General features: G+C 35.8%; 2 protein-coding genes and 1 non-coding gene across 3 annotated transcripts; all 3 read left to right on the forward strand.

Annotated features, from left to right (window-relative positions):
• Positions 1-8,844: 8,844 nt before the first annotated feature.
• LOC131183445 (cationic peroxidase 2-like) lies at positions 8,845-10,343 on the forward strand. Its single transcript, XM_058154213.1, has 3 exons — positions 8,845-9,282; positions 9,403-9,586; positions 9,684-10,343. The coding sequence occupies exons 1-3, from the start codon at positions 8,863-8,865 to the stop codon at positions 10,097-10,099; spliced, it is 1,020 nt and encodes a 339-aa protein (XP_058010196.1). The 5' UTR covers positions 8,845-8,862; the 3' UTR covers positions 10,100-10,343.
• Positions 10,344-35,736: 25,393 nt separating this feature from the next.
• LOC131183446 (cationic peroxidase 2-like) lies at positions 35,737-37,190 on the forward strand. The gene is made up of 3 exons (XM_058154214.1): positions 35,737-36,173; positions 36,319-36,481; positions 36,579-37,190. The coding sequence occupies exons 1-3, from the start codon at positions 35,754-35,756 to the stop codon at positions 36,992-36,994; spliced, it is 999 nt and encodes a 332-aa protein (XP_058010197.1). The 5' UTR covers positions 35,737-35,753; the 3' UTR covers positions 36,995-37,190.
• Positions 37,191-60,611: 23,421 nt separating this feature from the next.
• Positions 60,612-60,718, forward strand: LOC131183502 (small nucleolar RNA R71). The gene has a single exon (XR_009151554.1). It is a non-coding gene; the product is annotated as a small nucleolar RNA R71 (small nucleolar RNA).
• The last annotated feature ends 230 nt before the right edge of the window (positions 60,719-60,948 follow it).

The following is a 60,948-nucleotide window of genomic DNA, read 5'->3' on the forward strand; positions in this document are numbered from 1 at the left end:
AAGACTTCCTTAAGGTCACAATACAATTTCCCTCTGATTTTTCTTTTTCTTCTCTCCCCCTATGGTTTCTTCCTTGACTCATTTCTCTTCCATAAACTCCATTCTCTGTGCCTTAACTTTTGCCTGAAATGCTTTTTTCGGTTTTCATCTCAGCGGGCTTGCTCTAACTTTTGCCTAAGCGGCCCTTTCGGGTTTTCCACTTAGCGAGCTCTTTCTTTTCTTTTTCTTGTTCTTTTTCTCTTTTTTTTTTTTTTTTGAAATTAGACAATCACCAGGATATTCATATCAAGCACCTATTCTATCATGCTCACAAGACAATAGGTTAAATCAAAACAATGCAGTTCAATTACTTAATCTTTTGATGTATCCCTCAAGACACAAACATTCACAATCATAATTAAATAAAACCTATTCCTGGTTAATACAATAAAAACTTCTTTATTTATTCAGGTACACCATTACTCCCTCTTACATTTAGTTTTGCCAAATTTCTAACCTTCCAAAGTTAGAAATAAGCTTTATAACCTGCCGAATGGCCTTTTGATTTTCCATCAGATCTTCTCTCATCTCTCCTTTTGCCTAGGCGCCTTTTGCGAGTTTTCAATCTAGCATTTTTTCTTTTCTTTTCTTCTTTTTTTTTCTTTGACCCTTACTTTTGCCTAGACCATCTTTTGTAAGTTTTCACCTAGCGGGCCTATCTCACACAAAGTACCATTTGAGCTGTCTAAATTGGTAGTTCTTGAAATTCATTCCCATCCAGTGCGATATTCTTACAGATGCAAGATCTTTTGACTATGTGTGGACCATCCCGGTTTGGCTTAAACTTTCCTCTCGGATCAAAGGGATGGGCCGAGTTTGTTTCACAACCATATCTCCCTCTTTGATCTTTCTCGCTTCACCTTCTTATTAAAGGCTCTAGTTATCTTCCTTTGATAAGCTTTGCATATGATACAAGGCTCGCATCCTCTTTTCATCAATCAAAGCTAGTTCTTCTTATAGGCCCACTCATTTTCTAGGATCTTAGCTTCTAGCATCACTCTTAAGGATTTGACCTCTTGCTTAATGGATAGCACTACTTTAATCCCATACACTAAAGAGAATGGGGTTGCCCTCGTGGATGTCCTTGTAATACTACGATAATCTTAAAGAACATAAGGGAGTTTTTCAGGCCAATCCTTATATGTTTCGAACATTTTTTCCCAACTAGAACATTTCCATTCATATGGGGACCACAAATTTCCTGCAAGTATTTCTTTCATTATTTGCTCAGCCTGTTTTTCTATCACACATAAGAGTTTGTAGAATTGCCCCCCAACTAAAGTAAGTTGAGTGGCTAATCCATGAATTATTGCTCTATCTCTTTTGTAGGCTTATTGTGAGTATTCTCTCACTTCCAGAGACCTCCTTATGTCTTCATATCATTTTCCTTCTCCCTCTAGGTCCACATGTGCTACTACTAATCCTTCATAGCATAAAATTTTACTCCTCATTAGGATAACTGGCTAAGTTAAATTTTGATCACTCTTTTCCTATGGGGATACCAGTGTGGCTTGGGAATCAGCCATCTGATTTTAAGCTCGAGGCATGTGCTTCTTGGTACTTTGTTAACAAGGCTATAAATTTATCTCTTTCTTCTTGGGTTAAATCTTCAGCTAACTTAATGTCTTTAGTATTATTTAGTGTACCCAAATTAATAGAGATCGATTTTGATGCATTAATAGAAACTGATTCTAAATGATTATGAATGCCATGCATACGCCTATTAGAATAAACATCAAACAAGTAAGCAAAAGGACTGGTCATGTTATTGATTTTTGCCTCAAAATCTTTATCAAGTACATCAGAATTGGAAACATCAGTATTGGAAACATCAGTATCACTACTGTGAGCATTACAAAAGACAAACTCAAACTTAGGAGTGTAACTTTAGGTGCTTAGCTTTCCATGCAGCCCTTAGATCAATGGTCCTGATTTTCTGCTTTAGCACTTTCACATGTAGTAACTCCTAATCATATGTCTAGGTAATTGCCCCTCTCTTTCAAGAACTTAGGAGGTTTTGACTCTTTTTCCTCTTTAGTTGGCTCATAGCCCAAATCATACCTTGTGATCTACCCCTTCATCTCAAGAAAAACCACTAGGCCGTCTATACTTTCTCCTAGGCCTATGCTAGGAAAATACTTCATCCATTTCTTCATTGTAGCCACTTTTAGATCCATCTAATTTTCATAGATCCCAACAACTTGAAAATCAGACACTAGTGGAACTGAACCATCTAGTTGTAATGTAACTATCTCCTCATCAGAATCAGTCCAGACATCCAAAGGACCCTCATCATAGCTAGAATTATCACAAATGTCAACAACCATTATAGATTGAGGTTCGTTGGGCTTTTGGATGGGTTGGATAGGTTCACTAGGCTTTTGGATGGGTTGGATAAGTTCATTGGGCTTTTGGATGGGTTGGATAAAGTCAATAATTCTGTTAGGGTTATTTGGGGTGATGGAGATCATGTAGAGACTTGGTGTAGGTAGAAATTTTGGCTAGGCATAGGGCTTTTGGGTTGATTTTCTGGTTAATTATCCTTTTAGCATCAATCAGGTCTTAGATATCATGCTTAAGTTAAAAGCATCAGTCGGTGTCATGACTGTGGGCTTGGTAGAACTGGCAACATTGGTTGATATCATAGCTAGGTGGGAGTGGATTTTGTAGTGGTCTGGGTGCTAAGAGCTATAGGAGGTCTTGAACTTTGAGACCCTCCAAAACTTCGAATAAGGGTTGGCTGAATTGGAAAAAATCTCCTTGGGGTGTGAGATACAATTTGAACCTCAATAACTTTATTGCCACTTAATTGGCCTACCTTGGGGCCTCTTTCTAAAGTTGACCACAATTATCTCTTCTAGCTCAAACATCTTGGCATTCAATATTTCATCAACCACGGCCATAGTTTCTTCCATCTTAAGTAGTGCAGGTGAAATCCTTACTAGTCTCTTCCCTTCCCTAACCCAAGTGACCTGATTGGAAGTCTCTTTGATGTGTTTTGAGGCTATGTTTGCTCAAAAAAATAGGATTTAAGGGTTAACCTAAGTATGCTATGTACATGAATGCAGTGCATGAATGGACCATTTTCTTCTTTTTTTTCCTTTTTTTTTTGCCTTTATTTTTACAAAATGAAAACTGAACCATACCAATAGAACGAAAACTGAACCAAAACCAGACCATATAAACTGAACTAAAATCGGATCAAAAACTGACTCAAAACCAAAAAAAAACTCCAAAACTGAATCTTCGCCCCCTTATACCTTCAACTCTCACGTGCAGGGTAAAAAAAAATTCTATCCTAGGCTATGGTATACTGGACACACCAACAGGGGGTGGTCTAGGACGATCCTTCCCTCACAAACAAAGGATTTATATCCTTAAAGTTTAACCATAAGTAAGCATCCTCTTGCTTAACATGGGTTTTGAAATGGACTTGGGCCTATACACACATTGGGTTTATGCATAGGCCTAGGTTCATCTCAACTGCCACTAGAACTTATGGTTTAAATAGTAAGGTTATAAATCCAGCACAACAAAAATCTACGGGACACCTAGGGTTGAAATCTATGGCTCATGGGCTTCATTGGGTAGGAAAAGGGTCACCCATGCGAGAGCTTGTCCATTAAGCACAACGGCCGGAGCTGTGGCTCTTTTATATACTCAAAGGTACAGGCATGGGGTGCTAGCATTCACCAATTCGTCATAGCTTGCGTAGAGCTATGGTTTCCTTGGCTAGTACTAACGGGGCTAAAAAGGGTAAGAGTGATCCGTGTGATAGTGTAGTGCAATGCAAAAAGTTTAACAGAGGAATAATATTAGACTAATAGAAACATGTTGGAGTAACTATCCATTTAATCCCCAGTGGAGTCGCCAAACTGTAAGGGTGGGGGGCGTGAGGCGAAATATCATCCATTAGAATTATATAAAATGCACCAGGTAATGCCCAGGAAAGATGGTGGAGTCACAATGGTCTCACTTAAGTACCACCTCCTTAGACAGCATTTCCTAGACATGCACTTCATACAATCCTAATAGAATCAAACCACTTTGGTAAGTCCGTCTTCCCATAACACTACCACGGTACTAAGGATTTATGCCACGAAGGCATAGATAGGCAGAGTCGCCACGGGTAATAACAGGGACATATTGATGTTTCTTCCGAGGGTCATGGATGGCAACTTACTCCTTGCGAGTTTCCACAACCGTCATTACCATAGCCCAATGTCTAGGTTCGGGATAGTGGAGTGCGTAAGGGGAAGGTGTTAAGCACCCCTTACGTCTGGTCTAACCTCGTTAATTCGAGTGCCAGTCCTCTACTAATGTTTCTAGAAGTCTTGTTTATTATTCCTTTATTAAACTTTATCCTAAAAATGCAATTCTAATCCTACACACGCAAGTAATTCACAAAAGGGTTGTTGTTTACACACAATTTTCATGCACAAGTAATTCCTATCTATGGGGTTGCTAATTATTTAAATGATATTTACCAGATGACTAAAATTAATTTATTATTGGGAATTTAATTTACAAACAAATTCAATTTCAAATAACCCTATGTTTCTATTTAACCTAATTAATTAATTTTCACCAAGTTACCCTAAGGATAATTGAACTAAGTTAATTATGTACATGTGTAATTTATTCTAATATCACATAAGGCCCAAACAATCACAACCTAATAAAGATTTCTAACATGCAAATTTATTTTACAATTATCAAGTATTAAATTAAATTTATTTACATGCCAATGTTAGTTTAATTTACAAACAAGATTAATTTTAATTTACAAAGTATTTATTTACATTAATTACATGCAAAAGTCAGTTAAATTAAAAATATTGTTAATTTTAATTTACCAAATAAAAGTTCTATTATTACTACAATTTCATGCCAATGGTTATTCAAGAAATTTAGAGCTACTTACTGTTGGTAAATGCGTTGCCATTGGGGCAAGCTACCCTTAAAAAGGGTATTCTCTTCTAGTATGGCAATGATATCCCTGGCTTACTCCCGTTTAGCTCCATATAAGCTCCACGCAAATGCCCTCTTTGGTACTTACCTTAGGGCTACTTACCAATTTTGTTTGTAATAAAAAATAAAGAAACTAAAGAAAATAAAAGAAATAAAGAAAATATTAATAACAATTTACATTGGATTCTAACTCTAGTCTCCTAAAGGGTTAAGATTCCTAATTAGTTACAACTACCTAATGGTCTAAGTCTTCTAACATGATCCAAACACTTTATAACACTTCTTGAATTAAAAGAATACAGAAAATAGATCAAATATCAATTAAAACCTAAGAAAATACAAGAACATGCATAAATATACAATTTTTAAATTCTGGCAGATTAACAGTAGCAAGAAATTCGATTTTTTAAAAATAGTTAAACATGCCTAAAAATCATAAAAAAATTACAGATGATAGCCTACATATCATACAATAACATAAAATTTATAAATCAAACAAAACTCTAGCCGAATGATCTACATAAATCGTAACTCTTCTAAGTGACAGAATCGTACTACTTTTTTGTAAAATTCATAACTCATTAACCACAAAAGATATGAATGCAAAACCAATTGGAAAAGATTCATAAGATTCTGAAGTTAATTTTAGACACTAGATTTGCACAAAAATATTAAGGAACAAGGGAGATATGGGCTCCACAAGTCGGATATCCTGCAAATCAGATTTTACAGGAACCCTAACTTCAAACAGCCATAACTTACAAAATATTAAAGCTTTTTTAGTAATTCTTGAGCCTAAAATTAATGGAATTTCGTGTAGAATATGAATATAATTTTTACAAATTTTTTACAGATTTAGAAAATAAAGAAAAATAATAAAAATACGAGAGACAGAAACTAAACATGTGCAGAGTTGTGTATCCCCTCAAATTAAACATGATTACATGATCTATATGAACATATAAAATAAATTGAAGACAAATAGCATAGAATTAAAATATTGCGTGGCATAGATCTTGAAAAGAAAACAATAAAAACTGACCTTCCAGAAATCTTGTATGAAAATCTTCTTGAAGAAAAAAAATAATAAGGAAGAACTCAAAGAGTCTTAAATATCTCTAAATTTCTTATAACTCTGAATTTTCTCTATCTCTCTCCTCCTTTCATCCTCCCCCTTCTTCTCTTCTCTAGTAGGGTATTTATAGGGTTTTGGGAGAGAGGTGTGATAGGATTTGGAGTCTTAGGATGATAAAGTTTAGATGACTTAAACAACTACAATTGCAGAATTCGAATAAGATCCCAACTAGGCTTTCTTAGGCCCATAGAGCCCAATTAAATTTAATTAGATCCATTTAAGAACTACCCATATTAAATTTAAACAAAATAAAATTTTATTTAAATTTAATTAAATTAATTTCCCCAAAATTTTATTATTATTTTTCAAGATCATGCCACGGAATTAATAATTCAGCTCCATGCCTCCAATTACATCTTAGAGTCATATAATTTTTCATCATCGGGTTTCCCACGGCCTCAATGCACATACTAATCACAAAGTAAGGGTCTACACTCCCCAAGCAGATTTTTTAGTTTGTTTGTTTCAGATTTATACTGTCATCCTAAAAAAAAAATAATTAAAATATTAAAAAATTTAATTGAAATTACACCTAAATTTAATTTAATTTTGATTCCTAAAATGAAATCGAACCGCACAGCGTTCTAAATATTGCCCGCAGATTAGCGTCTTTGTCGGCCTACGATTGTCGCCGTCTGTTCTCAACTTGTCAAAATCAGACAAGATTCCTTGTCCCCTTTTTGGCTCAACAGTGACTACAAATCCACAACTGGTCGATGAGAGTTGGGAATGTTCACGCCACTGATCAATCATTTGTTGGTATTTTATTTTATTTTTATTAATTTAATTTCAATTTAAATTTAAATTTAATATTTTATAAATTTAAAAAATAATTTCAATACTATTAAATTACTATAGTTTTTCATTTTATTTCAATATTTAAATAAATTATACAATAATAAATTGCATTATTAAATTCACTAAAAAAAATAGAAATGTTAATCAATATGTGTATGTTCTAACATTACCTTATTGTAAATAAATAGTTTTATTAAATTAATATTACGAATTAAATAAAAAAACGCTTTTTATAAATATAATTTTTTAGATTTATTTATATATAAATGCGATTTGTTTCATCTAATGCATGCAAATTAATTAGGGTAAATTAATAATTTTTTAATTTTATAATATATCGTAATTAATATTTATGGCTTTATATTTTAAAAAATAAATATTCATAAATTTTGATTTTATTGTATGCTTTCAATTTTCCATATTTTTTTAATTTTTATTAATAAAAAATAAAAATACCTTAATATTTCATAAGATAAACTATTATTTCGTATTTAATTATGAATTTTATCACTATTATAATACTTTCATTGCTTATTCTCGGTCTAATCTTATAGGTAAAATTTACTTAAAAATCAATTTCACTTCACTCATCGAACTACTTTTTGGTCTATTATTTTAATATTTTATTAATTAAAATATGTTAAATTTATTTTTAAATGAATTATTAATAATATTTAACTAATATATTTCTTAGATATCATTTTACTTAAGTTTCGAATCTTCTAGCTTATTAATGCATTTTAATTCTCCAATAATTTGAAAATAATAATAATAATAAATTATTATTATAATTATTTTAATATATCAAATGATTCCCTTATGATCAATATGGTCAAAATTTAGTACACTAGTGTAAGGTTCCTAGCAAAGATGTTTTTTACAAATTATAAAAATAAATATTATGTTTTAATAAAATTTCAATAATTCATATAAACATAAGAAAATCTAATTAATTGATATCATGATCATTTAATAGGATGTGTTTCATATGCCCTTTCTTTTCTTTTTTATAATCCGATTTATCGTAAATATATGATGAAATTCACATATAAAATAATTCATATAATTCTTTTATATATGATAAATAAGATTTAGGCAAGTTTTTTCCCTTGACTTTGCTACTTGGGACTTGGATTATGAAATATGGATCAATAATTAAAAAGATGCTTACCACTCCCAGCAATGTTTAATGGTCAATTCATTCTATGGAAATGTCTTAATTTGGGGACGTCGATAGTCGATTAGCGATTTCAAATTTATGGTATGTTTAGTATTACTGTTAAAACGATGTTGAGAATTAATTAGAAAGTATTAAAAAATAATTTAAAATTAAATTTAATAAGTTATAAAAATATTAAAACAACAAAATAACTTTTTTCAAACTGTTTGTTTTAACAGTATCTAAAATAAAATTTTTTTCTTTTAAAAGTAGATTTCCCTTTACACTTTTAATGTTAAACAGATACTTAGTTTTGAAAGATTATAAAATACTACCGGTGCATGTAAAAGTAGTGTTCTCTCACACACAAAAAAATAAATTCTCCTTGTAATATAGAAAGTATATTTCACATAATTATAAGAAATAGTACATACACCGAGCGCATTTAATAATCTCTCCTTACTTTTAGCTCGGTAGATTGATTCTCAAATCTAAGCCTAAATAATAATAATAATAATAAAGAATTTTAGCAATTATTATCTCCTTTGCTGTTCACGAGCGGTACAGGAAATGGATATTGATCCGCAAAAGAAAAGTAAACGCAGTTCTGGCATCATTTGTATTTATTGAGAAAAATTCGCAGCTGCCTTTTCTTACTTGGGGCCATCGTCTCATGACGTTGACCTCCTGATTCAGTTATAAATACTCACTAGCATCGGACACCCACCAACCAAAACTAAAACCTAGCAAAACCCAAGATATGGAGAGATATACTTTTTCTTCTTCAAGCCAAATTACACACATTATTATATTAACGTGCGTCTTTGTTGTTATGTCTGCGACCTTGGTGCATGGCCAAGGCACTCGTGTTGGTTTCTATGCTACTACTTGTCCTAGAGCTGAATCCATTGTAAGCTCAACTGTTGCAACACATTTTCGAGCTAACCCTGCAATTGCTCCTGCTTTGCTGAGGATGCATTTCCATGATTGCTTTGTTAGAGGTTGCGATGCTTCTGTCCTTATTGATGGTTCCAATACTGAGAAAACTGCCCCACCAAATCTTGGGTTGAGAGGCTATGAAGTTATTGACGATGCCAAGACTCAGCTTGAAGCTGCATGTCCTGGAATTGTTTCTTGCGCTGATATTCTTGCACTTGCAGCCCGTGACTCTGTTGTTCTGGTAATCATCACATCTAATTAATCATAATGCTGCAATTCATCAGGACATTCAAACTTAAATGCTTATTTTAGCAGAGTTATAGATCAATGTGCATATATATACATATGCTTATTGCTCAAGTTAGCTTCTTCAATTTTCATGCGGACTGGTGGACGAAGTTGGCTAGTGCCTACCGGACGGAGAGACGGCCGGGTGTCATTGTCATCTGAAACAACTGATTTGCCTGGCTTCAGAGAATCCATTGATTCCCAAAAGCAAAAGTTCTCTGCCAAGGGTCTTAAACAAGATCTTGTCGTACTTGTTGGTAAGCTTTAACATTATAATATGTCCTTCCTAGATTCTGCTATGGTTATGTAAGCGCTTGATCCAGTAATGTAACACTTGTCTTCTTCTATATACAGGAGGACACACCATAGGAACTACAGCTTGCCAGTTCTTTAGTTACAGATTATACAACTTCAATGGCACCGCAAGTTCTGATCCTGCCATTAATGCTTCATTCCTTCCTCAACTAGAAGCACTGTGTCCACAGAACGGAGATGGGACAAAGCGAGTTGCTTTTGATACAGGTAGTGAAAACAGATTTGATGCATCTTCCTTCGCCAACCTGAGAGATGGGCGAGGAATACTCGAGTCTGATCAGAAATTGTGGACTGATGCTTCGACGAGAGCAATTGTTCAACGTTTCCTGGGTATTACTGGTTTAGCTGCATTCAATGTTGAGTTTGGAAGATCCATGGTTAAGATGAGTAACACTGGAGTGAAGACAGGCACTGATGGTGAAATTAGGAAAATATGTTCTGCAATAAACTCATGAGACTGCCAAGAATTTCCCATACGCGAAAGAAAAAACTTATCTAAATCTAGTTTCTCATAAAATCTAGATATAAATATATGGATTTTATGAATTTTATCTTATATATTGCATATTGAATTAAGATGGACTTGGTAAGTTCCCATATGGGAATACATATCTTCTATTGAAAGTGTGAAATAATCTATCATTTATCTTGTGAAAGGATAATGATATGATTTATTATATAGGGATGAATATTGATGTATTTAGTGTAAGCTGATAATGAAATGATATAATGTTTCAAACTATATATATATTCTCTTATATGAATTTTTATGCATGAACTTAATTATTATTCAATTATTATAAAATTTCTTTAAAAAAAGAAAACTTAAATTAAAAAATTATTAAATTTAATTAAATCGGATTAAATTAAACCGAAATCAAATCAAAACTAATATCAATTGAAACCGATAGTAAAATTGAAATATCCTTTAATTCAATCTCGGACCTTAGAAACTTCGGACTAAAACTAATCGCGTCTATCTAATCCCAATAATTGTTAAAATAAAAATAAAAAATTTAAATTAAATTAAGATTATTTTTAACTATATAGTTCATTAATTATTATTTAATCAATCTGATTTTTTATAAATAAAGAAGAAATATATATATATATATATATATATATATATATATATATATATATATATATATGTGAATCTTAATAAATTTGAGTATTTATTAGATATACTTTAATAATTTTATAAAAATTTTGATACAAATATTTAATATAATAATTATTAAATTGATCTTCGTAGGAAATCCAACTTATATTAGATATGGACCTTATCAATATCCAAAAGCCAAAAATACGAAAAATAAGTTATTATCATTATTTGGTGGAAAAAGGTGAGCATGTCGCCAAAATTTAGAAAAGTTAATCATACTTTGAGGGTCAAGTTGAAGAATGGAACAAGCGTAATGATAAATTATATTAATTAGTTAAGATGCGTTTCATCGATCCTTTCTATGAATTGATTAATGCAAGCATCAAGAGAAGCTTCTACCCATAATTCATTTGGCTTTTGCTTAATTAATCTTTGAAAATGAATATAGTACATTTTATATATTCAATCATTATAAAATAATGTGTTTATTTTTTTATTATTTATTTTGTCATGACCCAACTTATGGGCTGAACCGGCACTAGGATCTGGGCCAGCCTAAAGCCCCCGAGGCCCGTAGTAAGCTTAATTATTCTTCAACCTAATCCTAAGGCCCATTTGGGCCCAATTTCAAGAATTTAACCGGACAGAGTCCGGCCATAAAATGGACCATTCAACGGGGAGTTTTTCACTCGCCCGACCTGTAAACACAATATATAATAAATTGGGGAGCTCAGCTCACCCTCCACATACTCATAATATCATAAAGTCCAATGGGAGCTCAGCTCCCTCATCCAATCCAATCATGCATGCAATTAATATTCTTACAAATTCAATACAATATTATATTTCAGACCCAAATTAATTAAAATACTCCTAACACATGCGGAGTCTAAAATTTAACTCAATTGTACAAAATATATTAGATACTACTAATTGACCTGCGAAGAAGAAGAGCAGGTTAGTCACAATAAGTAATCCTCCTGTAGCCTGAAAAAGTAAGATGAACAGGAGTGAGCGTTCGACTCAGAGAGTAAAATACTGATTTTAACCACAATTTCTATAGCTATCTAAAGCTAATGCATCCTAAGGAATGGAATGCAACATCATCATAAATTTCATACAAATCACATCATAACAGTAAAAAGACAATTTGGAGCACTCACACACCCAATACTGTTCAAACAGTACATATATGGGAGCTGATCCCCTATACAGCTCTCTTAATTCAACCTCTGCTAGCAAGTGTCTCTCAAGCTGGACTTTCGCTTAATAAACCAAATGCAAGGGCCAGTGAGTGTCTCTCAAGCCGTGCCTACCTTGACTTATCTATAAAAGACCGGGTCCCAGCGAGTGTCTCTCAAGCCCCATCTACCCGTCCTATCCATATCCGATACCACACACTACACTCACGCTAACGCACGCACACTGCTCCAAATTACCACAAATACATCCATGGCACTTCATCAATAAAGAATGTAATATAAAATGTGCCTAGTGTTTAACTACATAGAGACATATGTATAAGTGATGCATGGGCATGCATGAACATATAATAATTTTGAAATTATAATTAAAATTAATATTTTACTCACAGACTTAAACCAAGGTCACTGCGGCAGCTAGGGGGAGGAGGAAGGCTGTCTCGGCTCACTTGACAAGTTTCATTACAATTATTTAATATATTTTAGTCAATACAAGCTTGGAAAAGACCAAAGACACCCTAAGTCGTGTCGAAAATCTGGTAGAGTCTCCCGTATACCTAGGACCTACTCAACCTGCAAAAGGGTTTAAAATGCACTTTTGTATCCACAAGTCACACATCCACAACTCAATCACATCACATGGCCCCTCCTGGGCCCACCCAGACAGTCAACAACCACAATTTGAGAAATTACAATTTAGTCCCTATAATTACCCCTTTTGCAAAAACTACCCATTTGAGCTCCAAAAATTCTAAAATTTTGCCTCGCGGTCCTTAGCAATATTATAGAGCTAACGCAAAAGGAATTATATTTTTCTAACTTATCACGAATATTTTATAGATTTTTAATCCAAATCAGGCATTAGATAATTAAGAAAAATGAGGGTTTGGGTTTACCTATGCCAATTTCGACCCTGGAGATGCGTCCAAGACGTCTGAAAATAGTGGGTAGCCTATACTTTTAGCCCGGTTCTGAAACTTTCCCGATAGTCTGTCTGCCGGGCTTGAAATTGCAGACCCAAGCAATCGTCAAATTTCTGCGAATTGAATGTACCTACGCGAAGCCCACAACATGGGAGTTAATGTATAATTTTTACGGAATTTTCTAAACTCACTTAATGCTTGAAAAAATACTGCGAAGTTTTGTAGGACCCACCAAAAAACGGTGTCGAAAAAATTTGAAATGGGTATTGCTGCGAAGCTCTCGAAGAGTGGAGCACTTCAGTACTCTCGGATTTTTTGTGAAGTTTACAATTTTAGAGAAATCTAGCCCGAAAGTCAAAATGAGCTAAAACTTTCAGGGCAAAAATTGGACAAACCGCTCGATGGATTTTTGTGTTCTTGGTGTCTATGGAAAGCTCTCGAGGTGTAGATATGTTTTGGGATAAGACTCGATCCGATTGGTAGCTGGATCAGCCCAATTTTGGCTGGGAAGGTGAAAAGTTGCATGGCACGTAGGGAGAGCTTTTGGGCCTTTTTTCAGCGGCCTGGAGCGTCGGCTAGCGGCGAGGAGGGGTACTAGAGGTGCGTTGGCGAGCTGGGGAGGTTGGAGAGGCAGTGGGGAGGCGAGAGGAGGAGAGAGGAGAGAGAAAATGAGAGAGAGAGGGAGAGCGTAGGGGGCGCATGGAAGAGGAAGAAGAAAAGGAAAAAAGGTCGGTTCGATACGATCGGTCCGATCCGGTCTGGTTCGATTTGGTAGGTTCGATTCAAGATACCGAAAATTAAATTTTTACTCTGCCCTGGGATAAAAAATGAGGCCCAAAAATTTCGAAAAAATTTCATAAAACTCAGAAAAATTCGTAGAGTCTAAATATATTTTTAGTTTTACCACGTGGTTTTTAAATAAATTTTTAAAAATTATCAAAGTTTTATATTTTCGAAAAATCGAACCTGATTTCAAAAATTTGAAAAAATTTCAAATAATTTTTCCCAAAATTTAAATAAAATAAAATAAATATTAATATCTACCCATAAAATAATTAATTTAAAAATTAGGGGTGTTACATTCTTCCCCCCTCACAGAAAATTCGTTCTCGAATTTTTTACACAAGGAAGAATAAAAGAACAGAATTACACATTGAATAAATAAGGGTACTTGCTACGCATGTCCCGCTCTGACTCCCAGGTGCATTCTTCCACTGACTGGCTCATCCATAAAACCTTAACCATAGGGATCTGTTTCGACCTTAGTTGCCTTACTTGGTAGTCCACTATGGCTACTGGCTGCTCCTCAAACGTCAAGTATTCTTTCAGCTCTATTGTATCCGGTTGTAGCACATGAGAGGGATCTGGTATGTATTTCTTGAGCATGGAGATGTGAAATACAGGATGAACATAAGGTCCAATTGATAGGCAACTGCTCCAACTGTATCAGTAACCTCATAAGGTCCAATATACCAAGGTGCCAACTTGCCCTTCTTTCCAAATCTCATGACTCCCTTCAATGGAGAAACCTTCAGGAATATGTAATCGCCTACTGTAAACTTTACATCCCTCCGTCTGCGATCTGCATAACTCTTCTATCTGCTGAAAGCCGTTTTCAATCATTCCCTGATTAAAAGAACCATCTCTGAAGTGTATAGCACTAGGTCTACATGCACCTTTGCTTCTCCCATTTCCATCCAACACAGAGGAGACCCACACTCTCTGCCATATAGCACCTCATAGGGTGCCATCCCGATGCTAGAATGATAACTATTATTGTAGGCAAACTCCACCAAGGGTAGCTGATCATCCCATTGACCTTCAAAATCCAAAACACACATGCGAAGCATGTCTTCCAGTGTATGAATTGCCCTTTCAGACCGCCCGTCAGTCTGAGGGTGGAAGGTGGTACTAAAGTTTAACTGCGTGCCAAGTGCCTCTTGCAGCTTTCTCCAAAACTTAAAAGTGAATTGGGGCCCCCTGTTAGATATTATGGAAGCAGGAACTCCATGCAATCTGACTATTTCTCGAACATAGAGCCTGGCGTATTGTGCAATAGAATAGTTGGTTCTCACAAGCAAGAAATGAGCCGATTAGTCAGATGATCTATAATTACCCATATTGAATCATATCTCTACGTGGTACGAGGCAACCCAATTACAAAATCCATAGTGATCATTTCCCACTTTCATTCTAGGATAGGGAGCTCTTGCAGCTTCCCTGACAGCTTCTGATGTTCAAACTTCACCTTTTGACAAGTCAAGCACTTGGACACAAAATCTGTTATGTCTCCCTTCATGCCATTCCACCAGTAGCTATCTTTCACATCATAGTACATCTTGGTGGAGCCTAGGTTCCACCAGTAGCTATCTTTCACATCATGATACATCTTGGTGGAGCCTGGGTGGACATTGTACAGTGTATAGTGTGCCTCTCGCATAATTTCATTCCTGAGATTGTCCACATCGGGCACACATATCCTGGAACCTTGCATAAGAGCGCCATCATTGGCAATTCCAAACTCATCACCTTCACCCTGCTGTACTCTTTCTATAATCTTTATCAATTGTGGGTCTCTGTGCTGGAAAAATCTGATTCTGTCTCACAGGTCTGGTCTCATTGAAAAATGGGCCAATAATGCCCCCTCATCTGAAATATCTAAGATCAGACCTTGATCCATTAACTAACGGCCTCTTCTTCACTGATATGTGCGCTAAGCTGGCAAAAGATTTTCTACTCAAAGCATCTGCTACTACATTGGCCTTCCCAGGGTGGTACTGGATGGTACAATCATAGTCCTTCAGAAGCTCCATCCATCTCCTCTGCCTCAAGTTTAAATCCCTCTATTGGAAGATGCACTTCAAACTCTTGTGGTGGGTGTATATCTCGCAAACTTCACCATACAAGTAGTGTCTTCAGATCTTTAGTGCAAAGACTACAGCTGCCATTTCCAAATCATGGGTAGGGTAGTTCTGCTCATGCCTTTTTAGTTGCCTTGAAGCATAAGCCACTACTTTCCTATGTTACATCAAAACGCATCCCAAACCAACTTTGGAGGCATCACAGTATATGGTATATCCTTCACCACTCATCAGTAATGTCAACACAAGGGCTGTAATTAGACATTTCTTAAGCTTCTGGAAGCTCTCCTCACAATCATCTGTCCAAATGAACAGAACATTCTTCTAAGTTAACTTAGTTAGGGGAGCTACTATCCTGGAGAAATTCTGCACAAAATGCCTATAGTAGCCAACTAGGCCCAGAAAACTCCACACCTCAGTGATTGTTATAGGCCTAAACCAATCAGTTACCGTCTCAATTTTCTTGGGATCCACTTGAATGCCTTCACTAGAAACCACATGTCCTAAGAATGAGATGCTTTCTAGCCAAAATTCACACTTTGAAAATTTAGCATATAGCTGGTGCTCCCTTAAAGTTTGCAACACCATCCTCAAATGCCACACATGTTCTTCATTGGTTTGAGAGTATACCAAAATGTCATCTATGAATACAATGACAAAACGGTGTTCATCAAGTCCATGAAGGCCAAGAACTCATAATGACCATATCTTGTCCTGAATGCTGTCTTGGACACATCCTCATTCCTGATTCTCAACTGATATTAGCCTGATCGTAGGTCAATTTTGGAAAAGAATCTAGCCCCTTGAAGCTGATCAAACAGATCATCAATCCGAGGAAGTGGATACTTGTTCTTCACAGTCACCTTGTTCAACTGTCTATAATCAATACACAACCTTAAGGAGCCATCTTTCTTTCTCACAAATAGAACAGGAGCGCCCCAAGGTGAAGTGCTCATACGTATGAAACCCTTGTCGAAAAGCTCCTATAGCTACTCCTTTAGCTCTTTCAATTCTGCTAGTGCCATCCTGTAAGGCGGCATTGATATGAGGTTTGTACCCGGCATAACATTAATGCAAAACTCTATTTCCCTTCCTGGTGGTAACCCTGGAAGCTCCTCAGGGAAGACATCCATAAATTCTCTGACAATAGGAACATTCTCAATGTTAACACCTTTTATACATGTATCTCTCACCAATGCCAAATACCCTTGGCACCCATGCCTCAACATTTTTTTAGCACTAATTACTGACACCAAGTTATATGGAGCCACGCTCCTGTCACCATTAAAGCTAAACTCTTCCACACCAGGTATATGAAAGTATACCCTTTTGTTCCTGCAGTCTAAAGCGGCATAATGAGTTGCCAGCAAATCTATTCCCAAAATTACGTCAAAATCCATTACTGGTAGAGGAACCAAGTCTGCAGGGAGGACCCTTCCATCCACTTCCACTGAGCTACCCAGAAAAACCATTTCCACGTCTATGTTGTCACTAAGAGGGATAGCTACAGATAAGGGGCATTCTAAAGTTGTAGGGTTCCTACCCAATCTCATGGCAAAAATAGGAGAGACAAATGAGTGCGTCGCACCTAGATCTATCAAAACACAAGCCTCATAGGAATAGACTAAAAGAATACCTGTCACAACTGCATTGGAAGCCTGAGCATCCTGGTGGGTCAAAGTGAAAACCCGAGCTTGACCCCTACCTTGCATTGCAAATCCCTGAAGTTGACTTCTACTTCCTGACCTACCTCCAAATCCACGTCCTCCTTGTCCTCGGCCCTGTTGGCCACTGAATTGACTACCTGCCATGCTGAAAGCACCAGGATACAATTGGCGAGGAACATTCACAACAGAACCCTATGACCCTATCTGTGGCTCACTGAACACATGACATTCTCCAACAAAGTGACCCTACTGGCCACATCGGAAACATACTCCTGAACCCATCATACAAGGTCCTGAATGTCCTCTTCTACACTGCGTGCAAGGTGCCAAGGAGGATCTTGAACCAGACCCAGAACTGTTGTAACCCGAACTGTGACCACTGTTGGATCCATACCCTGGTCTGAATCCTCAAGATCTGTGTTTAAAACCACCCTTCTTTTTGTTTATACTCCTTCCTCTGTAATGACTTTGGCCTCCACTATCCGTGGTACCCATGTAGGGAACACCTGAAGAACCCTCTACTCTATTCTACTTTGCCTTTCTGCTGTTATCTCCTGTATAACTAATTTCAATCTGTCGAGCTCGATCAACTACCACATTGAAAGACTGATCAGACATCATGGCCAGATTTGCATACTTCCTGTCTAGCCCCTTTAGGAACTTCTTTACCTTCATACTTTATGTAGCCACTGCTGTGGGGGCATACCTACTCCGTTCCAAAAATTTTGTAGCATATTCATCTATGGATCTGTCATTCTGCCTTAAGGCCTCAAAGGCCCACTGCTTTTGACCTCTGAAGCTTTCTGGCACAAACTTGTTGACGAACAGTTTCACAAACTGGTTCCAAGACAATCCCTCAATGCGAGGTAGTACGTAGTCTGTCATCCACTGCCTTGGCACTGGCCCCAATACATGCTGTACATACTCTACTAATCTCCTATCAGTCAACTGCAGTTCCACTCCTGCTTGTTTGCAGGAGTTCAAAAATCGATAAGCATCATCAGTTACATCATAGATACTAGGTACTAACTTCTTAAAATTAATTATCTATTTGTAAGGTTCCCCTCTTAGTGTGGTGGGCTGCTACTGTTGTGGAGGGTGGACCATAAATTGTGCCATCATATCGATGGTTCTCTGCAATCCGGCTAGGGTAGCTGCCATTGGGTCCATAGGACCTTGGGCCACAAAAGACTATTCCTGTATTGGTGGCAGCTGCTCTTTTACTTGAGCAGCTCTAGGTCTCCTGCCTCGCCTCCTCAGGACAGGCGCCTAATCCTGTGCCGACACCTCGTTTGGCACATCCTGTTCTGGTGCAGTGGCAGCTCTTCTACTTCTATGCATTTTCCTAAAATTCAATAGCATTAGCCCATAAAAATTCAAAACGGCATATTACATAACTCTGTAGACTCATATTTATACACAATTATATAAAGCAGAAACTAGAAGCAAAGATGACAATGCAAGGATGAATGTGGACCCTATTCTCCTCATGTGACTCCTATTAGACTCTTCCCATAACTTTAAACATATACTCCTTATGAATCTGGAGCCTAAGCTCTGATACCACATTTGTCACGATCGAACCTATGGGCCGGACCAGCACTAGGACTTGGGCTAGCCTAAAGCTCCTGAGGCCCGTAGTAAGCCTAACTATTCCTCAACCTAATCCTAAGGTCCATTTGGGCCCAATTTCAAGAATTCAACCAAACAGAGCCCAGTCATAAAATGGACCATTCAACGAGGAGTTTTTGACTCGCCCGACTTGTAAACACAATATGTGATAAATTGGGGAGCTTAGCTCACCCTCCACATACTCATAATATCATAAAGTCCAATGAGAGCTTAGCTCCCTCATCCAATCCAGTCATGCATGCAATTAATATTCTTACAAATTCAATACAATATTATATTATAGACTCAAATTAATTAAAATACTCCTAACACATGCGGAGTCTAAAATTTAACTCAATTGTACAAAATACATTAGATATTACTAATTGACCTGCGAAGAAGAAGAGCAGGTTAGTCACAACAAGTAATCCTCCTGTAGCCTGGAAAAAAAAAGATGAACAGGAGTGAGCGTTCGACTCAGAGTAGGGATGGCAATGGGTCGGGTTTTTACGGGTACCCGATCCGACCGGACCTTAATAGGACGGGTTTGGGTAGTATATAATCGGGTTTGGGACGGTTCAGTTTGAAATTTAATACCCGTGACAGGTTCAGGTCAGGTTCAGGTTTTATATGTTGGGTATCTATTACCCGAACCCGTTTATATAAATATTTAATTAAATATAAAGTATATGTTTTTTTTAATAATATTTACAAATTTTTATAAATTTTATTTTATATAAAATAAAATTTAAATATTTTTTGAAATTATTAAAATTTTAAAATATAAATTATTAATAAAAATAATTTTTTATATAGATTATTAATTAAACATATAAAATTAAACGAGTTCGGGTATTTTTCGGGTAATAACAATCGTATTTGGCACTGGTTCGGGTAGTTGAGAATAAATTTTAATCGGGTTTGGGACGGGTTCGGGTTTTGAAAATATTAATTGGGTTCGAGTTCGGGTAGGATGATTTTCGCGGGTACCCTACCCGTTGCCATCCCTAACTCAGAGAGTAAAATACTAATTTTAATCATAATTTCTATAGCTATCTAAAGCTAATGCATCCTAAGGAATGGAATGCAACATCATCATAAATTTCATACAAATCACATCATAACAGTAAAAAGACAATTTGGAGCACTCACACACCCAATACTGTTCAAACAGTACATATATGGGAGCTGATCCCCTATATAGCTCTCTTAATCCAACTTCTGCTAGCGAGTGTCTCTCAAGCCGGACTTTCACTTAATAAACCAAATGCAGGGCTAGTGAGTGTCTCTCAAGCCATGCCTACCTCGACTTATCTATAAAGGATCGAGTCCCAGTGAATGTCTCTCAAGCCGCGTCTACCCGTCCTATCAATATCCGATACCACTCACCACACGCACGCCAACGCACGCACATTGCTCCAAATTACCACAAACACATCCATGGCACTTCATTAATTAAGAATGCAATATAAAACGTGCCTAGTGTTTAACTACATAGATACATATGTATAAGTGATGCATGGGCATGCCTGAATATATAATAATATTGAAATTATAATTAAAATTAATATTTTACTTACAAACTTAAACCAAGATCACTACAGCAGTTGGGCGGAGGAGGAAGGCTGTCCCAGATCACCTGACAAATTTTATTATAATTATTTAATATATTTTACTCAATACAAGCTTGGAAAAGAAGAAAGACACCCTAAGTCGTGCCGAAAATCCGGCAGAGTCTCCCCTATACATAGGACCTACTTAACTTGCAAAAGGGTTCAAAATGCACTTCTATATCCACAAGTCACACATCCACAACTCAATCACATCACATGGCCCCTCCTGGGCCCACTCAGACAGTTAACAATCATAATTTGAAAAATTACAATTTAGTCCCTGCAATTACCCCTTTTGCAAAAACTATCCATTTGAGCTCCAAAAATTCTAAAATTTTGCCCCGCAGTCCTTAGAAATATTATAGAGCTAACACAAAAGGAATTATATTTTTCTAACCTACCACGAATATTTTAGAGATTTTTAATCAAAATCAGGCACTAGATAATTAAGAAACATGAGGGTTCGGGTTTACCTATATCAATTTCGACCTTGGAGACGCGTTTAAGACGTCTGAAAATGGTGGGGTAGCCTATATTCTCAGCCCGGTTCTGAAGCTTTTCAAGTAGTCTGTCTGCCTAGCACGAAATTATAGATCCGAGCAACTGTCGAATTTTCGCGAATTGAATGTACCTACACGAAGCCCATAACACGGGGGTTTATATATAATTTTTACAGAATTTTCTAAACTCATTTAATGCTCGAAAAAATACTGCGAAGTCTCGCGGGACCCACCAAAAAATGGTATCGGAAAATTTGAAATAAGTATTGCGGCGAAGCTCTTGACGAGTGGAGCATGGAGCATAGGGGGAGCTTTTGGGCCATTTTCTGGCAGCCTGGAGCTTCGGCCAGCGACGGGGAGGGGTGCTGGAGGTGCGCTAGCGAGCTAGGGAGGCTGGGGCGGCGGTGGGGCGGCGAGAGGAGAGAGAAAACGAGAGAGAGAGAGAGGAAGAGCGTCGGGGGCGCGCGGAAGAGGAAGAAGAAACGGAAAAAGGGCCAATCCGATTCGATCGATCCGATGCAGTCCAGTTTGATTCAGCCGGTTCGATTCAAGATACCCAAAATTGAATTTTCACTCTGCCCTGGGACCAAAAACGAGGCCCAAAAATTCCGAAAAAATTTCATAAAACTCAAAAAAATTCGTAGAGTCTAAATATATTTTTAGTTTTGCCATTTGGTGTTTAAATAAAATTTTTAAAAATCATCAAAGTTTTATATTTTCAGAAAATCGAACCCGATTTCAAAAATTTGAAAAAATTTCAAATAATTTTTCCCAAAATTTAAATAAAATAAAATATTAATATCTGCCCATAAAATAATTAATTTAAAAATTAGGGGTGTTACATATTTTTTAACATTTTATTTTAATTATATATGATTTATATGTTGAAAAACTTGTTGATTTGCTTGTTTGATCTCCATGATTAATGGGTCTATTTGATATTTGAATCCAATTGTTTTCTTTTTAAAACTATGTGAATATCATCCCCTCTTATACCTTAAAAATACTTTTGTTTTTTAAGAGTGTGGCTTAGCTAATAAGCAGGTCAAAGCCGATTTGTTTGTTTAAAACATTTTTAGAGCTTATAAGCTAAAAAAAAAAAATGAGGGATCTAACTTTTTATTTTGGTGCTTATAAATTGGGTATTTATAAGTTAATTTGAAAAAATATTTTATTGTGTTACCCTTATTTAAATTTATAATTTCATTATTGCCCTGTTCAATAATAGCTTTTAAATTAACGTTTAGCATTTTGACTCAAATTACAACACTGTTTCTTTTATTTATGCTATTTGGTAGTATAATATTTATATTAACGTTTATTTATTGATAGAGTGGCTTATGGAACGTTACTCCTCTTAATTTTTAAAGGTTGATAGAGTGTTTTGACTATTAAAAAAAGTATCACTATTTTTACATTTAACTATTAATTTAACAGTTATTTTAATTGACACTTTTGCTTTAAACAGCTAACTACTAACAATTAACAGCTGTTAAAATAGCTGACAACTATTAGAACAATTAATATTATTGAACGTACCATATACATCCTTATTGCATTTATTCTTATATTGATATTAAAAAATTTATTTTCCTGCTATAATTTAAATAAATTATTTACATTAATTTTAATGAATTTAAAAATTATTTTTATTAAATTTAATAAAATATTGGTCTATAAAATATTTGTTTATTTAATTTAAAATTAAATTATATTTTAATATTATTGAAATATATTTGATATAAAATTTAATTTGATAATATTATAATAAAAATCGAATTAATATACTTTATTATTTGAGAAAATCATTTAATATTTTTTTAGTTATTTTAATAATAAATATATTTATAAGTAATTTTTTATTATGAAATGTGTCAACTATTTATCATCCGCTTATAAATACTTTAATTAAATATGTAACTATTTAAAATTTTAAATAGTTATAAGTTCAAATTAATTTATAAATACTTAGCCAAACACCCTCCTAATTCAAAATAAAATATATTTTGCAATTTTGTTAATGTAATTATTTCAATAATAGATGTATCATGTATGTATCATTAAATTTTAAAATATACATTATTAATAAAAATATATAAAATTAAATGATTTTGAATAGCACTTTAGAATAATTTAAAATAAATTTTAATTAAATTTAGAAAATATTTAAATATTAAAATTATTAATTAGATTTGAAATATCATAAGGTGTATATATAGTGGAAAAGGTGAGCATCTCAACTAATTTCTGAAAGGTTATGCATAATTTGAGGACGTAGTTGAAAAAAGGACAAAGTATAATAAGATAAGATTCGATTATTCAATTCTATTAATTAATTATAATTATAATTAATGCAATTCAGACGCATCTTTTTTTGGTTTCTTTTGGGTTGAAAAGTCAGAAAGACAAAACACTCTTTATTTCTTTTGTTTCTGTCCAATTGATTTTGCGTTATTCTTCTAGTCAGACCTGGCCGTTGGTTTGGTCTGGACCATGGTTTTGAAAAACAAACCTACCCAATCAGTTGAACTATAAAAATTTTAAATCAATTCATCAAACGTTTTGATTTATCTTCAAAACTCGCATATCACTAAAACCAAGAAAAATCCAGTAGACTGACCGAATACCCATCGATCTGTTGCAGATTTAACGAGTCAAGCAGGTCTTCATTATTGTTTTTCAATTGAGCTAATTTAATCAAAATGACATCGTTTTGTTTTTTCTAAAGGCAAAAAAAATGTAGTTTAATTGCCAACCCTTTTACTCTTTTATTTTTAAGCTATTATTATGTTATGGTGACTTATTTTGAACATAGTTTATATGGACAATTATGTTATATTTATTTTTTTGTGGATATTTATATTGAATATGGTGATTTATGTCACACCCTACTCCTCATAAGATGTAACATGATCTCATAGTATATCTAATAAATTACCGTACTTCGCCTACTGGTAACCCATTAAATAAACTACAAGGGATTTTAAAACCATTTACGATCATTTTTATAGTGGTCAGAACGTTGGATATTTATTAAAAAGCCTTTAATTGAAATTTTGGTCGTGGATTAAATCCTCGCTTAAAATCTGGTGTTACGAAAATTTTTCAGAATTTCGGCAGAGTGCTGACTGTATTTTGAGAAAACAATTCTTCAAAACCTAAAAAGATAAGCACTCCCAATATGTTTTCTCAGCCACAACTCCAATAAAATCCATTTGACCTCCCAATTCAATCCCATACAAGAAACTCAATTCGCAATCAAATGCAATTTGATTTAAACCAACACTGAACCATCTCATTTCAATCTCACAAATTTTCAATGTAAAGGAAATAAGTTATCATTCACAAAATACAAGAATTTAAATATTTACATTCATTTAAGTACTAAAATTAGTATAACAAAACTTTATAAGTAATTAAAATCTCAAACTAATATTACAGTAATTTGCATTTGATTACATTCCAAAATAATATTACAAAAGTATTTATGCAACTGCTCAAATGAAATTACATACATATAATTACATGATTACATCAGAATGTAATGTACAAGGGTATACCTATAATATACCCGAAGCTAGTCCCAATGTGTCTTCAAGGTGTAGCTTCAAGTGATCTCACTCAGCTGCTCTATCCTTACTTCCACCAGCGACAGCATACAAAGCTATCGCTGAGTGGTGAACTCAGTGGTGCACAACTATAATTTAAAATGTAATACAATATACATGGACAAAATTATAACAAGAATTTGGAAATCCTTAAATTCATCAAAATTCCAAAAATCAAAATAAACGCTGCCAATAATATAAATTATTTGTTCAAATGACCTTGATCAATAATCACAATTTATCAAATCCTAATTAGACATTTAAAATAATCCCATCCATTTATGAAAATAAAGAGTAAATTTCACTAAAATCAATTTTGCACAAATCTCATTTTAAAAACGCCATTGCTTATTTTTTCTAAAAACTATTCTTAATCTCATTAACTTTATGCAGGACTAATCCGTAAGGGCCAATTTTCAAAGTGATTCTCACTCCCTATGGTCGAGGAGATCGAATCGTGCACATTACATCCATAACAAATTACTTTCGAAAAGGGCCAAGTTTAACTTAGATCTAACCTCTGATAAGAGGAAGATCTAAGTATGTGCACGTACCATGGTAATCAAAACAAAGCTAACTCCAATGTCTCCTCAACAAATGAGGGACGGGTAATAACATGTCGAGCATTTGTAGTGAGATATAAAACAACATCACAATTCAAAGCATAATTTATCCTTTTTCCATGTAAATCATTTTCCAATCAAAATTTTTCCAAAGCAAATTTTATTCGATCTATAACAAAAATAAAATCATAACTTATCCATTTCCCAAAACTAAATTCATTCATATTGTAACACATTTCAATAATTGTTGGAATAAAATAAATTCAATACTTGATAAACATAATACATAAAGAAAATAAAATCATTTAAGCAAAAGAAATATGCAAAATCTTATAAATTGAAGACTAGTTGTGCACAAACCTCTTTGTTGACTTAGTTTACCCCAATTTTTATTTTTCCTTCGAAGATCCCTTTCCAACTGAAAAACATAAATTTAAAGTGCTTCAGCATCCCTTCTCAAATCATTTTTTATAACTAATTCCAATAATTTCATTTTTGCAGACTTATCCTATCCATTAAGGTTTATAAATTCGGGTCCTCTATATTTTTGTTTGTAGTGATACTATTTATTGTACTATTCAAGTCAAAATATTGACTTTTTCATACTAAATAGGTTTATTAACTCTAATTGCACCCACATACCATATTTTGGGTGTCAAATTTGTTAGCATTGATTATCATTCCAAATTCAAAGCTTCCTAAGAGAAATTGTAAATTTTCAGTTTTGGATCACTATTTTTTACTGTTCCATTGGTCTGGTTACTGTAGGAATTTGGCTAAGTACCCTTCATCAAAGTTATTCCTTATTGTCTTAGCTTTAATTCCCTTTTTGAACCACTCCATTTAGAGTTTTTTAGCCCAAGTCATGCCTATTTTTCTAAGGCTGGCGGATTGGTAACAACCTAGAAATTCTGGGAAATTTCTGGTTCTGGCAGTTTTGGTGACCCCAAATTGGCTTGGTTATGGACAGAATTTGGGTTTGTATTCTTCATGAAAGTTGTAGTACTATGTCATAGCTTTCTAATGGTTCAAAAATCAGGTCATTTGGACCTACCTAGACCAAGTTATGGCCAAATGAACAAACACTGTTTATTTGGTCATTTTTGTATAGTGACAGTGTGCCAATTCCAGGTTTGACCTAATTGTTCACTAACTTAAAGTCCTTTTCAGGGCAGGGTTGCTACATGAAAATTATGGCATTATGTGTCTAATTTCATCTCCAATTGGCCCCACCAATTGGAGTGGTCGAATTATAGTTTTGGTCCTTGGAGTGGATTAAGGTCTGGGTGTCCAGAATTGGATCCTTACCAATCTGAATTCAAGGTCATTCCTCACCATTCCAACACACCCTAATTGGCCCCAATTGAGCATTTTGAGTCTCAATTAAGTCAATTTGCCTCAATCTCAAAAATCTCCAATTTTTTTTTTCAATTCCTCATTGGCTAAGAACCCTAATTTCCTACCTCAATTCTTGCAATTAAGGTGTTCTAATCATCTCTACATGCTTAATCAAGCTTATATACATAATTAATTGAACTAAAACACTCTAACATCTCCTAACCCCATGGCTACCAAATTTTCACTTCCATTATTCAAGCATGGTTTTCTTTATTTCTAATGAAATTTCATCACATTTAAACTTAAATCCATGAATTTGATAAGAATCTAAGCTTGAAGTTGCACTTACCTCAATTTGTGAATTCCCTAGTTCTTCAATTCTCCATTTTTTCTCTTCCTTCTTGCTCCCAAAGAGTTTATCTAGGTCTAAGGGTGAGATTTAGTGTTGGGATTTGGGGGATTTATGGAAGGCAACCAAAGAAATTCAAGCTTTTATCCTTTAACAATGGTGGAGAAAATAAAAAGAGAGAGAGATGAGAGAGGGCTACGGCTAGGAAGAAAAAGACCCTCCTTTTCATTTTTTTTTTCATTTAAGTGTATTTATCCTTATTTTGACTTAGTCAAATTAGTTAATTAAATTTATAATTATTTATGAAGTCATAGTTGTATCATCATGATGATGTCATAAATTGTTTTAATTTTCATTTCTTTTCTTTTGTTTTTCCATAACTTCTTCAATTTAATTCTATATTTCACAATTTTAATTTCTCACATTTTATTAGACAATTAGGCCAAGAGTCACTTCTAAGGGTGAATTGACCAATTTGCCCATCGCCGGTCTGATCCGATTACCAATAATTCTGTATTTCTTTCGGAACCCTAATCTAATTATTTGATTTGATTCTCTACCTTTTCCTGTGATTTTTATATTTTCTCTAACTTCGCAATAATTCTTAGGCCCACGATGTCACAATCCTCCGTATGAAAATAGGGTTATAATTGACCTCGCAGTCACTTCCCGGTACAGTTACCCATCGCTGTGACCCCCGGCTCATTTAACCCATTGTGCTTCGTTTTCTAAATTTTCATTTCATCATCATATAGTGGCTATTTATTTTTATTCAGGACTTTTCTAGATGACTTAAACATGGTTCTAATCTTCTTAATTGTCCGGACCGACACTGGTCACCGGAACAGTAAAATACACAGGACTATGCATGTAGGGGTGTTACAATTTACATTAAATTGATAATGTTATTATATAGAATTTTATGCTGTGGTTTGGTTCAATCCTAGAAGAATCTTAAACTCTTAACTCTCAGCTTTCATTAATTTTTAGACCAAGTTGTGTCTAAAAACCATGGTTTGCACTGATTTTAAATTAAAAATCAATAATTTTAATTCTTTGATTTAAAGAGACTAAATAGTGGACGTAATATTTTCAAACATAGAAGATCTAATTTCAACTCTCCAAAGAGATTAAATCAATTTGTAGGATTTTCTTTTGTTCTTACTTTAATTTTGATTTTAATTCAATTTAAGTTAGATTTAAATTTAATTTGATTTTGATTAAATTTCATAATTAATTTTTTAAAAAAATTAAGATTGATAAGAAATCATATTAAATTATATTAGATCAATTAATTTTTGTAACACCCCAAATTTTTAAATAATTATTTTATGTGTAGTTATATGTTTTTGACTGGTTTGGCGGGCCTAGGAAAGGCAATATGATATTGTTGTGATGTGGGCCTGAGGCCATTGGATGTAGAAGTGTTGTTCGAGTTGCCTTACAGGTTAGGTAGGTCCTAGGTTGTGACGCCCCTTACCCGTCTACTGTATAGCCGAGCAAGAAGTGCCACATTCGGTGCCGGAGCACCCTATCTTATTTTATCATATCTATTGTAAACTTTTAATGTTATTTAAAACATGTATTCAATGTGGAGAATTTTTTTTTTCTTATTTCTGTGGAGACCCGGACAGAGCCTCCCTTGTTTTATTAGCATCTGTCGGGTTCCACTATCACCTGTTAACATATTCATAGTCATCTCACATATTTTCATATCATATTCTCTTTTATCATATCATTCACAACTATTTATGAGATCTCAAAATGAAGTGTCATCTATTGCATTCATATAGAAATTCATAGATAATAAATTATAAGTTTTCATTTCAAGTCCAAAATGAAATACATCATAAACTAGTAATTACATCATGACTAAACATAATGAACCAAAATACTAGTCTATACATGGGCCCTACCAAAATACAAAAAGACCGGTGAGGTGACTCTGGACAATGGCAGATCTGATCAGAGCTCTGTCAGTGCACTACTGATGCGGCTGCTGAGACTGATGCGGCTGATCTCCAGTACCTACGCGATGGAAAACCAACGCGCTAAGCATAACGCTTAGTGGTGCATAATTTATAATAACAATAATTTAATAATTTGAAACAATATATGCAACTCATAATTTCTGGGTCTTTTACATTTTTATTGCTCTTTGGAAATAATTAACATTATTGGGATCTTTTATGATTACTTATTGTATTTTAAGTCTTAATTAATTTTTTTTTATCAGTGCCCAAGAAAATCTATAACAAATTATAAAAGCTGGATGTACGGGTATATACTAGTTAGACAGCCATATGTCTATCCAGTATACGTCTGTCAGGCACGAGGCCAGCTGTCGGGCACGAGACCCGCTGTCAGGCTTGTAAAGCCAGAAATAAAGTAGGCATATAGCCTGTAGAACAATCATACTAGACATATATTGTCAGTTCATGATTTTCTCTGTAGGCAGTACTGCTATCTGTAGTCCCTAATCGGTATACCAATTTATCCAACTAAATAAATAAGTCTAGGTATACTATGGGCAACTAAATATTTTTAATTAATTTAGCACTATTCACTATTACTATTTTCTAGTACTGTTCATTGGTACCATAAATTTCATATTAATAGGACATTAGTCCTAATTTACATATTCATATCATTTTTAATATTAAATTTTCCTTATGAGTATTTTAATTATCCTATATAGCATTTTTCCCATGAACCTTTCTTTAGGTTCATGTTGATGTGTTATCTTTATCTAGGAATTTGACTAGGTTGGGATGTCTATTTAGTCACAATTCCTTCATAACAATTGCTCCTCTATGTTTAAACTTGAATTTCAGTTTTTGAATCACTGAGTTTGGGGTTATAGAACTCAAGTTATGGTCAAAATACCAAAGGAATAGTATTTTGGGACATTTTCTGGGTTGGCAGTTTCAGTGACCCAACTTGTGCTAACAATTTGAATTGGTTAAAGGCAAAACTGGGTTAAGTGGTCTTCATGAAAAGTGTAGCCCTATGTCTGAACTTTCCATGGGTAAAATTTTAGGTCATTTGGACCAGTATAGAGAGAGTTATGACCAAATGAACACGTACTGTTCATTTGGTCATTTTCTGGGTTGGCAGTTTCAGTGACACAACTTGTGCTAACAATTTGAATTTGTTAAAGGCAAAACTGGGTTAAGTGATCTTCATGAAAAGTGTAGCCCTATGTCTAAACTTTCCATGGGTAAAATTTTAGGTCATTTGGACCAGTATAGAGAGAGTTATGACCAAATGAACACGTACTGTTCATTTGGTCATTTTCTGGGTTGGCAGTTTCACTGACCCAAATTGTGCTAACAATTTGAATTTGTTAAAGGAAAAACTAAGTTAAGTGGTCTTCATAAAAAGTGTAGCCCTATGTCTAAACTTTCCATGGGTAACATTTGGACCAGTATAGAGAGAGTTATGACCAAATGAACACATACTGTTCATTTGGTCATTTTCTGGGTTGGGTGCAGGGAAATCCGAATTTGGGCAGTATTTAGCTCAAGTTTTGGAAAGAATTTGGGCATGGTTTCTTCATGGAAAATGGGCTATTTTGGGTCTAGTTTCACCTCCAATTGGCCTCATACCAATTGGGGTCACACAATTTTATTTATGGCCTAAAATGTACACTGCCCTCAACAAACACAACCTGCAGAAAATTAACACTTCCAAAACTCAATCTCCTCCAACTTCCTTACTTCAATTTGCATGCAATACACTTCTATAAGCAACAATCTCATCCCAATAGGTCAATTTCAATATTTTACACAAAGTCCTCAATATTTACACAAACCCTAATTTTCAAAGTTTCAAATTTACACAAACACTACACAATCAAACACCCAAACATTTCAACTAATTACACATTCTCATGGAACCATTTTTCATCACTTAAAAGCAATAAACTTCAAGTTCCATGGCTGCCAAAAATTCAAAGGTTCTTTCCTCTAGATTTTCTTTTTGTTTTAATGGTATTTATGCTTAGCTAAACATGCTTTTCATGTTTAATAAAGAGAAGAAGAGGGATTAGTGCACTAACCTCTTGTGACCCACTTCAAACTTTAATCTTTCTTCTTCTTATGGGTATCTAAAGCTTCCTTATGGTGTGGGCTAAATTTTTTGTGAAGGGTTCTATGGGTTTTGGGGAGGAGAAAGCTTGGAAAATCAAGCTTTAAGAAGAACAAAAATGGAGGGAGAAAGCTCCCATGGTGGACGGTTTCCAAGAGAGGGAGAGAGAGAGAAGAGGGAGAGAGAGAGAAGAGGGAAGAAGAAGATGGAAGCTTGGGGTTGGTGGGGTTTGTCTTCTTGTGTCTATTTATATACATTTTTTTTTTTTGAATTTTCCTAAGCCTTTTCTTTTCTTTTCTTTTCCTTTCTTTTCTTTTCTTTTCTCTTCTCATTTTCCTAATCTATTTCATAAATTTTAATTAATGTTAATTATTTTATTCTCAATTTTTTTTTGACATTTAGGTCAAAATTCACCTTTGGGGGTGAAATGACCAAAATGCCCTTAGTAGTGCATATTGGGTTATTTTTATTATTTTTGTATCAATTTATAAATTCTCTAAACTTTAATTTATTTTTTTTTCTTTACATTTTTCCTATATTTTCTTAACATTTATTTCTTCAATTTATGCCTCCTCACTATAGTCTAGGTATAGTTCCAGACATTTTGACTGTTCGAACAGACATTAGTGGTCGGAACAGTAAAATGTATAGACTACCTACGGTGAGGGCGTTACATAGGTACAGAGAAAATTTTGCCAAATTTCTGGCATAAATTTAGGATGTCTTTGACTCTTTAACTTTCTTGTTTTGTTTTAATATTAATAAATTCATGAATATAATTTTTTAGGTGATTCGGGTCAACCCTCCTCCTCAGCCCAGCCGCCTCAGTGATCTCCGGTTAATCTGTGAGTAGATATTAATTTTAATTATGATTTCAATATTATTGTATATTTAAGGCATACCCATGCATTCACTTATAAATATATACATATAGCTAAATCTTAGGCACGGTTTGTATTACATCTTTATTAGATGAAATTGTTGTGAGTGTCACCTTAAGCTAATTTAGAGTTGTGTGCGTGTGTCGTTGTGGGTGTAGTGTGATATTAGATATAGGTAGGACAAGTAGAACGGTTGGACCTTGACTCACTGGGACCCAATCTTTTTTGTGGATAAGTCGGGGTGAGTATGGCTTTGAGTTGATCTCGCTGACCCCTGCATTTGGATTATTAAGAGAAAATCCGGGTTGAGTTAATCTCGCTGGCAGGTATTGGAGTAAGAGAGATGTATAGAGAATTAGCTCACATATTTATATACACTGATGTGACACACGGGTGTATGAGTGCTCTAAATTATCTTTTGTGCGAGTATTTTTGAATTTGGTTGAATATATTTGTATATGTTATACTTCATACTTAGGGATGTATTAGCCTTAGATAGGTATAGAAATTGTATTAAAAATCAATATTTTACCCTATGAGACGATCGCTCACTCCTGTTCAACTATTTTTCCCAGGTGACAGGAGGGCTCTTTGAAATTAACTTGCTTTCTTTCTCACAGGTTTACCAGTAAACGTTTTATTATGATTTTATTTTCTTATTTTCTAATCTAGAACTCTGAATGTGTTAGTAGTGTTCTAATTTTGATTTGGCACTGTAATAATTTATTTCTTTGAAGTTGTAAACATATTATATGGTTATGTTGGTATGTATGGAATGAGTATTTGCTTAGGATTAGGGATCTGAGCTCCCATTGGATTAATATATGTTTGTTTGGGGATTGTGAGGGTGACCTGAGCTCCTCAGATATTGATATATTGTGATAACAGGTCGGGGTGAGTTAAAAACTTTCCGTTGAATAGTCTAATTTATGGTAGGATTTTGTCTGTTTATTTCCTTATGACAAATTTATTTCAATTTAAGATTAAATATTGTTAAATTGATTCCAATTTTTTTTATTTAATTTTAATTTCATATTAGATCATTGTAATTATAAATCATAACTAAATCATTAGCAAGGTGGACTTCTAGTTCCATTTTTTTTATTTTTTTTTAAATAATTTTAGTTATTTTTTTATTAAATCACTTCAAAATTCTTAATTAAGAGTATATTTAGTCTTTAATTATATACATGTGTGTACTTCATATTTAAATATCATATAATTAAAATTTGCTAAAATTTATATTATATATGATAGACTTATTTTAATATAAAACTCTAAACTTAAATGAGAAAAGATTTTTTATGACGATAATTGTATATATAATTATTTTAAAAAATCAAAATTTAAATTAAAACTATACAGAATTGGAAATTTAAATTAAAACTATACAGAATTGGTTAAAAAAATTCACAGCTTCATATGGGAGGATTTCTATGTTAGGGCAAAGTTATGATCTATTTTTGAGGAGCTTAAATTAGCCTAGCAAAGTGGTTATCGTCGGATCTCTATTGAGGGTGATACTTAATTTGCTTGCTATTTAAATCGTCGAGGGTATTTCTCCTACTCTTGCTACCCTTCGATCTATGGTTCATCCCATTCTTCATCTTCCTCAGCTTGATTGGAATGTTAGCATTGTTCATATTTTTCGAGAAGCTAATGCTTGTGCTGATTGGCTTGTTGGTTCAATTTTATCTCTTCTTATTGCTGTCCAGATTTTGGATGTTCTTCTAGTGGGGCTTTGCTCGGAGAAATTATTAGGTGTACTCGGTGCACATATATAATCTCTCACAATTATGTGAAACTTACTCTCCATATCATAAAGAGAATTCACTTTTTTGCAAGAGAGAAAACATTATTTTTTATTGCTCCCATTGTACCTAATAATTAGCCCTTTGCCCCTTACTATTGTGCGATGCTAAGGTGTTTCTCACAAGAAGATTTTTTAGTTTGTTTTGTTTTTTATCTATACTCTCATTTAAATAAAAAAAAAATATTAAAAAAATTTAATTGAAATCTGATTCCTAAAATGAAATCGAACCGCATACCGTTCTAAATACTGCCCGCAGATTAGCGTCTTTGTCGGCCTGCGATCGTCGCCATTTGTTCTTCAACTTGTCAAAATTAGACAAGATTCCTTGTCCCCTTTCTGGCTCAACTATGACTACAAATCCACAACTGGTCAATGAGAGTTGGGAATGCTCACGCCACTGATCAATCATTTGTTTGTATTTTATTTTTATTAATTTAGTTTCAATTTAAATTTAAATTTAATATTTTATAAATTTAAAAATAATTCCAATACTATTAAATTACTATAGATTTTCATTTTATTTCAGTATTTAAATAAATTATACCATAATAAATTGCATTATTAAATTCATTAAAAAAAATAGAAATGTTAATCAATATGTGTATGTTCTAACATTACCTAATTGTAAATAAATAGTTTTGTTAAATTAATATTACGAATTTAATAACAAAAAATAGGCTTTTTATAAACATAATTTTTTAGATTTATTTATATATAAATAGAATTTGTTTCATCTAGTGCATGCAAGTTAATTAGGGTAAATTAATTATTTTTTAATTTTATATTATATAATAATTAATAATTATGTCTTTATATTTTAAAAAATATATTAAAATATTCATAAATTTTGATGAATAATTAATGCATTTTAATTCTCCAATAATTTGAAAATAATAAAAAAAATTATTATTATTATAATTATTTTAATGTTCTTCAAATGATTCCCATATGATCAATATGGTCAAAATGTAGTACACTAGTGTAAGCTTCCTAGCAAAGATGTTTTTTACAAATTATAAAAATAAATATTATGTTTTAATAAAATTTCAATTATTCATATAAACATAAGAAAATCTAATTAATTGATATCATGATCATTTATATAGGATGTGTTTCATATGTCCTTTCTTTTCTTTTTATATTCTGATCTATCTTAAATGTATGATAAAATTTACATATAAAATAATCCATATATTTCTTTTATATATGATAAATAAGATTTAGGCTCTATGGAAATGTTTTAATCGGGGATATCAATAGCGATTAGTGATTTCAAATTCAGGGTATGTTTAGTATTACTGTTAAAACTGCTGTTGAGAATTAGTTAGAGAGTATTAAAAAATAATTTAAAATTAAATTTAATAATTTTTAATCATAAAAATATTAAAATAAAAAAATAACTTTTTTTTAAACTACTTATTATAATAGTATATAAAATAATACTTTTTTCTTCAAAAGTAATTTTGCCTTTACACCTTTAATGTCAAACAGATACTTAGTTTTAAAAGATTATGGAATATTTTCAATGCATATAAAAGAAATGCTCTCTCTCTCACAAAAATATAAGTCCTGATAATATAAACAATAAATTTCACATAATTATAAGAGATAATACATGTTCACCGAATGCATTTAATAATCTCTTCTTAGTTTTAACTTAGTAATTTGATTCTCAAATCGAAGCTAAAATAATAATAATAATAATAATAATAATAATAATAATAATAATAATAATAAAGAAATTTAGCAATTACTAGCAATTATTATCTCCTATGCCGTTCACGAGAGGTACCAGAAATGGATATTGATCCGCAAAAGAAAAGTAAACGCAGCTCTGGCATTATTTGTATTTATTGAGAAAATTCGCAGCGGCCTTTTCTTACTTGGGCCCATCGTCTCGTTATGTTGACCTCCTGATTCATTTATAAATACTCACTGTCATCGGACACCCACCAACCAAAACTAAAACCTAGCAAAACCCAAGATATGGAGAGATACACTTGTTCTTCTTCAAGCCAAATTACACACATTATTATATTAATGTGCGTCTTTGTTGTTATGTCTGAGACCTTGGTGCATGGCCAAGGCACTCGTGTTGGTTTCTATGCTACTACATGTCCTAGAGCTGAATCCATTGTGAGCTCAACTGTTGCAACACATTTTCGATCTAACACTGCAATTGCTCCTGCTTTGCTGAGGATGCATTTCCATGATTGCTTTGTTCGAGGTTGCGATGCTTCTGTCCTTATCGATGGTTCCAATACTGAGAAAACTGCCCCACCAAATCTTGGGTTGAGAGGCTATGAAGTTATTGACGATGCCAAGACTCAGCTTGAAGCTGCATGTCCTGGAATTGTTTCTTGCGCTGATATTCTTGCACTTGCAGCCCGTGACTCTGTTGTTCTGGTAATCATCACATCTAATTAATCATGATGTTGCAATTCATCAGGACATTCAAACTATAAATGCTTATTTTAGCACAGTTATAGATCAATGTCTATATATATACATATGCTTATTGCTAAAGGTAGCTTCTTCAAATTTCATGCAGACTGGTGGACGAAGTTGGCTGGTGCCTACCGGACGTAGAGACGGCCGGGTGTCATTGGCATCCGAAACAACTGATTTGCCTGGCTTCACAGAATCCATTGATTCCCAAAAGCAAAAGTTCTCTGCCAAGGGTCTTAACACACAAGATCTTGTCGTACTTGTTGGTAAGCTTTAACATTATAATATGTCCTTCCTATATTCTGCTATGGTTATGTACGCGCTTTATTCAGTTATATAACACTTGTCTTCTTCTATATACAGGAGGACACACCATAGGAACTACAGCTTGCCAGTTCTTTAGTTACAGATTATACAACTTCAATGGCACCGCAAGTTCTGATCCTTCCATTAATGCTTCGTTCCTCCCTCAACTACAAGCACTGTGTCCACAGAACGGGGATGGGACAAAGCGAGTTGCTTTTGATACAGGTAGTGAAAACAGATTTGATGCATCTTTCTTCGACAACCTGAGAGATGGGCGAGGAATACTCGAGTCTGATCAGAAATTGTGGACTGATGCTTCAACGAGAGCAATTGTTCAACGTTTCCTGGGTATTACTGGTTTAGCTGCATTCAATGTTGAGTTTGGAAGATCCATGGTTAAGATGAGTAACACTGGAGTGAAGACAGGCACTGATGGTGAAATTAGGAAAATATGTTCTGCAATAAACTCATGAGACTGCCAAGAATTTCCCATACGAGAAAGAAAAAACTTATCTAAATCTAGTTTCTCATAAAATCTAGATATAAATATATGGATTTTATGAATTTTATCTTATATATTGCATATTGAATTAAGATGGACTTGGTAAGTTCCCATATGGTAAGTGTGAAATAATCTATCTTTTATCTTATGAAAGGATAATGATATGATTTATTATATAGGGATGAATATTGATGTATTTAGTGTAAGCTGATAATGAAATGATATAATGTTTTCAAGCTATATAAATATTCTCTTATATGAATTTTCATGCATGAACTTAATTATTATTCAATTATTATAAAATTTCTTTAAAAATAGAAAACTTAAATTAAAAAATTATTAAATTTAATTAAATCAGATTAAATTGAACCGAAATCAAATCAAAACTAATATCAATCGAAACCGATAGTAAAATTGAAATATCCTTTAATTCAATCTCGGACCTTAGAAACTTCAGACTAAAACTAATCACGTCTATCTAATCCCAATAATTGTTAAACTAAAAATAAAAAATTTAAATTAAATTAAGAATATTTTTAACTATATAGTTCATTAATTATTATTTAATCAATCTGATTTTTTATAAATAAAGAAGATATATATATATATATATATATATATATATATATATATATATATATATATATATATGTGTGTGTGTGTGTGTGTGTATCTTAATAAATTTGAGTATTTATTATAATACTTTAATAATTTTATAAAAATTTTGATACAAATATTTAATATAATATATTTAATATTATAATTATTAAATTGATTTTCGTAGGAAATCCAACTTATATTAGATATGGACCTTAACAAAATCCAAAAAGCCAAAAATACGAAAAATAAGTTATTATCATTATTTGGTGGAAAAAGGTGAGCATGTCGCCAAAATTTAGAAAAGTTAAGCATACTTTGAGGGTCAAGTTGAAGAAAGGAACAAGCGTAATGATAAATTATATTAATTAGTTAAGATGCGTTTCATCGATCCTTTCTATGAATTGATTAATGCAAGCATCAAGAGAAGCTTCTACCCATAATTCATTTGGCTTTTGCTTAATTAATCTTTGAAAATGAATATAGTACATTTTATATATTCAATCATTATAAAATAATGTGTTTATTTTTTTATTATTTATTTTGTCATGACCCAACCTATGAGCCGGACCGGCACTAGGACCTGGGCCATCCTAAAGCCCCCGAGACCCGTTGTAAGCTTAACTATTCCTCAACCTAATCCTAAGGCCAATTTGGACCCAATTTCAAGAATTTAACTGGACAGAGTCCGGCCATAAAATGGACCATTCAACGGGGGGTTTTTCACTCGACCAATTTGTAAACACAATATATAATAAATTGGAGAGTTCAACTTACCCTCCACATACTCATAATATCATAAAGTCTAATGGGAGCTCAGCTCCCTCATCTAATCCAGTCATGCATGCAATTAATATTCTTACAAATTCAATATAATATTATATTACGGATCCAAATTAATTAAAATACATAACACATGCGGAGTCTAAATTTTAACTCAATTGTATAAAATATATTAGATACTACTAATTGACCTGCGAAGAAGAAGAGCAGGTTAGTCACAATACGTAATCCTCCTATAGCCTGAAAGAGTAAGATGAACAGGAGTGAGCGTTCGACTCAGAGAGTAAAATACTGATTTTAACCACAATTTCTATAGTTATCTAAAGCTAATGCATCATAAGGAATGGAATGCAACATCATCATAAATTTCATACAAATCACATCATAACAGTAAAAAGGCAATTTGGAGCACTCACACACCCAATACTATTCAAACAGTACATATATAGGAGCTGATCCCCTATAAGGTTCTCTTAATTCAACCTCTGCCAGTGAGTGTCTCTCAAGCTGGACTTTCACTTAATAAACTAAATGCGGGGGCCAGAGAGTGTCTCTCAAGCCGTGCCTACCTCGAATTATCCATAAAGGACCGAGTCCCAGCGAGTGTCTCTCAAGCCATGTCTACCCGTCCTATCCATATCCGATACCACACACCACACGCACGCTAACGCACGCACACTACTCCAAATTACCACAAACACATCCATAGCACTTCATCAATTAAGAATGCAATATAAAATGTGCCTAGTGTTTAACTACATAGAGACATATGTATAAGTGATGCATGGGCATGCCTGAACATATAATAATATTAAAATTATAATTAAAATTAATATTTTACTCACAGACTTAAACCAAGGTCACTGCGACGGTTGGGGAGAGGAGGAAGGCTGCCTCGGCTCACCTGACAAATTTTATTACAATTATTTAATATATTTTACTCAATACAAGCTTGGAAAAAGACCAAAGACACCCTAAGTCGTGTCGAAAATCCTGCAGAGTCTCCCCTATACCTAGGACCTACCCAACCTGCAAAAGGGTTCAAAATGCACTTCTATATTCATAAGTCATACATCCACAACTCAATCACATCACATGGCCCCTCTTGGGCCCACCCAGACAGTCAACAACCACAATTTGAAAAATTACAATTTAGTCCCTATAATTACCCCTTTTGCAAAAACTACCCATTTGAGCTCCAAAAATTCTAAAATTTTACCCCGCAGTCCTTAGTAATATTATAGAGCTAACGCAAAAGTAACTATATTTTTCTAACATATCATGAATATTTTATAGATTTTTAATCGAAATCAGGCACTAGATAATTAAGGAAAATGAGGGTTCGGGTTTACCTATGCCAATTCCGACTCTAGAGACGCGCTCGAGACGTCTGAAAATGGTGGGGTAGCCTATACTTTCAGCTCAATTTTGAAGCTTTCTCGGTAGTCTGTCTGCCCGGCTCGAAATTGCAAACCCGAGCAACCGTCAAATTTCTGCGAATTGAATGTACCTACATGAAGCCCACAACACGAGGGTTAATATATTATTTTTACGAAATTTTCTAAACTCATTTAATGCTCGAAAAAATACTGTGAAGTCTCGCGAGACCCACCAAAAAACGGTGTCAAAAAAATTTGAAATGGGTATTGCCGCGATGCTCTCGACGAGTGGAGCACTCCGGTACTCTCAGATTTTTGGTGGAGTTTACGGTTTTCGAGAAATCTAGCCCGAAAGTCATAATAAGCTAAAACTTCCCGGGCAAAAATTGGACAAAATGCTCGATGGAGTTTTGTGTTCTTAGTGTCTATGGAAAGCTCTCGAGGTGTAGATATGTTTTGGGATAAGACTCAGTCCAATTGGTAGTCAGATAGGTCGGATTTTGGCCGGGAAGGTGAAAAGTTGCGCGGCACGTAGGGAGAGCTTTTGGGCCTTTTTTCGGCGGCCTGGAGCATCGACTAGCGGCGGGGAGGGATACTAGAGGTGCACTGGCGTGCTGGGGAGGCAGTGAGGCAGCGAGAGGAGGAGAGAGGAGAGAGAAAATGAGAGAGAGAGGGAGAGCAACGGTGGCACGAGGAAGAGGAAGAAGATCATAGAAAGAGTACAACAGGGTGAAGGTAGTGAGTTTGGATTTGCCAATGATGGCGCCCTTATGCAAGGTTCCAGGATATGTGTGCCCGATATAGACAATCTTAGAAATGAAATCATACGAGAGGCACACTATACACTGTATAATGTCCACCCAAGCTCCACCAAGATGTACCATGATGTGAAAGATAGCTATTGGTGGAATGGCATAAAGAGAGATATAGTAGACTTTGTGTCCAAGTGCTTGACTTGTCAGAAGGTGAAGTTTGAATACCAGAGGCTATCAGGGAAGCTGCAAGAGCTCCCTATCCCAGAATAGAAGTGGAAAATGATTACTATAGATTTTGTGACTGGGTTGCCTCATACCACACGGGGATATGATTCGATATGGGAAATTGTAGACCATCTGATTAAATCAGCTCATTTCTTGCCTGTGAAGACCACATATTCTGTTGCACAGTACTCCCGACTCTATATTTGAGAAATAGTCAGATTGCATAGAGTTTCTGCTTCCATAATATCTGACAGAGGGCCCCAGTTCACTTCTTGATTTTGGAGAAAGTTACAGGAGGCACTTGGCACACAGTTGAACTTTAGTATAGCTTTCCATCCTCAGACAGATGGGCAGTCCGAAAGGACAATCCAAACACTGGAAGACATGCTTCGCATGTGTGTTTTGGATTTTGGAGGTCAATGGGATGATCAGCTACCCTTGGTGGAGTTTGCCTACAACAACAATTATCATTCCAGCATAGGGATGGCACCCTATGAGGCATTATATGGCAAAAAGCGTAGGTCTCTTATATGTTGGATGAAATGGGAGAAGCGAAGGTGCATGATGTAGACCTAGTGCAGTACACTTCAGAGATAGTTTCTTTAATTAGGGAACGATTGAAAATAGCTTTCAGTAGGTAGAAGAGTTATGCAGACCCTAGACGGAGGGATGTAGAGTTTGCAGTGGGCGATTATGTATTTCTGAAGGTTTCTCCGATGAAGGGAGTCATGAGATTTGGAAAGAAGGGCAAGTTGGCACCTCGATATATTGGACCTTTTGAGGTTACTGGTAGAGTTGGAGCAGTTGCCTATCGGTTGGAGTTACCATCCAACCTTTCTCATGTACATCCTGTGTTCCACATCTCCATGCTCAGGAAATACATACCTGATTCTTCTCATGTGCTACAATCGAATGTAGTAGAGCTGAAAGAAGACCTAATGTTCGAGGAGCAACCTGTAGCCATAGTGGACTATCAAGTGAGGTAGCTAAGATCAAAACAGATCCCTATGGTTAAAGTTTTGTGGAGGAGCCAGTCAGTGGAAGAGTGCACCTGGGAGTCAGAGCGGGACATGCGTAGCAAGTACCCTTATCTATTCAATGTGTAATTCTGTACTTTATTATGCCTTGTGTAAAATTTGAGGATGAATTTTCTGTAAGGGGGGAAGAATGTAACACCCCAAATTTTTAAATCTATTATTTTGTGGGTAAATATTAATATATTTTTTTATTTAAATTTTTGGGAAATTATTTGAAATTTTTTGGATTTTAGAAATCGGATTCGATTTTTCGAAAATATAAAACTTTGATGATTTTTAAAAATTAATTTAAAGTCCACGTGGCAAAACTAAAAATATATTTGGACTCTACGAATTTTTTTGAGTTTTCTAGAATTTTTTCAGAATTTTTGGGCATCGTTTTCGATCCCAAGGCAGAGTAAAAAATTCAAAATTTTGTATCCTGAAAAGGACCGGCCGAATCAAACCAGACCGGATCGGACCAGTCGAATCAGATCGGCCTTCTTCTTCTTTTTTCTTCTCCCCGCGTGTTCCCGTCGCTCTTCCTTTCTCTCCAGTTTTCTCTCTCCTCCCTCCTCCCCACGCCGCGCCGCTGTCACCTCAGCCTCCCCACCTCGCTAGCGCACCACCCTAGCCCTTCCCCACTGCCGGCTGGTGCTCCAAGCTGCCGAAAATGACGTGCAAAATCCTCCCCTGTGCGAGCGCGATGCTTCACCTTCCCGACCAAAATCCGGCCGATCCGGCCACCGATCAGATCGGGTCTTGTGTCAAAACACATCTACACCTCGAGAGCTTTCCATAGACACTAAGAACACCAAAATCCATCAAGCGGTTTGCCCAATTTTTGTTTGGGAATTTGTAGCCCATTTCGACTTTTGGGCTAGATTTCTCACAAACCGTGAACCCCACAAGAAAACCGAGAGTACCGGAGCGCTCCACTCGTCAAGAGCTTCGTGACATTATAAATTTCAAAATTTTTCGACACCGTTTTTCAGTGGGTCCCACGAAACTTCGTAGTATTTTTTTGAGCACTAAATGAGCTTAGAAAATTTCATAAAAATTATATACTAACCCCCGTGTTGTGGTCTTCGTGTAGGTACATTCAATTCGCGAAAATTCAACGATTGCCCAGGTCTGTAAATTTCGGGCCAAACAGATAGGCTACCAAAAAAGTCTCGGAATAGGGTCGAGATTTTGGCTACCCCACCGTTGACAGACGTCTCGAGCGTGTTCCCAAGGTCGAAATCGGCATAGGTAAACCCAAACCTTTTTCTTAATTGTCTAGTGCTTGAATTGGATTAAAAATCCATAAAATATTCATGGTAGCTCAGAAAATTATGATTCCTTTTGCATTAGCTTAGTAATGTTGCTAAGGACCGCAAAGCAAAGTTTTAGAATTTTTAGAGCTCATTTGGGTAGTTTTTGCAAAAGGGTCAATTATAAGGACTAAACTGTAATTTTATATATTGTGATTGATGACTATTTGGATGGGCCCAGGAGGGGCTGTGTGATATGATTGAGTTGTGGGTATATGGTTTGTGGATATAGAAGTGCGTTTTAAGCCCTTTTGCAGGTTGGGTAAGTCCTAGGTATAGGGGAGACTCTGCCGGATTTTCGACACGATTTAGGACATCTTTGGTCTTTTCTTAGTTTGTATTGAGTCAAATATACTAAATAGTTGTAATAAAATTGTCAGGTGAGCCGGGGCAGCCTTTCTCCTCCACCCAGCCGCCACAGTGACTTCGGTTGAGTCTGTGAGTAAAATATTAATTTTAATTATAATTTCGATATTATTAAATGTTCAAGCATGCCCATGCATCACTTATAAATATGTATCTATGTAGTTAAACTCTAGGCACATTTTATGTTACATTCACAACTGTTAAAGTGCCATGGATGTTGTTTGTGGTAATTTGGAGCAGTGCGCGTGTGTTGGCGTGCGTGTGGTATGGTGTTGGATATGGATAGGACGGGTAGACACGGCTTGAGATCTTCGCTGAGACCCAGTCCTTCGGGGTAGACACGGCTTGAGATCTTTGCTGGGACCCCGTATTTGGTTTATTAAGCGAAAGTCCGACTTGAGATCTTTGCTGGCAGAGGTTGGATTAAGAGGGCTGTATAGGGGATCAGCTCCCGTATATGTATTATTTGACATTATCGGGTGTGTGAGTGCTCCAAATTACCTTTTTGATGTGATTTGTATGAAACTTATGATGATGTTGCATTTCACTCTATAGGGTGCATTAGCTTTAGATAGCTATAAAGATTATGATTAAAATTGATATTTTACTCTGTGAGTCAAACGCTCACTCCTATTCATTATTTTTCCAGGCTACAGGAGGATTATTGTTGTGATTAACCTACTTTTCTTTTTCATAGGTCGTCTATTAATGTCTATAATGTTTGTGTAAGTCTGTTAACTCCTAGAATTTTTGCATGTTTTAGAAATATTTATTTGATTGGGTCTGTAATATAATTGTCTTGTTAGACCTGTAAATTTATTAAATGCATGTATGGTTGGATTGGATGAGGGAGCTAAGCTCCCATTTATTTTTATGACATTTGATTATGTGGAGGGTGAGCTGAGCTCCCTAGTTTATTATATATTGTGTTTATAGGTCGGGCGAGTAAAAAACTACCCGTTAAATGGTCCATTTTATGGCTAGACTCTGTCTGGTTGAATTCTTGAAATTGGGCCCAAATGGGCCTTAGAGTTGGATTGAGGAATAGTTAGGCTTACTACGGGCCTCGGGGGCTTTAGGCTGGCCCAAGTCCTAGTGCCGGTCCGGCCCATAGGTTGGGTCATGACAAACATGAGAAAGGCTAGGTGGTAACTCCAACCAATAAGCAATTGCTCCAACTCTATCAGTAACCTCATAAGGTCCAATATACCGAGGTGCCAACTTGCCCTTCTTTCCAAATCTCATGACTCCCTTCAATGGAGAAACCTTCAGGAATACATAATCGCCTACTGCAAACTCTACATCCCTCCATCTGGGATCTGCATAACTCTTATGTCTGTTGAAAGCTGTTTTCAATTGTTCCCTGATTAAAGGAACCATCTCTAAAATGTACTGCACTAGGTCTACATCATGCACCTTCGCTTCTCTCATTTCCATCCAACACAGAGGAGACCTACATTTTCTGTCATATAGCACCTCATAGGGTGCCATCTTGATGCTGGAATGATAACTGTTGTTGTAGGCAAACTCTACTAATGGTAGCTGATCATCCCATTGACCTCTAAAATCCAAAACACACATGCGAAGCATGTCTTCCAGTGTTTGAATTGCCCTTTCGAACTGCCCGTCAGTCTGAGGGTGGAACGCGGTACTAAAGTTTAACTGCGTGCTAAGTGCCTCTTGCAGCTTTCTCCAAAACCTAGAAGTGAACTGGGGCCCTCTGTCAGATATTATGGAAGTAGGAACTCCATGCAATCTGACTATTTCTCGAACATAGAGCCTAGCATATTGTGCAATAGAATAGGTGGTTCTCACAGGCAAGAAATGAGCTGATTTAGTTAGACGATCTACAATTACCCATATCGAATCATATCCCCATGTGGTATGAGGTAACCCAGTTACAAAATCCATAATGATCATTTCCCACTTCCATTCTGGGATAGGGAGCTCTTGCAGCTTCCCTGACAGCCTCTGGTGTTCAAACTTCACCTTCTGACAAGTCAAGCACTTGGATACAAAGTCTGTTAGGTCTCCCTTCATGCCATTTTAGCAGTAGCTATCTTTCACATCATGGTACATCTTGGTGGAGCCTGGGTGGACATTGTACAGTGTATAGTGTGCCTCTCACATGATTTCATTCCTGAGATTGTCCACGTCGGGCACACATATTGTGGAACCTTGAATAAGAGCGCCATCATTGGCAAATCCAAACTCATCACCTTCACCCAGATGTACTATTTCTATAATCTTCATCAATTGTGGGTCTCTGTGCTAGAAAACTCTAATTCTGTCTCGCAGGTCTGGTCTCACTGAAAAATGGGCCAATAATGCCCCCTCGTCTGAAATATCTAAGATCAGACCTTGATCCATCAACTAACGGCCTCTTCTCCGCTGATATGTGCGCTAAGCTACCAGAAGATTTTCTACTCAAAGCATCTGCTACTACATTGGCCTTCCCAGGGTGGTGCTGGATAGTACACTCATAGTCCTTCAGAAGCTCCATCCATCTCCTCTGCTTCAGGTTTAAATCCCTCTGTTAGAATATGCACTTCAAACTCTTGTGGTTGGTGTATATCTCGCAAACTTCACCATACAGGTAGTGTCTCCAGATCTTTAGTGCAAAAACTACAGCCGCCATTTTCAAATCACCATACAGGTAGGGTAGTTCTACTCATGCCTTTTTAGTTGCCTTGAAGCATAAGCCACTACTTTCCTATGCTGCATCAAAACACATCCCAAACCAACTCTAGAGGCATCACAGCACATGGCATATCCTTCACCACTCATCGGTAATGTCAACACAGGGGTTGTAGTTAGACATTCCTTAAGCTTCTGGAAGCTCTCCTCACAATCATCTGTTCAAATGAACAGAACATTCTTCCGAGTTAACTTAGTTAGGGGAGCTGCTATCCTGGAGAAATTCTGCACAAAATGCCTATAGTAGCCAGCTAGGCTCAGAAAACTCCACACCTCAATGACTGTTATAGGCCTAAGCCAATCAGTTACCGCCTCAATTTTCTTAGGATCCACTTGAATGCCTTCATTAGAAATCACGTGTCCTAAGAATGAGATGCTTTCTAGCCAAAATTCATACTTTGAAAATTTAGCATATAGCTGGTGCTCCCTCAAAGTCTGCAACACCATCCTCAAATGCCACACATGTTCTTCCTCGGTCTGAGAGTATACCAAAACGTTATCTATAAATACAATGACAAAACGGTCTAGAAATGGCCTACACACCATGTTCATCAAGTCCATGAAGGCTGCTGGTGCATTAGTGAGTCTAAAAGACATCACCAAAAACTCATAATGACCATATCTTGTCCTGAATACTGTCTTGGACACATCCTCATTCCTGATTCTCAACTGATGGTAGCCTGATCGTAGATCAATTTTGGAAAAGAATCTAGCCCGTTGGAGCTGATCAAACAGATCATCGATCCGAGGAAGTGGATACTTGTTCTTCACAGTCACCTTATTCAGCTGTCTATAATCAATACACAACCTTAAGAACCCATCTTTCTTTGTCATAAATAGAATAGGAGTGCCCCAGGGTGAAGTGCTCAGACGTATGAAACCCTTGTCCAAAAGCTCCTATAGGTACTCCTTTAGCTCTTTCAATTTTGCTAGTGCCATCCTGTAAGGCGGCATTGATATGGGGTTTGTACGCGGCATAACGTTAATACAGAACTCTATTTCCCTTCCTGGTGGTAACCCTGAAAGCTCCTCAGGGAAGACATCCATAAATACTCTGACAACAGGAACATTCTCAATGTTAACACCTTCTACAGATGTATCTCTCACCAATGCCAAATACCCTTGGCACCCACACCTCAACATTTTTCTAGCACTAATTACTGACACCAAGTTATATGGAGCCATGCTCCTGTCACCATCAAAGCTAAACTCTTCCACACCAGGTATATGAAAGTAGACCCTTTTGTTCCTGCAGTCTAAAGCGGCATAATGAGTTACCAGCCAATCCATTCCCAAAATTACATTGAAATCCATTACTGGTAGAGGAACCAAGTCTGCGGTGAGGACCCTTCCATCCACTATCACTAGGCTACCCGAAAAAACCATATCCACATTTATGTTGTCACTAAGAGGGGTAGCTACAGATAAGGGGCATTCTAAAGTTGTAGGGTTCCTACCCAATCTCATGGCAAAATTAGGGGAGACAAATGAGTGCGTAGCACCTGGATCTATCAAAACACGAGCCTCATAGGAATAGACTAGAAGAATACCTGCCACAACTGCATTGGAAGCCTGAGCATCCTAGTGGGTCAAAGTGAAAATCTGAGCCTGACCCCTATCTTACATTGCAGATCCCTGAAGTTGACTTCTACCTCCTGACCTGCCTCCAAATCCACGTCTTCCTTATCTTCGGCCCTGTTGGCCACTAAACTAACTGCCTGCCATGCTGAAAGCACCAGGATACAATTGACGAGGAACATTCGCAATAGAACCCTATGACCCCATCTGTGGCTCGCTGAACACGGGACATTCTCTAGCAAAGTGACCCTACTGGCCACATCAGAAACATACTCCTGAACCCATCATACAAGGTCCTGAATGTCCTCTTCTACACTGCATGCAAGGTGCCAAGGAAGATCCTGAACCAGACCCAGAACTGCTGTAACCCGAACTGTAACCACTGTTGGATCCATACCCTGGTTTGAATCCTTGAGATCTGTGTTTAAAACCACCCTTCTTGTTGTTTATACTCCTTCCTCTGTAATGACTTTGGCCTCCACTATCCATGGTACCCATATAGGGAACACCTGAAGAACCCTCTGCTCTATTCTACTTTGGCCTCCAATTCTAATTCTTTCATCAGCCATGTCTGCTTCAATTTTAGTTTCTCTCAAAGCTTCTTTCCTTTTTCTGGTTTCTTTCTTGTTGGCTTTACAAAATTTCTAAATTTCAGGATTAAACAATAAGGATGTGTCACTTGTGCTTCTAGCTCTTCTCATAAAATATTAAAAGTACCTGAAAAAGAACAACAAACACAAAATGCAAAGATAACAAAGATAAAACTATAAACAACTAAAATAATCAAGAATTCAATTTTAAACAAATAACTCCCTGGCAACGGCGCCAAAAACTTGATGTGGCCCAACCGCAAGTGCACGGGTCGTACAAGTAATATAGAAAAGATATCGTTCCCACGAGGAGTTGTGTTAATGATTGAATTTTTTATATAAAAAGTTGCCTAATTTAAACTATTTTTGAAATTAAAGCAATAAATTGATGGGTATTGAAGTATGAATTCTATATGTGTAAAATTAATGATCTATTCGACAATGTAATGATTAAACTAAAATTGCATCAAATTAAAATAAGCAAGTTGGAATATGGCAAAATTTAAAATGGCAAGCAATTAAATTCAATTAGGAATTAACAATGATAAAAAGGCGATTCCGGAGTTCGGGATTTCATATTCAAGCTATTTTGGGATTTTAAAATTGGTTATCCAATCTTGTGAAACTTATGGGTTTTAAGGAGATTAATTCTTAAATCCTTTGAATACCCTTTCGAGTGAGACAAAGCGTGCCTTAATCAATCTAATCCTACTTTCGTGGAGTTAGAGTTAATTAAGACCCATTAAGTTCCTTAATTAATCTGTAAATCCTCTTAATCCTTAGTCTATTTCTAGATCTAAGTTAATTAAGTCTAATTTCTTGATTATCTATCACAAGGCCTTGTCCTTTCGGTGCCTCAACCATGGATTAAGAACATCACTTAATGGGATCCTACACTAAGCATGTCATTAAGCACACAAGAAATGAATAAAACTCATTAAGACCACAAAATATGGATTACCCAATCAAAATCCACAAAATATCTCAAATATTACATCCCTTACTCCAGAATCTAAGTAAACTACTCACTATCCATAATATTTACAAGATATTCTGAATTTATATGGAAATAAAGCTTTAATCTAAACTAAGAAACAAAAAGCTCAACACTAGAAATGTAGAAAAAATGTAAGAAAAGAAAGAAATCTCCAAATCTAGTTGGAAATGGTGTGGAGGTGATTATGACTCTTTAGCTGCTGCCTTCTCCTTTCCCTTTTCTTCCTTCCCTTCTTGTCTCTCTTCTAAAATGGGATAAGGGTCCTTTTTATAGCTTTTTCTGACATGGAGCCCTAAAATGGTGTGTTTGAGGTGAGATTTTCTGAGGGAATCTTCTGCCAGCTCATTAATAAAGTCTTTGTGGGACTACATAAGTGGACTGCATAAGTCATGCAGTCCCTTATGCAAGTTTCGGCTGGTTTCTGGTTCACTTATGCGAAACTGCATGACCAGGTGCATAGGTTATGCACAATTCCGTGAGATTGCATAAGGGGGGCGTGAATCTGCATAAGCTATGCACTCTCCTTATGCACAATTCGGCAGGTATTGGAACAGTGTTTCTTCTCCTTATGCAGATCTGCATAAGTTATGCGGCAAGTTATGCGCAATTTGGCCAATGCATATTTCAACTTTGAAACTTGTTTTTGACATCTTTGGCTGTAGAGATCACTCCTCAATGGCAAAATTTCTTTTAAGTCCTTCAAAAACACCATTTTTCCTACAAAACAAACTAAAAATTACAAATTAATCCAAAATTGACAATTATGAAAAAAACTAACTAAATAACTAATGAAATTAGCTAAAAGTGACTAATAATCAAATAAAATGGCTATGAAATTAAATCTAAATAATTATGCAAAATGTATGCATCAAATACCCCCAAACTCAAGCTTTTGCTTGTCCTCAAGCAAACTTTAAAATGTGATGCAATTTTTAGGGGTGCCTTATCCAAAGAGCTATGAAAATCACCTATTAAAGTAACTTAACACCCCTTTAGCCATACCAGCAATCCATATACCCATCTTCAAAATGCAAAGAATCTAATGCTTATCCAAGCTTTCACCGCTTAGCTATCAAGTCAATTATCAATCAAAATTCCAAACCAACCAATCAAAAGAGAGAGTCATGCTCAAAAGGAATTCTAGGACAATCAATAACCAAAGTGTCTCTATATAGAATGATGGAATTAAATGAATGAATAGATAATTTTCCAATCCCATAGGCAAATTCCCTACTCCTATCTCCACTAATGTAGCAAGTACTATCAAGAGATCAAAGGTCTTTTTAGGGTGTAATGGGGCTATGGAGTTCAAAATGAGGCTAAGAAGAAAAATGGGATAAAAAGGGTTCAAAGCATGAGAATATTTTCAATCTTGAAAACATAAGGTACACTTCTTATTTAATTATTTTATATATATATATGGAGGAGAGAAATACACAATGAGGATTGTTAAGTGCTAGCATATTTTATAAAACACATAAAAAATGGAGGGACACTTTGATACTTTAAACTTGTATCTTGCATTTTCTTTTGATGATTGTCCCTAAAATTGCCACCCCCAAACTCATTTCTTTTAATACTTTGGGTGGATTTCTTTCAAATAGTGAAAAGCACATATACTAGCACTTTTACAAGATGACAAGCATTTCTTCTCCCTTTTATTGTATATATTTTTTCTTTTAATTCTTTTTTTCTTCTTTTTTTTTGTGTACCTAATATTATAAATAATTATTCTCATAAAAAGGGTTGGAGTGTTTGGTTCATTGGCTAGGTAGCAATAAGGGTTTCAAGAAAAATTAGGAATAAAAAGGCTCAAAGGGGTTTGCAAGGGTTAATTTTAATTAGGAAAAGGGCCAAAGGTTTTAAATGAGAAGGTTTAAATCAAAGAATGCCTAATCATCTCTCTTTTCAAGTACAAGCTGGTATTTCGCCTTGAAAGATTTAGAAAATTTGTTCTAGGATTGGTGAGACATCATTTGACTACCTTATATCCAATAACTCCCTCTAAACACTCCAATCTCTAAAGGACTAGTTGGGTGGCTTTTTGGCTAAGAAGATATAGGCAAGGGATAAACACTTCAAAACCTTGCACCTCTTAGGAAACTTTCAATCCACAAACCCAACTAAAGGTAAGTCAAATCACTCTCATAGGCACATTTTCAATACTCAAGGGATTTGGCAAAAGATTTTAATGCATGATGCATGATTCCTAAAAATGAACAATGCATTAACTGAATGGAGAAAATCTAATTGTGTGCAATGTGTACAATTTCTAAGTGGTGTATAATGTGTGTGTAAATGTGTTATGTATATGTATGTATGGATGTATATGTAAAATATTTACAATATATATGTAAATGGAATGGGATGAGATGTTCCTATACTCAAAATGTGAAAAATGTAGCAAAAATCAAAATGCACACCCCCAAACTCAAAATTTGACATTGTCCTCAATGTCTCAAGCAGTGCATTATCAAAACTCAAAGTAAAGAGTAGTTACGAGGAATTGTGAAATTTAAGAGAAAAAAGAAAGAGTTACCTGGTATAGAGCAGATGAGAATTCAAGAGATAGTGGGGATACATAAGAAGCTGCACAGGTTATGCAAAATAAAATGCTGTCCAGAACAGGTGCATAAGGAGGGTGCATAAGCTGTGCGGTTCTGCATGAGTGGCAATAAGGACTGCACAGGCTATGCAAAATATTTGCATAAGGGGATTCACAGCCTGTGCAGTATATTCAAAAGCTACTGCATGATGATGAGCAAGGAAAATGTGCAAACACCAGTAGAAGCATGCAAATATATACAGTGTATGGACAAGTGTGCACAAAAGGGCAGTAAAGGCAATGAAAATCAATGAAAAACTAATGTAATAGCCATCCAATAGAACTTCAAGAAAAACAGAATTCAAAACAAATTAAAATTGTTTCAACATATCTACAAAGAAAAACTCCTACAAGTTTGAACAAAAGTAAAACAGAAACTAATCTAATTCTATTGTTTTGCCCTTGTCCAAAGATGTTGCTAAGGGGCTGGTTGGAGCTGGCTGCTGTCGAAGTGATGGTGCTGGAGGAGGTGATGGAGGTGGAGGTGGCATTCCCAGAAAAACCATGAGTTGCTTCATCATCTCATTTAGTTCTCTCTGCTTGTCTCTGGTTCCCATAACAAAGTCAAATAGTTGATAATGACGATCCTTGAGGGTATCAAGACCAGTGTCAAGCTTCCTATCCACAAAATATATATCATCAGTAAGCCTTTCAAGATAGGTGAATAAGGCTTTAGTGTTGAAGGGAGGAGGTGTTGTGGATGCAGAGGGTTCAGCTGCAGAGGGTGTAGGTTGTGCAGAATCTGCTGGAATGTCCTGTGCAGGCTGAGTGGGTGGTGTAGGTTCAGTAGAATGTTGTTGGACTGGTGGGACAGGTTGTGCTTCTGGTTGTGCAGTGGGTTCAGTTTCTGCTGCTGGTTGTGCAGTGTCAGAAGGTGGCAAACTGAATCCAGTTTTGGATAGGTGTGTGGCATCGAAATATAAAGTGTCTGAAAGTGCTGGTATTGGATGCTCTTCCGAATTAAAACCAAAATGCTTAGCTATGACAATTATGAGCCCACCCAAGACAATGTCACCTATGGACTTGGTGGCAATATGTAACACATGTTCACAAAAGAAGTAACCAGGAGAAACTTTAACAATGTGAAAAGCACACCATAGCATGAACAATTCAGATTTGCCAACAGCACCAGAACTAGTCCCTCTGCCCAAGATAGTGCTAGCAATAAGCCTATGAATAAATCTAAGTGCAGGGTCTAGTATTTGAGAGGTTTTAGATCTGCCAGCAGAAAAATCCTGAGGTTGGTTTGTGATAATTCTCCAAAACTGAGCAGCATTCCAAACACCTTTGTTTGCTACCTCTACCCCTGTATATGGTACCCTAAATAATCCATCAATTGCAAATCCAAAAATGCTATGAAATTAGTCCAATGATAACTCTCTATTTTGCCCCAAACATCTAAATTTCATAGTTGGCTTATAATCTACGTCATGCAATTTCAGGGTAGCAGAAAATGAGGAAATAAATTCCAAAACTAAAGATGGATAAACTATTTCTTGCTTATGCACAAATTCCATCCAACCCATACCATCAAGGTAAGCAATAACATTATCAAATAAACCAGCTGATTGGAGGGCCTCTGCAGAAATGTACCTTGTGGGTTGTACCCTCCTTTCCTTAAGTCTCTTAAAGGCTGCCTTGTGAGCTGCATCAGGAAGAGGCCAAGGTAGTTTTGATACCTGTGATGCTGCTGACATTTGCTTTTTGCTGGAAGAGGGTGATTTGGCTTGTGTCGAGGCTGAAGTTTTAGGGTTTTTGGGTGGAGGCTCTGACAGTGGGGTGGTGGGTGGTTCTTTGTGTTTTGAGAGAGGAGGTGCAGAAGCCATGGGTCGGTTGGATTTTGACCTGATTTTTCTCTTGTAAGTGGCTGTGGGAGGTGGTGGAGGGGTTTCTTATGGAGGGGAATCGGGGTTGGGAGGCTGCATTGCCAAGGGCGAAACTTGGAGAGGGGAGGTTTGAGGGGAATGAGGAGGCGATTCCATTGGGTGTCGATGGTAAGAATGGAGGAGTTGAGGGAGAAAATAAAGGATGCAGAGGGAAGCTAGGGCAAAGGCAGTGGAAAGATGAGTGGAGAAGAAGGGGCGGGGAAATGCCGGAATAAATGGACGTGGAAAGACAGTCGTGAACAGAAAAGACAGAAAGTGGAGGTGGGAAAAATGGATGCCGAAGAAAATTTTTGATTTGAACAGGATTTGTGTAAAACTGCATAAAGGGAGAAGTGGGTGTGCATAACTTATGCACTCTCTTATGCAGGTTTCGGTGGAAGATAAACAGTGTGAAAAACTGATTATGCAAGAGTGCATAGCTTATGCGCTGACCCATGCAAGTTTCGGCCAGTTTTGGGATTTAAGAGAAATATGTCATGCGGAAGTGCATAAGCTATGCACTCTCCTTATGCAAGTCTCGGCTAGTTTTGAAATTCAGAGTTGGTGGTTATGCGGAAGTGCATAAGCCATGCACTCTCCTTATGCAAGTCTCGGCAAGTTTTGAAATTCAGGAAGTGTGGTCATGCGGAAGTGCATAAGCTATGTACTCTCCTTATGCAGGTCTCGGCTAGTTTTGAAATTCAGAGTTGGTAGTTATGCGGAAGTGCATAAGCCATGCACTCTCCCTATGCAAGTCTCGGCAAGTTTTGAAATTCAGGAAGTGTGGTCATGCGGAAGTGCATAAGCTATGCACTCTCCTTATGCAGGTCTCGGCTAGTTTTGAAATTCAGAGTTGGTGGTTATGCGGAAGTGCATAAGCTATGCACTCTCCTTATGCAGGTCTCGGCTAGTTTTGATTTTTGGAGAGTGTGGTCATGCGAAAGTGCATAAGCTATGCACTCTCCTTATGCAGGTTTCGGTGGAAAGAGAAAATGCAGGATTTGAAGTCATGCAAAAGTGCATAAGTCATGCACACACTTATGCAAGTTTCGGCAGATATAAAATTTGACAAAAATGTGGCTATGCAGAGTTGCATAAGCTATGCATATCCTTATGCAGTTTGCAACAGAGATGAAAATGGCAAGAATTGTGGTTATGCAGGATTGCGTAAGCTATGCAGTTACTTATGCACAATTCAACAAGTTTGAGATTACAATTGAAAATGATTTGCAAGTGTGAAAAATACCCTAGAATGAAGAAATATAATTCTATGAAGCATAAATCATGAGAAATTGTCACCAAAAACACATCAAGATATACAAAATCCATCAAAATTGCGTCACACAAGCTTGTAGAATTGAATCCTACATAAGAGGCATTTGTGAATCATGCCATTTCAACTCAAATTCTGCAAATCAACATTTAGCACATTAAAACTCAATAAAATCTGCATAAAGTTGCATTTATCCACAAATGAGAAATGACTCCCCAAGTTATGCCAAGAAAATGCAGTATGTCCATCTTGAATCCCACAACCCAAATAAGCTCAAAACTACAAAAATGACCCACTTACCACCATATTAACATGATAAGCACAAATACTTAAAAGTTACACACCCAACCTCACCAAGAAACATAAGCCATGTGCTGCTGACCCTTGTTTGCTGCAAATTTCATTTTTCTGCATAAAGCAAGAAACAGACCTGCACAGGTTATGCAGTAAAAATCAATCAATTTTGGGAGAGTTGAAGGACAAAATTTCAGATTAAGAGTCACTCCCCAGCAGTTCACCAACCTTCCTCCATTGAAATACATCTACAAGGGACAAGATTCAACAATGTCAAAAATTGAATTTGGGGAGATTTAAGATAAAAAAAATAAAAGTAATGTAAATAAAAGTAAATCAGCAAAAGCAAAATAAAAGAACTTGGGATGCCTCCCAAGAGGGCTAATTTATAGTCCTTAGCTGGACTCTTCATGCATTTCACTAAAGAGAGGTGAGGGATTAGAGAGCTTGTAACAGCTTGCTCCCTTTATTGGGTCTCCAGTTATGTAATGTTTCAATCTATGCCCATTGACCTTAAAATTCACAGATTTTTCACTCCAAATTTCAATTGCTCCATAAGGGAAAACCTTAGTAACTCTATATGGACCAGTCCACCTTAATTTAAGTTGTCCAGGGAACAATTTCAATCTTGAGTTGAACAACAAAACTGAATCACCTTCTTTAAATTCCTTTTTTCTAAGATGCTTATCATGCCAAACTTTAGTTCTTTCTTTGTAAATACGGGCACTTTCATAGGCATCCATCCTCAATTCTTCAAGCTCATTAAGTTGCAATAGCCTTTTCTCACCAGCTTGCTTAAGATCAAAATTCAAGGTCTGAATGGCCCAATATGCTCTATGTTCTAGCTCCACGGGTAAATGACAAGACTTACCATACACCAACCTAAAAGGAGTAGTTCCTATAGGGGTTTTGTAAGCAGTCCTATATGCCCATAAAGCATCATCTAGTTTGACAGACCAATCTTTTCGAGAATTGCTCACTGTTTTCTCCAAGATATGTTTGAGTTCTCTGTTAGAAATTTCAACTTGACCTGAAGTTTGAGGGTGGTATGGGGTAGCTATCTTGTGCACTACACCATACTTCCTCATTAAGCTCTCAAATTACTTATTACAAAAATGTGAACCTCCATCACTAATTACAGCCCTTGGAGCTCCAAATCTACTCAAAACAAATTTCTTCAAGAATTTAACTACCGCTCTAGCATCATTAGTTGGAGTTGCAATAGCTTCCACCCACTTTGACACATAGTCAACCCCAACTAAGATGTATCTATTACCATATGAAGGAGGAAATGGCCCCATAAAATCTATTCCCTAGACATCGAATAATTCCACTTCAAGAATATCATTTAGGGGCATTTGATCTCTTTTTGGCAAATTTCCACTCCTTTGACATTTATCACATTCCAACACAAATTTCCTCACATCCTTAAAAAGATTTGGCCAAAAGAAACCAGCTTGCAAAATTTTACTAGCTGTTTTAGAGATTCCAAAATGTCCTACATAATCAGAAGCATGGCAATGATGTATAACACTCTGTGTCTCCTCATCAGGAATACATCTTCTTATTAAACCATCACAACATCTCCTAAAGAGTAAAGGATCATCCCATCTATAAAACTTTACCTCATGCAAAAACTTTTTCTTTTGTTGCCATGTCATTCCTAGAGGTAAACTCCACAAGATAGATAATTCACAAAGTCTGCATACCAAGATAGTTTAGCAATAAGAGAGAAAAGTTGTTCATCCAAGAAAAACTCATCAATAGGGATTTCATCCATTTCTTCATCATCCAATTTCAACCTACTAAGATTATTCGCAACTACATTTTCAGCTCCCTTCTTATCTCTAATCTCCAAATCAAACTCTTGTAGCATCAGAATCCACCTAATGAGCCTAGGTTTAGCCTCCTTTTTACGGAGTAAATACCTGATAGCAGCATGATCTGAAAATATAACCACCTTTGAGTCAATAATGTAAGGTCTGAACTTTTCCAATGCAAAGACAATTGCTAAAAATTCCTTTTTAGTTGTTGCATAATTTGTTTGAGCCTCATCCAATGTTCTAGTAGCATAATAAATAGCATAAGCCCTTTTGTCTTTTCTTTGACCAAGAACAGCCCCAATTGCATAGTTGCTAGCATCACACATAATTTCAAAAGGTAGGCTCCAATCAGGTGGTTGCATGATTGGTGCAGTGATAAGAGTTTGCTTCAACCTGCAAAAGGCATCCAAACACTCTTGGTCAAATACAAATGGTATGTCATGACTTAACAAATTAGACAAAGGTTTGGCTATTTTAGAAAAATCCTTGATAAAGCGTCTATAGAACCCGGCATGTCCTAGAAAACTTCGAATTCGCTTGACATTGGTAGGAGGAGCCATCTTCTCTATCACTTCAACCTTGGCTTTATCAACCTCTATTCCTCTGTTAGACACCAAATGTCCAAGCACTATCCCTTCCTGAACCATGAAATGACACTTTTCCCAGTTTAACACAAGGTCAGTATCTGCACATCGCTGCAAAACTTTAGAAAGTTTAGCCAAGCATATGTCAAATGAAGATCCACAAACAGAAAAATCATCCATAAAAACCTCCATTATGTCTTCAATGAAATCTAAGAAGATTGCCATCATGCACCTTTGAAAAGTGGCTGGTGCATTACACAACCCAAATGGCATCCTCCTATAAGCAAAGGTTCCATATGGACAAATAAAAGTGGTTTTCTCTTGATCATTTGGATGGATAGGGATTTGAAAAAAACCTGAATACCCATCTAAATAGCAAAAATAAGAATGCCTAGCCAATCTTTCTAACATTTGATCAATGAAGGGAAGTGGAAAATGATCTTTTCTAGTGGCTATATTTAATTTTCTGTAATCTATGCACATTCACCAACTAGTCACTGTTCTGGTGGGAATTAATTCATTATTTTCATTTTTGACCACTGTCATTCCACCCTTTTTTGGGACAACATGTACTGGGCTCACCCAAGTCTTCTCGAGATATGATATATGATCCCTGAATCTATTAACTTCAAAATTTTTTTTTAACAACTTCTTTCATATTTGGGTTCAACCTCCTCTGATGTTCAATAGATGGCTTACAATTTTCTTCCAAAATAATTCTGTGCATGCAAAAGTGTGGGCTTATTCCCTTAATGTCATCTATGGTATATCCTAAAACTTTCCTAAATTGCCTCAACACTCTTAACAACTTATCAGCCTCTAAGGTACTTAAATTTGCATTTACAATTACTGGATAAGTGTTATTAGTGCCAACAAATTCATACCTGAGCTGAGAAGGAAGTTGCTTAAGTTTTACCTTAGGTGCATCTTCTTCCTTGAATGATGGTTGCTTAGATTCTGCTATTTCCTTTTGTGTGAGTTGAAAAACTGGAGCAGAAATGAATGGTGGACTTCCCTCTAAATGTTGAGCATATGCAGCCACATGAGGGTTGTCATAGTCTATGCCTCCTCCATGAACCAAGCAATTTTCAAGTGGATCTTCCGGATATCTCTTTCTGAAGTGTTCTTCAACCAGCTCATCAATGATATCAATTCTCAAGCAAGTATCAGCTTCAAAATGATGCTTCTTCATAGTGTTATTAATATTGAAAACCAATTGATCTTCACCAACTCTAAGAGTCAATTTTTCTCCCTTCACATCAATCAATGCTCCTGTTGTAGCTAGAAAGGGTCTTCCCAAGATAATTGGGATATTAGAATCCTCCTTCATGTCCAAGATGACAAAGTCAACTGGGATGTAAAATTTTCCAACCTTCAGTGGTATATTTTCCAAGATCCCTTCTGGATACTTAATTGATCTATCAGCTAACTGAAGAGAAATGTGGGTTGGTTTAAGATCTCCCATATTGAGCTTCTCATAAATGGAGAGGGGCATAAGGCTAACACTAGCCTCTAAATCACATAAAGCTTTTGTAGAACATGATTCCCCAATGTGACATGGAATTGAAAAACTCCCTGGATCCTTGAGCTTTGGAGGAAGTTTCCTTTGGAGGATAGCACTGCATTCTTCTGTCAAAGCTACAGTTTCATGGTCTTCAAGTTTCCTCTTGTTTGAGAGAATTTCTTTCAAAAACTTAGCATAAGAAGGCATTTGGGAAAGAGCATCGATAAAAGGCACATTTATATATAGCTTCTTCAAAACCTCTAAGAACTTCCCAATTTGCTTATCAAGCTTGGCTTTTTGAAATCTCTGTGGAAAGGGAAGCTGTGGCTTGTAAGGCTCTGGAGGTATGTATTTCTCTTCTTTCTCTTCAACCTCTTGCTTACCTTTTTCTGCACTCTCTTGTTTTTCATCTCCCTCGACATCTTTCTCATTTTCTCTCCTCTCACTATTTTCACCCTTCTCATTTTTTTCACTCTTCTCATTATTTATAACTTTCCCACTTCTTAAAGTAATAGCTTGACACTGCTCTCTTGGGTTTTCTGGTTGACTTGGAAGTTTTCCAAAAGACTTGGTACCTGAGGAAGATGCTTGTTGTGCAATATAATTTTCCAGCATTCTGTTATGTGTTTGCATCTGTTCTAGCCTTGCTTTCATCTCTCTCATCTCCTCATCATGCTTAGTTTGGTTAGCAAGAATCTGTTGTAATAAAGCTTCTGTGGTGGAACTTTGTTCTTGCTGTTTTGGTGGAGGATTCATATTTTTCTACTGAAAATTAGGCAATGGTTGCCTGTTTTGCTGATATGGAATTCCTTGTTGCTGTTGTGGTTGAAAATTTTGATTTGGAACTTGATTTTGCTGATTTCCCCATGAAAATTTGAGATGATTCCTCCAAGTTGGATTATAAGTTTGAGAGTAAGGATTCCCCAATTGTTTGTTTCCATAATTACCAACATATGCAGCTTGCTCTCCACAGTCTACTCCACTGCTGGTAGTTCCCTCTGCATAAGCAACTTGCTGTGAACTTCCAGATGATGATGATGAACTAACCAACATACTCAAATCTTCCATCTTCTTAGCCAAAACATTTGTAAGTGCATCAAACTTTGCATTAATCATGTTAAATGGATCAAGGTTATACATCCAGCAGCTTGCCTTTTTTGAGTTGGAGCTGGTCCTCTTGGACTACTCCAAAGATGAGTATTCTTTGCAATTTTCTCCAATAGCTCATAAGCTTCATCTTCATGCTTCATAATAAATTCTCCTCCTGTTTGAGCATCAATAATCCCTCTAATTGCAGGAGTGACATTTGTGTAAAAATTCTGGTTTATCATCCATTTTGGAATGGCATGATGTGGGCATTGTCTCTCTAATTCCTTCCATCTCATCCATGATTCATAAAGAGTTTCATCTTCTCTTGGTCTAAAAGCTGTCATTTGATTCCTCAATTCTTGAGTTTTTCCAGGTGGAAAATATTGTGCAAGAAATGCATCAGTGAGTTGCTCCTAATTTGTAATGGAGTTGTGAGGTAAAGAATCAAGCCAATCCAATGCTCTATCTTTCAAAGAGAATGGGAATAGCTTCAATCTTGCTGCATCATCAAACATTCCATGTTGTTTTTGCATGTCACAAATCATAGCGAACTTCTTCAGATGTGTGTGTGGATTTTCAGAAGGATGTC

This window comes from Hevea brasiliensis, chromosome 9 (genome assembly GCF_030052815.1).
Source record: "Hevea brasiliensis isolate MT/VB/25A 57/8 chromosome 9, ASM3005281v1, whole genome shotgun sequence".
NCBI classification, from domain to species: Eukaryota; Viridiplantae; Streptophyta; class Magnoliopsida; order Malpighiales; family Euphorbiaceae; genus Hevea; species Hevea brasiliensis.

Coding starts and splice junctions, on each gene's coding strand:
- LOC131183445 (XM_058154213.1), top strand. CDS start 8,863: ATGGAGAGATATACTTTTTCTTCTTCAAGCCAAATTACACACATTATT. Junction 9,283..9,402: donor CCCGTGACTCTGTTGTTCTG/GTAATCATCACA, acceptor TTATTGCTCAAG/TTAGCTTCTTCAATTTTCAT. Junction 9,587..9,683: donor AGATCTTGTCGTACTTGTTG/GTAAGCTTTAAC, acceptor TTCTATATACAG/GAGGACACACCATAGGAACT.
- LOC131183446 (XM_058154214.1), top strand. CDS start 35,754: ATGGAGAGATACACTTGTTCTTCTTCAAGCCAAATTACACACATTATT. Junction 36,174..36,318: donor CCCGTGACTCTGTTGTTCTG/GTAATCATCACA, acceptor AATTTCATGCAG/ACTGGTGGACGAAGTTGGCT. Junction 36,482..36,578: donor AGATCTTGTCGTACTTGTTG/GTAAGCTTTAAC, acceptor TTCTATATACAG/GAGGACACACCATAGGAACT.